The sequence below is a fragment of the Pogona vitticeps genome, chromosome 1, assembly GCF_051106095.1.
Source record: "Pogona vitticeps strain Pit_001003342236 chromosome 1, PviZW2.1, whole genome shotgun sequence".
NCBI classification, from domain to species: Eukaryota; Metazoa; Chordata; class Lepidosauria; order Squamata; family Agamidae; genus Pogona; species Pogona vitticeps.
In genome coordinates this window covers 316,465,739-316,537,827 of record NC_135783.1, presented here as the reverse complement: position 1 = coordinate 316,537,827, position 72,089 = coordinate 316,465,739, and positions in this window count along the sequence as shown.

Below are 72,089 nucleotides of genomic sequence, written 5' to 3'. Positions count from 1 at the left end.
CCCATAGCCAAACTTACGGCCCAAAGTTAGGGGAATAAACTAACATATGTACATATGTAAAAGGATAAACAAATATTAAAACAGTGTCCATTGGGAATGTGAACATGATCATTTGTGACTCCAGAAAAGGAAGGGTCTCACCTTCCCAATCAGGAAACATATTTCTCTCTCTCTCTCTCTCTCTCTCTCTCTCTCTCTCTCTCTCTCTCTCTCTCTCTGGGTCTTTTTTGGGGGCAGAGGGTATCACAAACATGCCATCATATTTCAGTTTTTTTCTCAAGTAGTCTTGCCATTTTGGAGGCACCCTAATTCTCCAGGATTCAAAAGTCCTACTCAGCTGCTCCTGCTACTACTATTACTAGTAATAAAAATAATCATAATCCATCAAGTCATTTCTGATCTCTGATTATCCTTCTCAGGGTTTTCAAGGTAAAGAGTACTCAGAAGTAATTTACCATTCCCTTCTTCTGGAGGCATCCTGGGGCTGTACAGCTTGCCCAAGGCCACATAGGCTGGCTTGTTTTCCTGGATGAACCCTGGGGAATTGAATGCCCAACCTCTGTCTCCACAGCCAGATAGCTATTTTATTTATTAATTATGATTTACTGCACAATATGCAATTCCTCCATCTATATAGTTTTCCTTGCCACCACACACCAGCAGCCTGCTAGCATTCTGTGTCCACAGAACACATTCAGACTTCATCAGATCATGTGTGCGCTTCTTCCTCTAGGTGTTTTGCCCTATGAATACTGTTTCAGTTTTTGACTTCATGAATCCCCCAAGACTGCTATCCTTTCCCTTTTTTATGCAAGTAGTTCTGGCTTGACTAAACTGCTTTTGTGACTAAGCATGGAAAATACAGGGAACAATCACATTTGAGTCATGCCCAGCAGTGTAGTTGCTTAATATGAAGTGCAGCAGCTCCCATAGCCACACCCACAAAGGGAATCCACTGTGTTGATTAATAGCAACAAACTTGTTCTAGCAGTTTCCATCTCCATCAGGAGCAAGTTTTTGCAAAAGCTGATAAATCTGAGTTGCCTGTATCCAGCCATCCCCATGTGTTTTATGTTACAACAGCTCACAACAATATTTTGCTGCTTGGAAACCCTCCATTACTGTCAAGCTTGCAACTTAGCTCAAAGGCACAGGGAAGCTTGAGTGAGGTGGGGCGGCAGCTGATGACATTGCCATCATCCCTGCCAAATTGAAAAGGCCCAGTGCTCTGATACTGGCCAAACCCACTATGTTGCAGGATGTGTCTTCTTCAGGGGAGGTAATGCTCAGGTCAGAGAAGAGAATCAGAATATAAGACCAACGGGAGTTTTGAATGTTTTTTCTTACCTGCACCACTGCTGAACGTACTTGAAAGTAGATAGGAGAAGGTAGAGACTGTACAATAGTAACTTGATAGCCTACATGGGGGAGAGAGATGATTGGGAACAGAAGAACAGTGGGAAAGAAAAAGCACTGAAGCATTTCTGCATCCTCCATTTCTCTGAAAACTGATATATTAAAAATTTTGTAAGGGGAAAGTTAACAGGGAGGGCATCTGTGAAAGAGGGAAACACTGAAAGGGTTAGGTGCTTTGCTGTTTTGCCCATCTCAATCAACTCCACCAAAGTAGGCTCTTCCTTGTTTTAAATGGGCTCCCACCACATCTATTTTGTGTGTCATGTGCAATGGGGGCTTGAAGATGAGAAACAGAGAAGGAACAAGAGGATGGGGATGAAAGTTTTTGATGCTGTGAACCCTCAGAGGGAAGAATGTAGGACTGGAGGTGAGCAGCCAATGAGGCAAATGAGATAAAGAGACAAGGAGGAAATAATGTAGAATATATAAAGGTTAACAGTTAGGAGATGGTGTTACAACTGGGCTCTGAAGAACTGGCTGAAATGTCTTTCATAATTTTTTATGCAATTCATCTATGTCTGAAGCAGTGTTTTTCAAAGTTAGATTCAATCCATAGATTTTGCTGGACATAAGCCCGAGCCAGCATAGGAGCTATAGTCTGTTATTTATTTATTTATTTATTTATTTATTTATTTATTTATTTATTTATTTATTTATTTATTTATTTATTTATTTATTTATTTATTTATTTATTTATTTATTTATTTATTTATTTATTTATTTATTTATTTGTTTGTTTGTTTGTTTGTTTATTTATTTATTTATTTATTTATTTATTTATTTATTTATTTATTTATCTATTTATCCATCCATCCATCCATCCATCCATCCATCCATCCATCCATCCATCCATCCATCCATCCATTCGGTCCATTTAGAGACAGAGGCAGTTCTGGGCAGCTAAAGGCAATGAAAATCCCCCAAACATACAAAACAAAAAATCAACAAAAGAATTCCAGAGGCAATGGCAAACAAACTCAAAATGAGACAGAAAATGAAACACAAGGATCTGTGAGTATATCAAAGGGGGAAGATGCACCGAAAGGCCTCTTGAAAAAGCTCGGATTTTACAAATTTCCTAAAGGTCAGGGGTGCAGATGCTGGGCATATATTAACATGTAATGCATTCCATAGTGATGCAGCCACCACTGAGAAAGCCTGATTCCTGGTGGTAGTTTTGTGGGCCTCTCTAGGGATACCTAGAGAAGTCTGGGTAGACGGGGAGGCATGGGTAGATGATCTTAAGAGGAGATGCTCTGCCAGGTAATGAGGTCCCCAGTCATCAAGGTCATTATAAGGTAGCTCTAGGACTTTGAATCTGGCAGACCCATGTTTGGGAATGACTGTTTCAAAATCTGGAAGAAAACAAGTACAGTATGTGAGATATGGTATGCAATGTATTATACATACACACTGGTCTCTTCTCATTTGAGGCCATCGTGATAAGCTAGATTATGACTCCCCAATACTGATTGTGGGATTCTGGGAGATGTAGTCCAACACATCTAGAGGGTACTGTGTTAGGAAAGGCTGATACACACTGTTTCTCCAGGCAATCCAGTAGTGGGAGATATATTTTGTCTTATGCTTCTAGATGTAAGCAACAAATCAACCCAACATATGCACTATGTGTGACAAGTACCAAATAACATCAAAGAAAAGCAAATACAACTTCTTTCATACAGTAAGAATGATATAGCTAGAGAAGAGAAAGATGGATGGGATCAAAGGTGACCTGTGTCCATTTTATAGGACTCTCACTATCATGCTGCTGGTGAAATGGTGACAGCAGTTGACACTGGTTGTTTACATTCTGCTTCGTCACATACCATTTACAAATGGAAATGGGTAACTTATCCTCCTCAATGGAAATGATAAATTTGCTAGGCTCTTTCTTCAACTGCTTGATGGACTTTGATCACTGACTTGTATATATTAAGCTTTTCTTCCATAAATGTCGTGTTTCCCATTATCCTGGAACCTGCAGCTCTTTTTCAGATCATGTGGGATCTTTGTCTTAAGACCTGAAAGGGGAGGGGGAGCCCTCTATAAACTGTACATGACCCTGTGCTCTCCTTTGGCTAAATATTAACTGATATGAAATGTCTTGGTCTTGAAAATGGGCTTTGCCTTATTTACTAGGCAGAAATATGGACTTCATTACAAACAATAAAATAGCAAAGGCCTGAGTAGTGTCATCCAAAAAGGATTCAATAAAATGGATAAGATATATTCCTGCCACACATATAAGTGAGAAGAGCAAATGAAAAATAGTAGCAGAACTTTGCCTGATTGTAAAGTCCTATTAATTTAGTTGTTTGAATATTCTGTTAGGAACATTTATATTCTGTTCCATACAATGTTCTTGTTTCCATCGTTTTGGGGAGTCCAGTATAAGCTAAACAGTTATCAAAGAGAATCTTAAACAGGCTGAATATTTCTATTTTTAATTTTATTTTAAAGATATACATACTTCTCTACATACTTCCCCCCCACTTGATTTATCATTGTTATGAAGCTCCCCTATATGTTCAGAGTTTCCTCAGTAAGCTTTATTTATGTAATTATATTATCACGGAAAGGGCCAGGTTTACAGATGTGCAATATCAAAGGACTATTGTTGAGGACATCTGGTCTATATTTGGATGTGGGAAAAGAAGCAAATATGATCAACCCAATATATGATGTACAGGCAAGAGTCCAAATGTGAAGCCGATTGAGAAAAAGAGCAACTGTAGCTCATTATCTGTGAGCAAAGGTTGTGGAACTTGTTTTTGCTTTTAAGGAAGCAAACAGGTTATGCAGCAATGTCCAGAAACAAAAAACAGAGCCTATTCAGATCTAGATTAGGACAAAAGCCCCCATCCTTTCTTTTCTATGACATGTATGTGAATTGAACCATTAATGGGTCCTTTGGGGTGGAAATGAAATGAAACAAAATTAAATAAGCATGGCAGAATGTTCATGGAAGACTAAAGGAGGGAATGGACAACAAGGCCAAGTTTGTCCATACTGCCATATTCCTGATTGTTATGAATAGATGGAAAAGCTGGAAGATGACAAGAAAAAAAAAGATTCATTCGAAATGTGGTGTTGGACAAGAGCATTGTGGATACCATGAATCACCAGAAAAATAAATGAGTGCTGTATCAAATCAAGTCTGAACTCTCTTTAGAAGTAAAAAATGATTAAACAGAGGTGGTTGTACTTTGGGAATATAATGAGAAGACATGAATCAATGGAAAATACAATAATGCTAAGAAACATGGAAAGCAGTGAGAAACAAGAAGGAACTTTGATGAGATGGATTGATTCTATAAAGGAAGCCATTGCTTTGAGTTTGCAAAACCTGAACAGGGCTGTTTGTGGCAGGACCTTCTGGAGGTCAGAAATTCATAGGGTCATCATAAATCAGAAATTATTTGACAGTATTTAAGAACAAAGGTGGGAAGAAGTCAGAGCAACCACAAGCCAAAGGGAGAAAAGTATGAGCAGAAAAAGGTGATGTAGTGGTGCCACTTAGACATTGACTCTGAGGCTAAAGTCCATCCTATTTTCAGCAGGTGTGATCTGTGCACTCTAGCTTTTTTTCACTACCTCTGATCACTGTACCTTCTGATTCCACTCTAAGGAACAAAGCTGGCTTGGGTTGTGACACCGTTTGCCGGCTAGCTGCCACACCTTTTGTGACAGAGCATGACTGCAGAGCAAGGGGGAATTGGTGTTAAGTGCCAGTTGGCCAGAGAGAACAAACAGGAACTTATTGAACATGCTTAGCCAGCAAGTATAAACCCAAGACATTTTGCCACCTGAAAGTAAAGGGCAACGTGGCAAAATGTCCCATCCCATCTGCAGAACCTAAATGGGACAGGGAATTGAATCCAACGGCATCAGAATAATATCCCCGACTTCCATTGAAGCAGTTAGCTAGCTTGTCGCACATGTGATATGACACATGAAGCTACATGGGGAGGCACAAACATATCCACCTCTTTAACTTCCAGCACCATCTCATGCCACTGACATCCTTAGAGTACTGCGGCCTGGCAGAAAGGGCTACCTGACCTACTATGAACCACAAAAGAATGCTAGCACAGCACAAATTCTAGCCTGGCTGAGGCCCTTGGTGGCTGGCCTAACAACACCATTTGCTAGCCTTCCCACCGCCTGGAGTGCTTTCTTTTCATTGCCATTGCCAGGATGTCCACAAGGTTTCAGTAAAATCTACTTTGGAAATTGGAACAGCATGTTGATTGAAGGTGGCAAGGCAGGAAGGAGAATGATAGACCACAAAGAAGATAGGTTTCTTTTGACTTACAGTATACTGTACCCCCACTGCTGCACCTTTTTGGTTGCTAACTGGCAGAATGCTTACTCATATTCAGTCTTCTGAAAGTGTTCAAGAGTTATATCACCATCTGCTACAAAAAAAACTACTTTCTCCTTTGGTCCATATTGAGAGACACCTTCCTTCATTGTTCTTTTCAATCTGCAGCCTCGTTGCATCCCCCTAACATAAGTACGTTTGGAAAAAAGGAAGACAGGCTATTAGGCAATCAAAAACAAACAAACAAACAAAAAAGGGACCAGCGCTTATAAGCAGTCAGGCCCTGTGCTATGTGAGCAAAATTGGATGAGAAAGGTTTTCTTCTATTGAGTGTTAGTCCTTCAGGCAGTGAGTGTGAAACTACTGCTGTGGTGAATGAATAGGTGATGAATCAAAGGGCTTCCAGATGTTGCTGAACAATAAGTCCCATCATCCCTCATGCTTAGCCATGCTGTCCGAGACTAATGGGAATTGCTAACTAAGAGGACTTGAAGGGCCACATGGTCTCCAGGCATGTTGTACATCTCATATTCCTGCTTCCTCCTTAGGAAATTTAGCTGTAGCCCTGGCTATGTGAGGAAAAAATATTGCACACAATTCTGGCACATAATACTGTATATAATTAATCAAGATCTTGCACTTCTATCTGAGCCACTCACTCAAAAAACAACATGCTCTTTTAACAGGACAAATCTTGGCTGTTGATCTGCTCCGAAATTCCACTGGATTTACTGAGAGGCAAACATGGATAGGACATTTACCTTCCGTTAAAATAGTGCACCAGGACCAGTTATTTTTTTTAAGGCAAACCATCACACTAATTAGCATGAAGCCACCCATAACTGATCAGTGGTAGGATGATAATCAGGGACCAGGAGCATCATACTATTATTGCTCAGTTATAGACAGCTGCAGCATGTGATTATATAATCATTCTTCTTAAAAATATCATGCCAAGTTCCACATTTGCTATTTACTTCCTTACTGATTTTCTATCCCACTTTTCTCCCCCCAAAAAACAACAATACAGCTTTATAAATAACTAAAAGACACAAACAATTGAAAGCACAACAAATTAGAGTATTAAAATGACCAAGATCCTATCAGTATTCACCTAAGTGTTCTATAACTTGCTGCATTAGCAAGGTGCCTGGGCACATCTTGGTAATGTGTCTGGTCGCACACTTGATTGTGCAACTGAGGTGCATCGTCAGCATCTTGTCAACCAGCCACTGGAAGTTACACAAATCTTATGCAAACAGCACTAGGATTTGAGTCCAAAGCTAGGAAAAGTTACTTCTTTGGATTACAACTCCCAGAATCCCCAAACTAGCAGTAGTTGCTGCCTGGGGATTCTGGGAATTGTATTCAAAATGTATCAATATTAAAAATCACTGATTAAAAACAGTTTAAAAGGCAACAAATGTTAATTAAGTTTGTATACACACATATATACATATTTAACATAATGACATGACATTTTTATTGCTAGATGTCTTGAGGAGTTGCTGGAAGAAACAGTATTTAAAATATGCTTCAGGCCTCTTTGTGTGCATGAACTCTAGACTTTAGCTGAGATAGACAAGTTCCAAGTACAGGTGTTCACAGAAATATGTTTCCTTTACAAAGGGCTGAGATTGCATTCTTCGACACACTTACTACTGAGCAACGCCCTTTGAAGGCAGCAGGATTTACTTTTGAGTAAATATACATGGGATTGCATTTCAAAGGGAGATTAGGACCTGCTCTTGACTCTCACTATACTGAAGCTTATGTATCACATTTTTATATGGGCATATTTGTGATTCTAAGGATTTTTAAAAATATTTTACAGCATAATAGCTACATACTGTTTTACAATGAAAACTAAACAATTGAAGTTGACCTCCAGTAGTACAGAAACAAACTCTCTGCAAGCTTATAAGACAGCTGATGACCATTTCAAAATCAAATATAACTGGTAACTTTCACCATTTCCACCAAATTCCAGAATCAGAAATCACATGAGATTTAACCCTTTCCAATACATACAGCTACAACAGCTAGTCTAGCAGCACACGTTAAACCTATTTTTAAAATGGCAGACCCTAGTCCTTGATTTTTGTTTCCAATTCACACAGGACAAATGTTTCTAGGCCTCCTGGAAGATCCTCACCTACAGAATCTTTAAACATGATCTCTGTATAGGTGCTCAGCCAAGCCACCCAGGCCAAGGCAGCCTTTCAGATGTTTTGCTGCTACAAGTAGTTTAAAGCATTACATTAGAAATCAAGGTACTACAAGTTCCAGAATTATGGTGGCTTTCCCAAAGCGTACAAGGAAACTTGTTTTAAAAAATTACGACGAATTCTGGAAATGATACCAGTTTGGCAGTGTATTGACTCTTTTCCTGAACCATTGCCTTCTGTTTGTTCAGTAATGGAGCACTACAGAATTTTAATTCTAACCACATTACCTACTCTTTGTTCTTAAACTAAGTGAAGACATTATAGATACAACACTTCTGCCCGTCCAATTTCTCAGTGCTGGATTTTTAAAAAATAATTTCCAAAATCTCTCAGTGAACATTGCCATTGGCCATGTTTGCTGTCCGATTCTAGAAATAGGACTGGATGAACCAACCTTGCCCAAACCCTGCACAGATCCCATAGCAGGATCCCCATTGCTCAGCATGGGTGCACTACATATTTTCATAAATACATCCAGCTGCCCCCTTCCTACCCATGGCCCCAGCCCATAACTTAGCCATGCTTTGAGATGGATGGGAAATGAGAGAAGGAGGATCCATTGGGTTCTTTGCTGATTTTCCCTGTACGTACAGTTGCACTCACGGGGCATAGGAATACAGACCATGAATGAAGCTGTTTATTTTTAATTTCATTTTCTAGCTTCAGAGATAAAAAGTTGCGCCTAATGTATTTACAGATTCATAGTTATATAAGCAACAAATCTGGACCCCTGAATTTCAGCTTCTTATAGCCATTCAGTAAGCCCAGTTTCAGACACAGAAATGGGCAATGAGAACTCAGCAGGCAGATGGAATTCTTTATTTATGTAAAATGCCACCAAGTGATTGTTTTATTTATTGTAGGATTTATATGCTGTCCTTGATTTAAAGAGCCCTTCAGGTGGTTAATAAACTTGCATTTTTCTGTCAGATCAAGTATGTAAAAATATGTAAACCAGTGAACACTGAACCACAAGCAATTGGTTAAAGATTGTCTCCAAGAATGAACGTACAAAAAAAAAAAAAAACCTAGCTTATTCGTTCATGAAAGCTTTGACCTAGCTTTGGTTGGAAGAACAATGCTAGTACACTGGAAAAAGTTACGGAAACAAAGAGATACTATGCAAATAGGTGAGGTGTTTCTGGGTACTTTGATATAAATCCAGTTGTTAGTCCCATTGAGAATAGACTAGACCAATTGAATCATATATCAACACATATGTATGGCTCATTGGATTCTCTGGATCTTTTGGAAAGAAGAGTTGGATATAGCCCTTTTAAGGAGGATTTGGAATCCGGTGGTGTAATGGATGCATTTGGAGTTATGATGAATATAGCCGATCAGCCACAAAACGTGGTGTATGGAGTATCAAATAATGAATTATTTGCCATCTTATGGCCCAGAAGGGTGATTTTATGGGGGTGGGGGTGGGTAGGGTTTCTTTGTTTTCTTTTTATATGTTTTATATGGTTTTAATAATATTTTGTAAGCCACCCAGAGTAATGGCATGTTCACTAAATGAGTGGGATATAAATCTAAAACAAACAAACAAACAAACAAACAAACAAACAAACAAACAAACACAGAATATACAAATATTACCAATTCTATCACTGGCCTTTCACATGGAATTGCCATAGTGCAGTGCATTTCTACTCAGAAGAATCACGATGTTCAGTGGGTTCATTCAGAGACAGATGTGTGGAGGATAGTAGAGGTGTCCTGTCTTTTAACTTTTCCAATCCCTAAACTTTCCATCCCTTGCTTCTTTGTAGAATTGCCCCCCCCCCACACACACACTGCAAAATTAAAAGCTCTGCCATTTTTGTGTTTCATTCATACTGTATCCTGTAACTGTACCTAAAGGCTGCCTTTTTTCATTGTATATATGACTTCTGGAAATCTAAAGCCCGCCTCACAATGAGAAGCATGTGTTTCCCTCTCGAGTGTGACTTGCTCACACTCCCTCCATCCTGAAACAAGCACCATCCTTGATTCTTAGTGCTGGAACACTTTCCTCCTGCAGCCTGGGCAATTATTTCAAAGTTGGAAGCAACATCTCAGTGAATAGCAGAGTATTGGGAACAATGACAAACAATTGCATTGTCAGCTTTTGGATCACTGGGTCTGTTACTGCGCCCTGATATCTTTATTTGCCCACACTTTCTCAGGTCCAATTCATTGTTTCTGAAAGTTTGTACTTAGCTACAAATGGTGTCTGTTTTGCCAAGCCTGTTTTAATACATCATGTTACAGGCCATGCGTTAAACATGACAAGATGGTCATAATATTTAAAAGCAGATAGCCTGTACGAAAAGTTTGCTTAGTGTATATCCCAGTAGGACATTAATGAAGATGTTGACTGAAATCCTCTATATTCTGGTATAATGTAAAGTTATACCAGTGGAAGTTTGTTCAGGTGCTAAGCCCAGGCAACTGGCATTGCACAGATTGCACAACTGGTTGTGCGACTCCCATTTTGCTCATTGCGTGGTACCCGTGCAGCAGTGCTTTGTGAATAGCATTTTTGCTCTGCCACAGCTTCACATTGCACACCCAGAGCTGCACAACAGGATTTCAGCCACTGATTGATCTATTATATTTTTGACATATATGCAATGCGGGAAATACGTTTATAAGAGTATCATAAATGAGCACAATAATATTTTTCAGATAATAAAACTTTGATATTGTAGGATCCCAGGACTCTAAATAGTTGCTTTTTCCCCTATGTATTTCCATGCGTCCAATGGAACATCTGAATAGTAATACTGCCGTTTCCATTAGACTTTATGGAGTCTGTAAATTTTTTCAAAGGAGTGGGTGGGGTAATCTTTGTATCCTCTTGGACTGCCAGTTTTCTAATTTCAAACTAGATACTGATTGATCAATAAAGAACTCTGTTGAATAAAATATGGAATCCGGTCTTTGAAAAAAAATGTTTTTACCAGAACCATCATTAATGAAGAAGAATTTAATTATGACTTGAAAGCTAGTTGTTGCTATGTGTGTGAGATTATCTAAACTTTAAGTGATGGCTTGAACTTCAAATAAATGCCAGAGAGGAGTTGCTAACAATCCGAAGGAGAAGATTGCCTGGAATTTGGGGGTACCCTAAAAGTGTTCATCGGTCGTTGTTTTTTAAAGGAAAAAAAATCAATTGAAAGCTAGATAAAAACGGCATTGTGCAGTATGTCCCCTTTTAAAACGGGAACAAGAAACGGAGCACTGCAAGTTAATTAGCTCTACTCAGTGCTGGCTGCTCTGCAGCATTTCTTAACCGTTGTGTTCTAACTGAGCCTTAGAGTAAACATTTCCCACATGCTTGATGCAGAAAACCTGCCAGAAGATAAACATTTTAGCCATTCAAAATCTACAGGCATCACAATGAATCTTTCTAATAACGAGTGAAAGGACATTTGAAACCCTTTGCAGAAGAACAGAATAACCAGTTGACCATTCCTGTGTCCTTATTTGCTTATTGGCATCCTATTTTATTCTTACACTACAATCCATGCACACCCTAGTTCTGCCCAAAATGGCTGGATTTACTTATGTTGAATTAGCTGCAATGAAATAAATGGACAAAAATCAGCTTAGATCTAAGTACTTCAGGGTTAACTGGATTGTGGATCAGGCTGCACATTATTAACTGTATTTAATGTTTGAAAGGTGATCTGTAGTGTGCATTTTACATTTTATTTACAAGGTAATTGTTTTATTTTCTCTTTTCTATCAGCTACTTGTATAAAATTGTCTGTTAATGCATTACAAATAATGAAATGCTGCATTGCATCAATTAGATCTCTATTAAATGTATCCTGAGTAAAGCCGGACAGATGAAATATTGCTTGATAATACACAAGAGAACGTCTGATTGTCTCCTTTAAGCACTATTGACTGTGGAGAAAATAAATTTGTTATAAATCCCAATAAGCTGCTTTTCCAAAAGATACTATGGACTCAAATATTTTCCTTTTCCACAAAGTATTTGTTTCTTATGTTTTAAGAACCAGAATACACAATTAATATGTTTTAATAGATTTACAGCAAATATGGATCACACATATTGTACAATTTGGTAGATACAGCTATGCCTAATTCCTGGTTTCCACAGATATAAAAAATGATTGATTGCTTTTCCCTCTAACTGAAATTGTCTCACTGATGCAAATACATTAAATCTGGGGATTTCCAAATTGTTTTAAGCATCAATTAAGAATCATTTTTGCAACACAGACAACAGTGATCAGGATAATTTATCAACAACTTAATACTGCCCTTTCCCAGTTCCCAAAACACACCTTAGCACACAGTTCCTATTTAATATACTAATATTTACATCTGCAATTTATATCAGATATTTCCAGATATTGCATGAGTTCCCCTCTGCCACAAACCCCTTGGCATACAAAGATTGCTTAAAGATGGCAAAAATTATTGAAATGACAGGAAAAATACAAATATAATGAATTATGTGCTAACCATTTACTCTTTTTCATGAATCAGGTAATACTATTAAATCCCCATCTTTCAGTTGTAAATGCAGAGAGCTATCTTGGACAGAGCCACCTTCATTGGGTAAAAATGAATAGGGTTTTGGAATGGGATTAATTAGGCAGAGAAAGTATAAGGACTTCTGCTTTCAGAGACAAAGTACTTTGCACCATGAATCTGCTTGTTATTTGAGGCGGAGGTGGTGAAAGTGTATTTCTGGTTCAGTGTGGATGAATATCCCTATCAGCTAATATATAAGAAACTATAATTAATTATCATGAATTACTGGGGAAATTTTATTTTATACTGACTGTTTTATTTTCAGATTAAAAGATATTAAATTTAGAGAGTTATGCACATGCTACATTCATATATTTCTATTTAATTTATTTTTAAAAGAAACATTATCACCTTTTATATTTTATGTAAACAGCCGAGGTACATATTCTTTCTTTCCCTTTCTCCTTTTCTTTCTCCCTTTGACTATGTTTTTCTCTCTGCGTCTATGACTCTACATAAAGCAGGACAAATTTTTCTCTGTGTTCCTTAATGGACAAAACCTTCATGATTTAATAATAAATAGTCATGGGTTAACATTAGGTTTTAAAAGATATATTTCAGAATTGTTTTAAAAGCAAACACTCTGGACTTCTAAAAAATAATTACTGAAATAATAGTTGACTTCTTTCAAGCAATCCACCATCACTAACTGGAAAGTGTTTCTTATTAGCAAGAATTCCATTTAGTGCAGTAGTTAATATATCTATATCTAATATATCTGAATCAGATTTAGTTGTCAAAAGCATGAGTTATAGCAAAGCAAATTACACAAATTATAAAATCAAGAGTGAAATTATCAATTAAAAATTGTGATTTATACACACCCCATTCTGACTGAAAAGTAACATTTTCGGTTGCAATCAATTCCCTCTGAACTTAGGTGTTCTTCTCAACTTTTTGTTCTTGTTGGTCTTTTTTGCTGGTTACTTGGACTAATGGCCTTTCCTTGAAGAAATAGATTCTGAATATTTTGACTGTGTTTCTTTATAGGTGGTAAAGATGAGACATGGGCAACTGTGGCCTTCTAGATGTTCTTGGCCTAGATCTATCCCCACCCCTAGCCAGCACAGTTGATGGCGAGAGATGCAGGAAGATGCCACAGTTACAGTACTTACCCTAGTATAGATAAAGTGATCATCTTAAATCCCCCATGTCACAGAAACAGATGTTTAAAACAAAATAATGGCCATGCTTAGGGAACATTAACTATGTGTCATCAAGTCAATTCTGACATATAACAACTCTTTTCAGGGTTTTTCAGGTAGAGAGTACTCAGAAGTGGTTTACCATTCCCTTCTTCTGGGGGTACCCTGTGTAGCTTGCCCAAGGCCACAGAGGTTTGCCTTACTTACAGGGGATAAAGTGGGGAAGTGGACTACCAACTCTGGCTCTGCAGTCAGATACCTAAACCACTGAGCGATCCAGCCATTTATGCTTACAGAAGATCCACAGAAATTAATAGCCTAGGTTTCACTGGCCAGCAGACTGTTGTGCAACTCTATTTGTACAACAGGAATGATATCATTATAAAGAGCAGATTGCTGCTAATGCATTGTTGGCAAAAGAATAGAAAAAAAGAAAGAAAAAAGGCAAAATATTGTTGCTGTGTGTCAGTAGTTGTCCAAGGTTGGGTGGGTGTTTGCATGTGAGTATAGTTTGGCCTTCCGAAAGTCTGAGAGAACCAAGTTTCACAGTGTCACTTTTTAAAATTTTACAGTACATGAAATAAGACAAAGTCATGTGTACTATGAAAAAATAAGTCTTTAATTAGCAACAATCTGCTGCTGGTGGTTATAGTAGTGGTGGCATCATTCCTGTTGTAGAGGCAGTTCACAGTGAGCATGACTCAGTTTAGAAAGAAAAGGTACCTTTTAGGCTATAATTCCCAGAGTTCTCTAGCCAGCAGGGCCACTGGGTGAGATTAAAGGTTTATCTTGTCCGCCATTCCATCTCCCACAGTGGCCAATCAGGTGCTTCTGTGAAAACCCACAAGCAAGACAGGGTAGTCTTCCTGGCAACTGGTGTTAGAAGCATGTGGCCTCTTAAGATAACCATCATAACAAGTAGCCATTTATAAACTTACCTCCATGGATTTGCCTAACCTCCTTTTGAAGCCTTCTAAGTTGGATCCCAACTTCTGGATCCCATCCAGAGTCCCTTAAAGAGAAGTTGCCTGCATCACAATGTTAATGTATCTAGCAGTGATTTCAGCAAATCAACAGTGGGATCTCTGGTCATACCCCTTCCTTCCCATCTGCTGCAATGAATGGCTCAAGACAGATTTAGCTGTAATTCTCATAACCCCCAGCCTGTGGATCAGGGTTAGTGAATGTGGCCAGGTGCTGCTTTCTACCTCTGGGGCTGTCCAGTTTCCATCCACACCACACCCACAAAAAAAATGGAACCAGAAGTGAGTAGATATCTTCTTACAATTTGGGGGGGGGGTGGTGAAAAAATTGACTGGGCTAAATGGTGTATGGGATTGTGACATTTCACTACTCCTGGAGGCATCCAGAAGCTGCATTCACTTTATTTTGCCAGAAAAAGAGAAGTCTGGGGAAGAAAGCTGTTTTTGGCTTCAGAATGATGCTTTTGTTTTGACTACAAGTTTCACAATGCACAGGGTCTCTCAGCAGCCTTGCAGTTTATCTTGTTCTTTTGACAGCGATATTTGACCACACACATTATTTAAATATAATGTGTTACATTATTTCTTGCTATACAGTGATCGCTGAAAATCTGAGTTTTAAAAATTAGCTTCCAACTGGTGGCCTCTCCATATCTGGTGATGACATCCATGCAATGCTTGTTGTCAAGCGATATTATACATCCAGTAGAATACATAGTGCGTTTGGGGGGAAATGTTACAAATAGTATTGCTAAGTCCTTAATTTTACTAATGGCTTTCACTCAATTCATGTTTTGAAGGAAAGGAAAGGAATATTTAGCTCAGAAGTTGCTGTGTGTAAATCAGAACTCACGACATTTTTGAGACTACTGCTCTAGGAATCCTGCAGCCAGCTCCCAGGCTCCAGTGTAAATTTCAAAGCTCTGGCATAAATAACTAGTGTAAGCTACAATCAAAGTTTGCATATCAGTGATATGTCAGTGTCAGGTTACTCACAATCCCTCAGACTTATTTTGAACAAATCATCCTACCCATATTCTCCAGCTGTGGGCATTAACTAGATTTTGTTAGCACCTAATTTGATTGTTAAACTTGCAGAACAGTGCTTTGCTCTAATGGGGTGGTATAAAAATGTAACTAACAAACAATGTATTTGCCACCTTTCTCACAGAACTGGGGCCCAAAGTAGCTTATGGAATAGTTTGAATGAGCAGACAATAAAAATAAAAAAATCATAAAAATTAAAGCAGAATTAAATTCAATTATATAATTAAAACAAAATAAAAATTAAAGCTATTTAAAATCACTTAATTACAAAAGTAATAATAATTCACCTTAAAACAGTGGCTGAAATCCTGTTGCTTGATGTAATAAGTTGCAAATGAAGTAGGCCCTTCGAATCAGTGGGAATGTGGTAAGTCCTCTACAAGTTCCAGTGACCTAAGGGGCCATTCTAGCTGCAACCTTCTTTAGCAGTATTAAGTTACAAAAAGAGTAGTCCCATCAGAATCAATGGAATGCACAGAGCAGCTTATCCACCAAATCCCCACAGGCTCAATGGGATTTTTCATGATATGGTCTGTTTGTTAGCAACTAATATTAGAGCTCAACCTGCTACCATGTTTATTTGGGAGAATAACACTTTGCTGGTACACTGCAGCAGCCTAATGATAGTGTGTGTTGGGGAGGGGGGAAGAGGCAGAGGGTGGGTGGTGGTGGGATGATCACTATTAATACTGTTTTGCTGCCATGAAGTTTGCAGGTGGCTTTGGGACTATGACTCAGGCTGACATAAATGTAAAAACCATCTTGAAGACCAGAAAATGGAAAATGATATTTAGAGGTTACATGGTATGCCCTGAAGGAAGGTTGGGGTTAAAACGAAAAATCAAGGTCCAGCCAGCAAAGAATTTTGCTGGCTGAGATAGAACAACAAATGAGGGCTCCTGTGAGGTATAAAATGCCAGGCCACACCCAAGTTATCTGGGCTCCAAGGAGTAAAACATAATCAAGCACTTCTACCTCCTGGCAGTATAATATAACAAAAATTGATTAATTTAGTAACTATTTGGAGCAACCAGCTTACTCTGCCCCTCTGGAAAACCATCTAAAATTAAATCCAGTTCAAATTATGCCACAGGAGCTGAAGAAACATGAAAACAAAAATAAGTGCCTAGGAATAGTGAAAAGAATGGATAAGAATCAAATAAGAGTACAGTTTTAATTAACTGACAAAAACGCAAGGTTTTCAGCAGAGTCCCAAAAAAGTAACTTATTCCATCTCTGCAAAAAACAACAAAAAACCCAAAAAACCCACACAAACCACTCTCTTCAAAGCATAAAGGAATATACAGAGAATATGTTTCTTGACGTATTTATTTAAGAGGTCTTATTTCATCTGCAGCTAATGAATCAATGAATTAATTAATTAATTAACTTCCTCTGCCATTATGTGCATGCAGATGTGCACATGCAGTGACACCTCCCACCCACTCACTGCTAGCTAACTCTTTTCTGTAATTGCCATCAGTTGAATTATTCCTTATATAAAAAACAGTGTAAACAGCACATGGCCCCATTGTGATATAGGTATTATTTACCTATATCTGATCGCATGAGGATTAATTGAAACAAATGCAAGCTAATAGAGATTATTAAATTTTTCAAAGGGTAAATGGCCTTTCTTTCAATTAGGGTGACATGTCCCCCCCCACTTCTTTGTATATTACGTTTAATTAAACAGAGCTAATAAACACATCTCAATCAAAAATCAGAAAAAGAAGCAGGGGGATATAAAAGCCAGGTTGCACGAAATTGTATTTCACTGCTAATGGTTTGCAAAAAGACATTAAAGCACAAAAGGCAGCTGCATGTGGAAGCAAAAGAAGAGGAAGACAAATGGAATGGCACAAGTTTGAAGGACAGGAATGAAAAGTCATTTCCCAAGGCCCTGGTACATTAATAGTAGAATAGCTTTTGTTAAATAAACTGCATTTGGCAGTAAATAGCAATATTTTACATCAAGTTTGAATGAATAAGGCTTCCATTAAGTTCTTTCCTTATACATTTAAAACAAATGAATGTGAGTAATCTTACATACATTTAGAGAAATATAGGGCCTATACCTTAATCCTGATCGACTCCCCTCAGATGTTCAGTAATTTAAATGACCTGGCTACTACATGATTAGCAGAACTACCAAAGTATCCTCTTTAACAACAAATCTTCCTCAAATATAAATGCCCTTTCATGGCAGAAAAAGTGAGAAAACAATCTCATGCTTCTTCAGAAGAGCAGAGAACATATGAGGGGGGGGGTCAGTTTAGAGGCAAACATACAGGGACAAGGCAATCAAGAAAGAAAAGCAGGAGGCAGGGAGCTTAAGGCAAGAAGAAGCACCCCACATGCTGGCCCTCTGCTACAAATGTCAGGACGAACATATGATTTCTGAAGCATTCAACAAACAAATAAAAAAATCAAGAGGTTTTATTGATATTGTGATATATCACTGATCAGGATTGGGTGCCACTTCCAAAGTTCTGGTCCCATTCTCCATTTCATATTTTACATAGCTTGCAAATGGTTTCACACAGATGTCACCAATATCAGATAAACACAGACCTGGGCAAAGTGTGGCCCGAGGGCCACACACGGCTCGCGAGCGGCTCCTGTCCAGCCAGCTGGTTGTCGCTCCAGTCTGGTGTTCAAGCACTTGTTCAAGGCCAAGACAGACTGGATTTCTCTCACTGAACAAGTTGAACATCAAAACCATTTATAGCTTTTTTCTAAAGTTGATCAGTTGCTTATCTTTATTTTATTTATTTATTTATTTATTTATTTATTTATTTATTTATTTATTTATTTATTTATTTATTTTATTTCTATCCCGCCTATCTGATCGTATTAGACCACTCTAGGCGGCTTACAATAAAAACAACAATGTAATTTTAAGACATTACAGCTAAAACGTAAATAAAGATAAAGAACAGAGTAAGAAAAAGATCGTCAAGGGTTTTCTGTTGGGAAGGCCTGCCTATTCATCAGTGTTTTTAGTTGTTTCTTAAAAATGCCCAGCGAGGGAGCCGCACGAATCTCAGGGGGCAAGTTGTTCCAAAGGCGAGGAGCCACCGCCGAGAAGGCCCGATTTCTGGTCTTTTCCTTTCGGGCCTCTCTCGGCGTTAGGCTCCTCAGCCTTACCTCCTGGCTCGCGCGAGTGACACGGGTAGATCTTGGTGGGAGAAGGCGTTCCGCCAAGTATCGAGGTCCTAAACCATTTAGGGCTTTATAGGTAAGCGTTAACACTTTGAAATTGATGCGGAATCGGATGGGCAGCCAATGCAATGCAGCCAGAGTGGGTGAGATATGTTGGTATCTTCTCAACCCACTGAGTAGTCTGGCCGCCGCATTCTGCACCACCTGTAGTTTCCGCAGCAGTCTCAAAGGTAGCCCCATGTAGAGCGCATTACAATGGTCTAATCTCGAGACTACAAGCGCATGCACCAGAGTGGTGAGAGACCCCACATCAAGGTAGGGCCGCAGCTGGGCTATCCGCCTGAGATGGAAGAAAGTGGAACGGACCACGGACGCCACCTGGGTCTCCATAGTAAGCGCCGGGTCCAGATGGATCCCCAAGCTGCGGACCCCATCCCTGGCGGGCAGAGTCACCCCCCCAAAAATGAGGGAGTTTCCCATATCCCCAGATGTGGGGGCACCCACCCTCAGTACCTCCGTCTTGTCCGGGTTCAGCCTCAGCCCGTTTTCCTGCATCCATTCCTGTACAGCCTCCAGGCAACACCGAAGGGACAGAACGGCATCTCCTGCAGTTGGAAAAAAGGAGATGTAGAGCTGTGTGTCATCCGCATATTGATGGCACTGTGCTCCACATCTCCTGATGACCCCTCCCAGCGGCCTCATATAGATGTTAAACAGCATTGGGGAGATGATCGACCCCTGTGGGACCCCGCAATTGAGGCTCCACGGGGCCGAGACATTCTCCCCAAGCTGTACTCTCTGGGGACGGTCCTCCAAGAAGGAACGGAGGCAAGCAAAAGCCCGGCCACCTATCCCCAACTCAGCGAGCCTCCCCAGGAGGATACTGTGGTCAATGGTATCAAAGGCCGCTGAGATATCGAGGAGGACCAACAGAGACACTTTGCCCCTGTCGGCCTCCCTCAATAGGTCATCACACAGGGCGACCAATGCCGTTTCTGTCCCATGGCGCGGCCTGAAGCCCGACTAACATACCTCTTTAGTATTTGTGAAGATTAACAAGTTTAAAATAAAAACGATCATAACATCACTGTTTCATTTTATTTTTAAGTAAAGTTGGTTTGGCCCCTGAACACAGTTCAGATTTTTCATGTGGTCCCCTATAGAAATTAATTGCTCACCCCTGGATAAGCAACTAGCCAGCATTTTTCAAGCATGTCATAGGAACAGAGGAACCCCTACAGTGACCCAGACTTCTGCTCCCTCAAGTCCAGTCCTATTAACACCAACTATGGTCCTCTAGAACTGAAGCTAGGGTTCCTCGTCTCAGAGAATACTGAGACCTTCTGCATGCAAGCCCAGTGCTTGATTATTGGGCAATAACTTCTTCATTCAAACCATCTTGGGACAACTGCATTAAGGTTTATATTGCACACATAAATTTGGGGCACAGTGCAAGGGGACAATACACTTATTTTTAAAAGCCTCTCCAACCCCCCCCCCCCACCTAACAACCACTGACTCCATGTCATCACTGCTATCATGGGAAATTGAGGAGTCCTTAAACTTGGTTCACTAATATTCATACATGCAAGAAGGATCTTGGAATTGTTATAGATCACAAACTGAATATGAACCAACAGTGCAATGTGACTACAAAAAAAGCAAATGCTATTTTACGCCGTAAAAGTATAGTTTCTAAATCATATGAAGTACTACCCTGTTTCCTGGAAAATAAGACCTAACCTGAAAATAAGCCCTAGTATGATTTTTCAGGATGCTCGTAATATAAGCCCTACTCCAAAAATAAGCCCCAGTTAAGTGAAACCCTGCCCTCCACCCTTGTGCTGCATTGTGCAGCAATCAGAAGATGACATGACTGTATTTGAACAAATGTATATTGTTCTACATGAAAAACATCCCCTGAAAATAAGCCTTAATGCTTTTTTTGAGCAAAAACTAATACAAACCCCTGTCTCATTGTCAGGGAAACATGGTAGTTGCGTTCTATTCAGCACTTGTTAGGCCTCATTCTCACTACTGTGTCCAGGTTTGGACACTGTGCTTTAGGAAGAATGCAAACATACTGGAAGAAGTTCAGAGGAGGGCAACAAAGATGATCAGGGGACTGGAGACAAAACCCGCAAAGGAAGACTGAAAGAACTGGGTGTGTTTAGCTTTCAGAAAAGAAAGCGAAGGTGATAGCACTTTTCAAATACTTGAAATATTGTATTCTCGAAGGCTCACAGAGCATGGACAGAGTTCCTACTCCAGTCCTCTGAAGATGCCAGCCACAGAAACTAGCGAAACATCAGGAAGAACAACCTTCAGAACATGGCCAAAAAGCCCGAAAACCCACAACAACCAACTTGAAATATTATCATACAGACAAGGGGCAGGATCTGTCCTCAATCATTCTAGAGTGCAGGACACATAATAATGAGCTCACGTACAAGGAGGCCAGATTTTGGGTTGAATATGAGGAAAAACATCCTGACTATTAGAGCAATATGACACTGGAACCAAACACCACAGGAGCTGGTGAGCGCTCCAACACTGGAGGCATTCAAGAGAAAGTCAGAGAACCATTTGTCAGATATATTTTAATTTAGATTCCAACACTGAGCAGGGAGTGGACTGGACAGCCTCTTCCATTTTCATTATCCCAAGATACTAATTGACAAACAAGTCACACTTTTGTCAGTTACCCAACAATCAGTAATCCAATAAAACATGCGCTGAATATTTCTGCAGAGAACATTTAACCATATGTGGACATGTGTACAAACACAGACACAAAAAACACATACTTCATTTCTCAAAGCAGTCCCCAATTTAAAAGGGTTGCCATTAAAACCAAAGACCATTCAAGCAACAGAAAATAGGTTGCAAAACAGACAAGATTAACACACTTAATGGAAGATCTTAATGGAAAAATGATTTTACCATTCTTTCTATTTGCCCTTCAAAGAGACTGTCACACCAAGGAAGAGGCCTGGCTCATGTCTCAGCCAACTATCTCTCTTTTGATAGGAGAAAACGAGCCAAAGTCTCTAAGGATGGACACAGCTGACAGAGATTTCCAGGTGGAACAAGTTTCCTTCAAATCCCTTAGTTCTTTTTAAGCCACGTCCTATTCCACAGGTCCAGTCATGTTCCCTACTCCATGACTAACTGTTTGTCTCCCTCTCTCCTCTGGATGGTGGAGATCAGGTGGAAAATTTCCATGTGGGTTGCACTCTTTCTGTGCCTTAATCTTCACATATATCTTGTAGTCTAGACATGGGTAACTTTTGCAGGGTCAGAGGCTACTTGGCTAGTCGGACAGCAGCTCAAAGGTCACACACTCAAAGGGGACATGGCCTAAAGAGATTGGCAGAGATTTTTTTTTCTGTTACACACAAACACATACATGTATGCAAGAGTATGTGTGGTCTCACATATATTTAATTCTGTACTTTATGGAAATAAGAACGTGACTGTTTGAAATCTGAAAGAGAGGAATCATAGAATCATAGAATCACAGAGTTGGAAGAGACTACAGGGTTGAGCACTATTTTCCTATTTGGAGAAAACTGAGCCAAAGAAGGTGTTGAGAAGTCCAGCCTTTTCCCTGTCCTCCGTTAGTAGTTGGCCATCTTTTCCATGCAGCGACCCTATCATTTCCTTGTCTTTCCTTTTGCTTCCGGCATAACTAAAAAGGCCCTTTTTATTGTTTTTAATCTGTCTGGCAAGCCTGAGTTCATTCTGCACATTTGCTTTTCTTACCTTCCCCCTACATATACTGGCTATTTGCTTGTATTCCTCTTTGGTGTTTTCCCCATTTTTCCATTTCTTGTACATTTTTTAACACTTAGTTCAGTTGAAAGTTTTTTTAGTCAACCATTCTGGTTTCTTTAAACATCTCCCATTTTTCCTTCTTATTAGAACAGTTTTAGATTGTGCCTTTAGTATCTCCCTTTTAATAAATTCCCATCCATCCTGATACTCTTTCAGTATCTTTGTCCATGGAATTACAGCCAGAATCGCGTGTGAGAAAAAGGCCTACTGGTTATATCATTCTACCTCCATTATGTAGGATGGTAAATTTCACTGCTAATGGGAGTGAAAGCAAAGAGTGGAAAGGCTTTTGTGGGTTCCTTAATAACTTGGAAAGCCTGCTAGATTCTTGGATAGTATTAGTCCCTGTGACACTAAGTGGAGAAACATAAATAATTTTGGATGTGATCAATTTCTTCACAAATATATTAAGGTTTATGAGTACAAGCAGCTTGGAAATTATGCCCTGTATACCTTCCCTAGTTTTCAACAGACCTTGTGTAGAAAATGTTACCAGGGAATGTTGCCCTGTGTTGGGGAAGTTTTACTATTAACTCTATATTTGATTTTATCTGATTATGACATAAATGCAGGCACATTAAGTGGGCTGATGTCAGCAATCAGGACTGCTTGTTACACAACATCAATAACAGGGACTCAGGTGTGAAACAACTGTAATTATAGGTATTTAGCCCAAATGTACGTCAGTTGTAACTGATTAGCTGTGTGAGTCTTTACAGTTAATTGAAATACTTTATCAATGAATGTCTTGACTTAGCAGCAAGACGTCAACATAAACAGAAGCTTAAGCTGACAGTAGTGAGTTCTTCCATACACTAACATTGTAGTAGTTTCCAGAAGATCACCATGGTGGTGTGTTGTAGCCAAGACCACAAATAGACTTGTAACCCTTTACAGACAGGCAGAGCAATCCCACATCTGTAGGGGAGGGAGCAGGGCTTAGAAGATCATATTCTTGGAATACAGCTGTTTGGCTACACTGGCTGGCAGAATCCTGGAGTTATAATCCAGAATGGCAACTCTTCCAGCTCCAGGAAGAGGTTAAGTGAAAAATCATACACCATGTTAGCAGGACAGTTGGTATCTTTGTTCTGCTCCAATAGCACTTTACATTTCTATTATCTTGCTTTTCGTTCTCAACATACGGAAAATAACTATGCCAGGTCCAGTCTGGCATCAAACGAGGGACCAAGGTCAGGCTGTGAGATAAGTTAGGCTACTAAATATACTATCTTGTTCACTTTGGTGGTCTAGTGGTCTGGAAACCAAGCCCTATGAGGAAAGGCTGAAAGAACTGGGCATGTTTAGCCTTGAGAAAATAAGATTGAAGGGAGATGTGATATCACTTTTCAAGTATTTGAAAGGTAGTCATGTAGAAGAGGGGCACGATATGTTCTCAATCACCCCAGAGTGCAGGACATGTAATAACGGGCTTGGATTACAGGAAACAGATTTGGGTTTGAATAAGAGGAAAACTTAAGTGTTGGAGCACTATGACAATGGAACCAATTATTTCTGAAGATGGTGAAGTCCATGGGGCTCAAAAGTAAGGAAGTGTATATAATTGAAAGTTGGATGACTTGTCGTTCCATGGTGTATGTTGCAGTTTGTGAAGGGAAGACAAACCTTATCAACTGATTCATTTATCAACAACCACACAAAATGGAATATGCAAGGTAGGCTGTACTGTCCAGCAGGTAGCACACCTGACAGTATAATTAAAGAGAAGCTAATGCCACTTATCACAGAGTTGGGACATTTTTTGAATTTTTTTGCCTCAGGCACATAAAATTGTGGTCTATCTCTGAAAATATTCTTGGAGGTATATGTCCTATGCATTTGTTTGTTAAGATACATTTAATATAAACCAAAGTAATAAATGTTTCTTGTTAACAATGATACCAGAAGATGATGTCTCCGCTAGCCAAACCAGGATAGCTGGCTTCCACTGTTTCGACATGCAATCTAAACTGCAGATAAATTGCAAAATCTACACAGTGCTATGTGCCTTTGACCAAAGCCATTGAATTACTCAGAATAGGAAAATATCCACTTTTCACCAAAAGGAAAACTAAATGTCTATAAATACAATTGGTTGTATCACGTATCTCAGAAAAAAACAGTAGTTTGCTGATGCACTCTGTCAGAAACAACCCCAAATTTCAAAGATCCAGAGACTGTAGAGTTTTGAAGCTATGTGAGCAATGTATTTCATCTATTGTTCCTTACATTCCACAATGCAATGGGTTCTGACATCCATATATATCTTTTAAAGAGAATTTAACTCATGTTAACTAACTCATTAACTAACTTAGTAAATTTCATTTGCCCACAAGCCATAACAAAACTAAACTATAAAATCCAAACAGATTTAGAGAATCACAGGTTATGACTGGAACCATTAGATAATACAACAGGGGGAATAATCTGTCCCTTGCACAAGATATGTGTGGTACTTTGCAAAGGCAAACAAGGCCATTGGTAGGCTAGCATGAATTATTTTGTTGTTGTTCAAATTGCCAAAACCAGTACTAGCAAGAGGCATAGACCTTAGCAAAATCCATTTCCTCATGTTTCAGAGCTCGAGGGAATGTGAAAATGTGGGTTTGTTTGGCCAACTGAATCATGGGGTCTCAGGATCTTTCTCCTCCTGAACATGGATCCCATCAGTGGCAATGTTCCTGTTTGCAAGGAGTGAGCTTCTATCTGTTCATTTCTGTCACTCATACTGTATGAGTGAAAAGGAATGGATTCCTAATGGATGTTTATGGAGGGCACATTCTGAGTGTCTGAGCAGAGCAATGGCTCTCATTAATAATCAGCCTTGTTGTACATGGCCCATATGGGCTGAAGGCTAGCATTACTTTGTGATTTTTTAATTTATTTTATTTATTTATTTATTTATTTAATTTATATGCCACCCACACTACCCAAAGGTCTCTGGACGGCTTACAGCATTTAAAATACAATAAAGATATGTAACAATTAAAATACAATTAAAATATATCTAAAATTGCCATCGGACCCACAGCTAATATTATTTCAGTTAAAAGCCTTCTGGAACAAGAAGGTTTTGACCTGGCGCCAAAATGTCATCATTGTCAGCGCCAGACGAATTTCAGTCGGGAGGGTATTCCATAGTCTGGGGGCAGCTGCCAAAAAGGCCCTTTGTCTACAAGCCGTCCCTCTTACCTCCTTGAGGGATGGCTCTTTCAAAAGGGCCCCCTGGCTAGATCTTAACTGCCGGGTAGGCTCATATGGAAGGAGGCGGTCCTTCAGGTATCCAGGGCCCAAGCCGTTTAGGGCTTTATATGTCAAAACAAGCACTTTGAATTGGGCCCGGGCAGCAACTGGTAGCCAATGTAACTTATACAGAATCGGCTTGATATGTTCCCTGGCGGCCACACCACTCACCAGCCACGGCGCTCGATTCTGGACCAGTTGCAGTCGCCGGACCGTCTTCAAAGGCAGCCCCACGTAAAGCGCATTGCAGTAATCTATACGGGATGTTACCAGTATCTAATATCAACTGGTTGGATAGCTCAATGAGTTAGGTATCTGGCCATAGAGCCAGAAATTGGGAGTTCAATTCCTTACTGTGCCTCCAAGAAGAAGAGCCAGCCGAAGGGAAAGGCAAACCACTTCTGAGTACTCTCTACCCAGAAAACCTTGAAAAGGGTCAAGTCAGAGTTGACTTTATAGCACACAATACAAAAATCATAGGAGGATCACCTACTCTACCTCCAAAGGAATCTTGTACAAGGAGTTCACTTTCGCTTTGGGAACATAAACATATATTTCAGAGGAGCTGTCATTTCCTTTTATTACAGGGATATGTTGGTTGAAATTCTGTTACTTAGTGTAAAAACTCACACTAGGCTGACTGAATCAGTGGAACTTATGGAGGAGTTGATTTACCAAATCCCCACTGAGCTGTGGGTGTATTCTAGTGTGACTTACTACATTAAGCAACAGGATTTCAGACACTTTCCCTGCCATCAGCTTTCAAAAATAGTCACTGAATACAGTCATATGACCATAAGTTGTCACGTCTCTAGGTCTGATCCAAAGTCTCCATAGCTCATCTCAGTCTAGCATCACACTTGCAAGATAGCATTCTCCTGTCTATCCCAAGCCAAAGAGCTTGAAAAAGTTACTTTTTTTGAACTACAGCCCACAGAAATTCAGGGAGTTGAAGTTGCAAAAAGGAACTTCTCCAAGCTCTGTCATTTCATCTCCACAGAGGCACTTGGGGATTCAAGAAGGAATAAGTAGGGATTTGTAAAAGCATTGAGGGCATATGTGTGACTGGCTTGAAAGGGAAAAAATAAATAGGCTGGTTGCAGAGTTCAAGGGAGAAAAATCAACTCAGAGCAGCAGACTACAAAAGCTCTTTTCTTTATTATTAAGTCCTTAGACACAAAATAATGTTACTTCTTTCAGCAGCAAATGTCTGTTTTCATAAGGCCTTTTGGTTCTTAGAGAAAAGCAATCACACCCAAGGTCTAGTTTTGTCTACTGTAAAATCATGGGTTGTTTTTGTACTTTAAAAGGCTGTGATAAGGATATTGAAAAGTGGTGAACAATTATTAAATCAAAGTGGCTTTAGTCTCCTTACCACCTTCGGTATACAGGGTGAAAGTAAGCTCTAGAAGAATGCTGCATTGTTTTATGACCAAGACATAGTCCTCAAATGTTGTTGCCATTATTGTTATGTGCCACCAAATTGTTTTAGCTTACAGTGTCTCTATGAGAAAATGACCACTAAAGTTCCTATCATTAACAACCCTGCTGAGGTCTTGCAAACTAAAGACCACTATTTCTTTTAATGAGTTATGTATTCCATCTCACGTTAGGTCTTCCTCTTTTCCTACTACTTTTCACTTTTCCTAGCTGTACTGTTTTTTTTCCCATTCAGTCTTGTCTTCTCATTGTATGTCCAAAGCACAATAACCTCAGTATTGATGACTTAGCTTCTAGAAACAGTTCAGGCTTGAGAAACCTCATAATTTCTCTTTCTGGAAGGTCATGGTATCCCCAGATGTTGCTGGATGAAAACTCTCACTGTCCCCAGCCAGTGCAGCTTGTATTAGGAAAGATGGAGCTGTCCAAAAACACTTCAGGACTTGGAAAACCTGTTTAGGATTGAGCTAAATGGTTTCTGCTGCCGACGTCTCTGTCTCTCATGTCTTTTCTCAGTAATGTCCATTCAACATTCTCCTGGGTGATCCTTTCTCCCTGGAGTTCTAAATGGTATGCTTGGTGCTATTTTATACCCTCTCCCAGCACAACATGACAAAGTAAGTTCAGATACTGAGCCAATACCATCAGCATTCTACTAGTGTAAGAACTTTAATGCATGCCTCTCTGTTGAGATTTTGATATGAAAATGTATTAAATATTAATGTTGTATAGTTAAATGTAAAATGGCTGATTTTACCTAAGTCACCGTACTCATCGTATTCAGGTGTGGGTATCAAAGATTAAGACTTAATGTTGTACAGCTGTGTACGTGATGAAACTTGGTGTAAAAATAAGTACAGTGGTGCCCCGCATAGCGATGATAATCCGTTCCAGGAAAATCGTCGCTATCCGGAATCGTTGCTATACGGAATGAAAAACCCCATAGGAATGCATTAAACCCCGTTTAATGCATTCCTATGGGGAAAAAACTCACCGCTATGTGGAAATCCTCCATCCGGCCGCCATTTTCGCTGCCTGGTAAGCGAGGAAAGGGTGTGAAAATGCTGCGGGTGGCCATTTTTTCCGGCGGCCATTTTGGACCCGCCAATCAGCTGTTTTCTAAACATCGCAATGCGAAGATCGGTAAGCGAAACGCTTACCGATCATTGCAATGCGATATGTAGCCATTTAAAACATCGTTATGCGATTGCTTTTGCGAGCGCAAAATCCGCATCACTATACGGATTCATCGTTAAATGACGCGCTCGCTATGCAGGGCACCACTGTAATGTATTTTCTGATTGGTCACAGAACTGTACATAAGTCATGTGTAAAATGAACAATGTTATCTGCTGTAAGTCAGATCACTTTTTCCTATTCTGTGTGTTGCATCATGTCATGTTATGCTGCCAGAGGAATGTCTATTCTCTATGTATATATGTAAGTAGACTAAGTTGTTGGTTTTACTCTCTCAGTGTCATGGTGTCATAAGTATCTCTGCTAACCAATATCTCCTTACTCTGCTGAAGTTATGAGAATACACGTTATAATCAAAATTCTCAACACTCTCTAACCCAAGTCTATCCATTATGGCATGCTCACTGAGCCCATGGTTAAGAATCATCAGAAGTTGTGCAACTGTGAAAGAACCCAAAGTCAAAGTTTGATTTGAAATAATTACAGCCAGTATAACTGATTAATTCTATGAGATAACTTCTCCGACCAGAGGTGTAGCGATGGGGAAAGCATTGCCTGTTGAATTTCTTCTGCAACCTGGTATCCTGCAGATGTGGCTGGACAAGAGAGGAGATGCAGTTCAACACATCTGAAAGGCACCCGATATGGAAGGAGTCAGAGAAACTTTTTCAGGAAAGAAGATCAGGGAAGCAGAAAGATAGTAATCCTTGACAAGGAAAACTTCCTTAAAGATGAATATCGGCCTGGTGAAGTGTTAATGGAAGAGGATGTTGCATAAGAAATACAGCCTGCTTATTTAAAGGTACTTTCAAGACCTTTGCCAAGATATTTCTAAGAGCTGCTCCTTGAAGGAGCAGCCTGAAAATGAAACATCAAGGAGGCAAGGCCCTCATATGGCTCCGTATGTGTGCTTTGTAACCACTGTTGTTATTCTGAATGTTTAAAGAAATGTTTCCAATGAAAACAAAATTTTCATAGTAATACAGGCTTATTTATTTTCATGATTGTAGTTGTAAATAAGAAAACAATATTGCCCCTCAAGAGGTGTTGATAGAAAGAGGAGGGGGCACTGCTTCCTGCAGTTTGCTCTAAAACCCAAAGTCCCCACCTGCCTCAAGGGAAACCTACGTGTGCTTCTGCATTTACGTGCACCTATGCACATACAGAGGATTGTGGGCACTACAATATAGACTATGCTATGCAAATTACAACTCTCCCAGGCTGGTGGGAAACAAAGTGTTGTATCCCTATTAAAGCAACCTGAAATGGAGATTAACAAGCTTGGTAATTAGGCAAACTGAAAGCCTGCCCAACACATTACACCTTTCCAAGGCTCTATGTTGATTATTATTGCCTTGACACAATGGCCTCCAAGTACAGTTCAATGATTTAAATATAAAGCACAAATGAGGCACCCACCTTTGCTCCAGTTTGGTAAAGAGGTATGTGTCTACAAGCACACTGGGCTCTTTCTTTGCAGCAGCCACTACCTCCAAATTATGAGTGAAAAGCAGCATTTTAAATCAATTCTGTTCCAGCAAGGGAAGGGGTGGGAACTGGACAGCAGCAATTTCCTTCTGCAAATATTCCTCAGCAGGCAGGGTTCTGCACCCTGGGCCTTCCCTACCGTCTCCCATGTCTTGCATAGCCACATGACAGGCAGCAATTCTTTCTCGGGACCTTTACTCATTAGTACATCTCCATTCCATAAAGAATCAAACACAAGCAACATAAATCACTTTGTGGGCTTGTGCATGTGAGGGTAAATGAGCACAGGCAGAAAAAAAGGTGACAGCTCCAAGCCAAACTACATGAGGTGTCAGTTTGGCAATTCAAAGCAGAACATCCTTTACGGAAAAGGATGTCTGATTATCATCAGCTTTCTGAAACTGCATGATTTGCAAATTATGTTGCTTTTGTTTGGTGTTCAGGCACTGAGCAGTAACAAGCTTCATCTGCAAGGTGACTGCACAGCTGCTTCAGTTTTGAAGGAATCTCTCTCTCTCTCTCTCTCTAGGGTTTAATAAGAAATAAAAGACACTAATTAAATGTTCTACCATGTTCTAATTCTGAAGCTATTGTCTCATATAGTATGGCCTTCTATTCTTCAGATCAGACAAAGAGGTTTTCCTGGGTAGGTCTTTGACCCATTGAGTAGCATTCTAAAATTCCTTTCAAAAGATTGAGATAGGTTTTATGAATTCATTTCTTTGTCACTTTTAAGGTTCCTTCATAATTAGCCTAACCAGGTTCCCGAACCAGCTTAGGGATAAGTAGAAAGAGAGGTAGAAAGATATTAAGTCACAGCGTAAGAGTTACAATATTTGTCTAAAGATAATAAAATAATAAACAGGGAAACATAAAATGAGTCATGATTAAGCCAACTTCCACTGATCCAAAGGACTTCTTAAATAATAATTGCTGCCAGTTTTCTGAAGGTCAAAGTTCAGCTAACTTCAATAGCTTTCCCTGGTCAGAGACCTGGCTTTCAAGTATTACTACTTTCTGGACATTTCTGGAATATCTGAGAAGAACGTTTCAAGTGCAACACTTTAGGCTGACATGATGTAATAAGAGGGCATGGGATAGCTATTGCAACGAAATGAAAATTGAGAGCATTGCACATGCATACATGAATCTGGCACAGTTAATGTAACTATTGTGATTAAAACGAATGGGGACACTTTTTTAAAAAGACAACTGTAATTTTGAATCAAACAAGCCCCTCAAATTCCAGATTAATGAGTTAGCTGATTCATGTTGTAAATCATCATACTGAATATGGTTTCATTTTCATATTAGAAGAGATATAAGGCCAAATCTTTGCCAATAAGAAATTAAAGAATCAACATGCATATAAGACAACCGTGCAGGAAACAGAAGTTGAAATTAACCTTTTTGGATACAAATCTACACATTCAAAAAGTAACTTTTTCAAGCTCCAGTTTGATTGCACACATGATGGCAGGAATCTTATTGTATATTTCTACTTCTATTCCATCAGCAGCAACTTTCAGCAATGAAGTGCTGTAAGTTAAGAAAGCAGAGTGAGAATTTCCTATTTCATGCTAAGTCATGCAATTGGTGTGCAATAAAAAAAACAACTTACAACAATATGCCACTGGGAATAGTTAATAGGATTTCAGCTGTAAATACTTTTGTTTTGGCATAAAAAGAACATGTAATTATTTTAAATATTTTACTTCTTTTTTCTTAAAATGGACCCAAGATCGCTTATATAATTAAAAGACAATATTTAAAAGCAAAAAACAATAAGTATACAAATATAGTATAGTATACATTTATTGAAGAGAAGCTTAATATGAAGCATTTCATTCTGATATGCCCATTTTTCATAACTGAGGAAATTTTGACTGCATCTTGAGATGATGCTGTGATCTTTTTATATGGGGGACAGGGAATCCATAGTAGTTAGATTTTGATTAGGCATCCTTCAGTCTTGAGAGACTATGGTAACGTGCTCTGTATGGAGGACTTGGAACAGCATCTAGTGTGGCTGAGAAGGCCAGTTCGAGAGTGACAATCCCTTCCACACTGAAGTCAAATACAATCTGTCCCCCGTCCAGCTCCGATTTTGCTGCTTTTGTGACCGCCTCTTTGCCTCAGCCTGCTGGACAAGGGTCTCCTCAACTGGGAGAGGCCATGATGCACCGCCTGCCTCTAGGCTGAACACTCAGATGTCAAGGTTTCCCATCTGTTGAGGTCCATTTCTAGGGCCTTCGGATCCCACTTGCAGATATTCTTGTATTGCAGCTGTGGTCTCCCTCTGTGGTGATTTATTTCCCTACACTAATTCTCCATACAGGAGATCTTTTGGAATCTGACCATCAGCAATTCTCATGACATCACTGTTTCAGTAATGTATACGTGCTAAAAATTCCAGCTCTAGGACTACTCTATTTGGAACTTTGTCCTGCGAGGTGATACCAAAAATGTGTTGGAGGCAATGCATATGGAACGTGTTCAGCTTCCTCTCCTGCCATGCACAAAGGGTCCAGGACTTACTGCAGTACAGGAGTGTGGTCAGGACACAGGCTCTATAGACCTGGATCTTGGTATTTGTGTCAGCTTCTTATTAAGCCATACTATCTTTGTGAGTCTAGAGAACATGGTAGCTGCTTTGCCAATGCGTTTATCCAGCTCGATATCCAGAAAGAGGGTGTCAGAGATGGTTGAGCCAAGGTACACAAAGTCATGAACAACCTCCAATTCTTGTGTGGAGATGGTTATAGAGGGAGGTGAGTCATGGGCCCTGGCCTATGACTTGTGTTTTCTTCAGACTGATTGTTAGTCCAAAGTCTAAAACGATTTTTCCATAGTAGCATGTTAACATAATTTGTACACATAGTACATACCATTACAATTCAATGTGCCTATCTATGTACCTTAAAACAATGATTACATTTAGGATTCCAGGGGGAGCAGGCATCCCTTACGAGCATAATTGTTACTTTGTACAATTCCTTCCACCTTAAAACAAGACATTCTGCTTCTTAAGCAGATGATGAAAGCCTTCACGCCTTAGCCCAAATTTGGCTTACAAGGGTCGTCCATCAGCCCAAGAGGTGTTGGCTGAGCCCTCTCTCCTGGAGTCAACACAAGAGGCAAGTCACCCAAAGTTTATTGATTTATTTACTTAATTGATTTATATACCACCCCATTATTGCAGTGCAGTATTCTGGGCAGTTCACAAAGTTGTTCTCTTTCCTTATGGGGAAAAGAGAGAAGAAGCAAAGTCACTTCAACCTTGGCCTTGGGACCATAGCAGCATTCGTCTCATATCCTACCTCTTACTTCTTGTACACCCAGCATGATAGCATTTCAGTGGGTTTTAATAATTATACTAGATCTTGGGATCCCACTGATTGATTTCCCCCTCTCATGGACCCAAACATTTGTGGGAGATAGTTTTACATATATAAAACCAGAGTTCTGTGGGACCTTAAAGTTTTGCCATATTTTTAATCATATACTGCAGGATCAGACTCATTAAGTTTATGCCATTTGAAATGTTCATATCCTTAAGACCTTAGAAAACACTGCTTTTACTGTATGAGCTTAACATAGCTATTGCAAGGATATATTACATAATATCATAGAATCATAGAAAAGTGAAGTTGGAAGGGGCCTACAAGGCCATCAAGTTCAACCCCCGATCAACACAGGAATAGAATCAAAGCATATCTGCCAGGTGATTATCCAAGTTTTTCTTGAATCCCTCCAGTGTTGGAGCACTCACCGACTCCCGAGGTAACTGGCTGCATGGTTGGACTGCTCTAACAGTTAGGACGTTTTTCCTGATATTCAACCGAAATTTGGCTTCCTTTAACTTGAGCCCATTGTTGCGTGTCCTGCGCTCTGGGATGATCGAGAACGGATCCTGTCCCTCCACTGTATGACAGCCTTTCTAATATTTGAAAAGTGCTATCATATCACCATCAGTCTTCTTTTTTCAAGGCTAAACATACCCAATTCTTTCAGCCTTTCCTTGTAAGGCTTGGTTTCCAGCCCCCTGATCATCCTTGTCACCCTCCTCTGAACTTGTTCCAATTTGTTTGCATTCTTGTTGAAGTGTGGTGTCCAAAACTGGAAACAGTACTCAAAGTGAGGCCTAACCAATGCTGAATAGAGAGGGGACTAGCATCTCACGGGATTTGGAAATTATACAGTACTTCTATCAATGCAGCCTAAAACACCATTTGCCTTTTTTGTAGCCACATCACACTATTGGCTCATATTTAGCTTGTCATATCTAGCAATTCCTAGATCCTTCTCGCTTGTAGTTTTGCTGAGCCAAGTATCCCTCATCTTGTAACTGTGCAGTTGGTTTCTTTTTCTGAGGTACAGTACTTTGCACTTATCCCTGTTGAATTTCATTTGTTGCTTTCGGCCCAGTGCTCCATCCTATCAAGGTTATTTTGAATTTTGTTTCTGTTTTCTAAGGTATTAGCTATTCCAACTAGTTTGCTATCATGTGCAAATTTGACAAGCATTCCCTGCACTCCCTCATCCAGGTCATTAATAAAAATATTGAAGAGCACCGGGCCCAGGACTGAGCCGTTAGATACCCCATTAGCTATCTCCTCCCAGTTAGAGAAGCACCCATTAATCTTCACCCTCTGAGTATGATTCTGTAGCCAATTTTGTATCCATCTGACACTTGACCTATCCAGCCCACTCCTAGTTAGCTTGCTAATCAGGATATCATGGGGCACTTTGTCAAAAGCTTTGCTGAAGTCAAGATATACTATGTCTACAGCATTCCCTCTGTCTATCAGGGAGGTTACCTGATCAAATTAGTTTGGCAGGATATGTTCATGACGAATCCGTGTTGGCTTCTCGTTATTACTGAATTGTTTTCTAGTGCTTGCACAATGACAGCTTTATGATCTGTTCCAGAATTTTGTCTGGGATTGATATCAGGCTGACTGGCCACTAGTTTCCAGGTTCTTCTTTTTCACTCTTTTTGAAGATAGGGACAACATTAGCCCTTCTCCAATCCTCTGGCACATCACCTGTTTCCCATGATTTCAAGAAAATAATGGATAGCATTTTGAGAGTTCTTCACCCAGTTCCTTCAGTACTCTTGGATGCAATTCATCCAGCTCTGGAGATTTGAACTTGTTCAAGGTGGTAAGGTGTTCCTTGGCAATTTGTTTATCTATCTCCAGCTGCAATCCTGTCCCCCACCCACCCACCCACTTGCACTTCCAATTTGTTTGGAAGTTTATAGTCTGTCTTATGAGAAAAGACTGAACTAAAATAGGAGTTGAGCACCTCTACCTTTTCTTTGTCCTCTGTTATCATTTTTCCATTTCCGTTGTGAAGCTGTGCCACTATATCTTTTATTTGTCTTTTGCTACTCACATACCTGAAGGATGCTTTTTTTATTGCTTTTAGTATCTCTAGCTAACCTCAGCTCATTCCCAGCTTTTGCCCTCCTAATGCCATCCCTGCATTTCCTTTCTACTTGTCTGTACTCCTCCTTGGTGGCCTGGCCTTCTTTCCATTTCCTATACATGTCTTTTTTAATTTTTAGGTCCTTCCTGAGCTTTTTGTGAAGCCACACTGGCCTTTTTTTGCCGCCTCCCATTTCTTTTCCTTGTTGGAATTGTTTGTAGTTGTGCCTTTAGAATTTCTTATTTCAGAAGCTCCCACCTTTCTTGGACTCCTTTCCCTGTTAGGATCTCCTGCCATGGAACCTTACTTATCCTTGTTCTGATATTATTAAAATAAGCTTTTTTAAAATCCAGCAGACATGTGTCTGCTTTCATTTCCTTTGAAATCAAGAATTCTAGAGCGACATGGACACTCTCACCTAGTGTTCCCCTTACTGCTGACTTCCCCCACCAAGTCATCTCTGTTGCTCAGAATCAAATCAAGGGGTAGCAAATCCTCTAGTTTCTTTCTCCACTTTTTGTAAGAGAAAATTATCAGTCACACAAGCCAGGAATTTCTTGGAAGGGCCATACTTGGCAGAATTTGCCTACTAACATATATCTGGATAATTGGAAACTCCCATCACTACTATGTCACGTCTCTTTGAAAACTTTGCAATTTGTTTTTCAAAAGTTTCATCTACTTCCTCTCTTTGATTGGGCAGTTGGTAGTAGACTCCAACTACCAAGTTCCTTTTGTTTTTTGCCCCCACTAGATTGATTCAGATGCTCTTGATGGGACAGCCACTCTCATCCTCTTGTATTTCTGTGCAGGAATGTGTATTTTTTACATATACTGGAACTCCACCTCCCTTTTTATTCTCTCTGTTCAAGTGCTGTATTCCAGTCATTGGAGTCATCTCACTAAGTTTCAGTTATTCCTATCAAGTCATAGTTAACCTACTGAATTAAAATTTCCAGTTCTTCTTGTTTGTTTCCCATAAACCTGTCATTTGTATACAGACACCGGAGGGTGTGTGATTTGTGGCCTGTTTGTCTTTGTACATTTTTATGAATATTCTGATTATTATTATGATTATTGTTATATTTATTATTGTGATTATCATTGTTCATGTTATTATTGTTGCCCTTTTAATTAGTTTGTTCCATTCCTTTTATTGTGTGTAAGGCTTCATCTTCCATTAACTCTGTGCTTGTGCCTCCCTGCCCCTTCCAATTCATTTTAAAGTCCTCCTGATGAAGTTATTCATGCTGTGGGCAAACACATTCTTCCCAGTCCTTGTTAGATGCAGGCCATCTCTTGCTAGCAGTCCTTCTTCCAGGAAGCTTAGCCCTTGGTCCCAAACACCAAATCCCTCTCGTCAACACCATCTTCGTACCCTTTCATTCACCCAGAGGATCTTCCTTGCTCTTTGGATTCTGGAAAAAAAAACCTATCTGGACCCCAAAGTCCTTGAGTTTCCTTCCCAGAGTTTCAAAGTCAGACATGATTTCTCGGTATCTCCTCTTGGCTGTGTCATATTTTCCCACGTGGACAAGAAGAAAGGGATATGTATCTGTAGGTTTTATGAGTGATGGCAATCCTTCCATCACATCCCTTATCTGTCCTCCAGGGAGACAGCATACCTGGCGAGTCCATGGATACTCCTGGCATGCTCTCAATTCCACGTAGTAGGGAGTCCCCTACTACAACTACTCTCCTGTTCTTCTTTTCTTAGGGTGTGGGTTCAGCAACTGTATTCTGCTGTGCTTCAGCCCAACTCATGTCCTCCTGTGAGGTCTCCTTTGTGTCCTGTCCAACAGACTCTTCTTCAAATAACTGAAAGCAGTTTTGTATTTCCACCAGGAAATAGTGTCTTCTCTGTCTTTTGCTCCTAACTGTGATTCTTTTCCATGGTGGTTCCTCCACTATGTTTGTAGCCTCTACAATATTTTACTCCACTGCAATGTTTTGGTTTTCTTCCATCAGTAGTGCCCCCTCTGACAGCTGATGCTGCTCAAGAGTTCTATCCATGTAGGGTTCATCTTCCCTTATAGCCTTGTGTGTGGCTACTCGCTGCTCCAGTTCTCTGACTTTCTCTTCTAATAGTGCCACCAGTTTACACTTGTTACACGTATACAGTATTTTCCACTCAGGAACAAAGACAAACATAGCACAAACTTTGCAGGTAACCATAACTGAATTGTCTCCACCCTCCATAATTCCTTCTAGCTTCTTTACTTTCAGCTGTTTGTTTAGAATATCTGTCCCTCTTGTTTTGTTAGCGGCTTAGCCCTTGACCTCCCATGGCAAACTCCCTGTTCGCTGTCCTGTTCGCAAGCTCCCTGGGTCTGCCTTTAGGTTTATTTATCAGCTGCGCTTTGGTTGAAGTCAGGAATCAAAAGGCCCTTCCAGAACTCACAGCTGCTCAGCAGTAATCAGGACACTCCCCTCTCTGTTGGGCCAATCACATGGCTCTTCCTGTTAAGGACACACCCCTTCCTGTTCTACTAAGCACACAGCTCTTTAAGTAGAGCATGTGGTTCTTCTGTCTGAACAATTCCTAGGAGTTACTTCAGGCCCTTCCTTGGTGTTAATTCTGGAGAAAAATCCACTTACCCCTTGGTCTCCTTCCTATTTCTCCTGAGGCAAACTCACTGTTTGCAAACTGGTTGCAAGCTCCCTGGGTCTGCTTTTAGCTTTATTTGTTAGCTGTGTTCTGCCCAGAGTCAGGAATCAAAAGGATTCATTTTTAAAAATAGTTTGAGTTTACTAAATGATTACTCCAGTTCCCAGATCGAAGACTTGTGTTTTCTGTGTCAACCTGCTCCCCAGCAGAAACATATCAAAAGCCAAATGGAAAGGTGTTTGTGTGCATGGCCTGTGCTCTTTGTTTGAAGCACTGAGGTGTGATATCCAATCCACAGCTGCCTCAGCTATAACTTTAGAACAACAGCCATACTAGATATATTTGGCTTAATGAAGAAAAGACTGAAGGGAGGCATGATAGCACTCTTCTACTATCTGAATGGTTGCCACAGGGAAGAAGGAATCAATTTATTCTCCATCTTGCCTGAGAGTAGAACAAGAACGAATGGGTGGAAACTTGTCAGAGGAAGATCCAACCTGGAAATAAGGAGGAATTTCCTGACGGTGAGAACCATTAAGCAGTGGAACAGCTTGCCTCCTGATGTTGTGGGTGCCCCATCACTGGAGGTTTTCAAGAAAAGACTGGACAGCCATCTATCCGGGATGGAATGAGGTCTGGGATGGTATGAGGTCTCCTACTGTGGGCAGGGGGTTAGACTAGACCTCCAAGGTCCCTTATGACAATTTTATGACTGCTTCCTGCAGCTCTCCTGACTTACATCTAAGGAAGACATGCCTGGCAAAATCCATCTTACCAAGAACTTTTGGATCTTTAAGTTCCTCACACTGGGACAAGCCTGGTGAAGTGGTCCTGATTTACCAGTTTGATTTTTTTTTAGTGGTCTATAAATGAATTACTTAGTCTTGTGTTTGTATTTAACACATGGCTTCCTTTTATTTCAATTTTTTTAAAAGCCTTGCTAATAAGAAGAAATGTTTGATAGCTGAGTACTGTCCTGACAGGTGGTATGTTTCCCCCTTGCTAAAAGGAATGTAAGCAACTTGGCCATTGTCCTGTCACTGATACCCTTTTTTTTGGGGGGGGGAAGAGTTGTCCTTCATGACATCTCCTACTGGCCCCCTTTTTATAGAGTATTAATGATATTACTGGAACCATTGCATTTCTCCAGGCCCTTTGAACACCACTGGAGATATGGGAAGGTCGGCTGCCCAAGGGTCACGTGCTCCTAATCAAGCCCTTCTCTCCATTTTCTCTTCCTGCTCAGAACTTCTAATTAAACATCGCAACTTCGAGAGTTGAAGCCGCATGTCCCCTCTTTATATATATATAAAAACATATATATATATATATATAAAACATTTCACTCTTTTTTTATACATATCAACTACTGCCCAAGGCAGAGAAAATGGATATTACTCCTTTTTATGCTATAATATCCCCCTTAATTGGTGATTCATAAGGCTGCGCCTGAAATTCTTGTCAATTTCATCCTTTTTAAAAAAAAAAACACGGGTTAAAAAAAAAGAAAGGAAGAAGCAAACCTAGCCAGCCCCTCCAGCCTGCGATTTTCTCCCTGGCTTCGCCGTGCTGGAAAAAGCCATTCAAGGCGACTGGTATATCGCACAATTCCAAAGTACCTTAATGTGTCAAAAATGTTTGCGGGGAGAAAGCGCCACTGTAAATGCAATCACCTACATTGGTGTCGCCATTGTTAAGCGACAGGCGAAGTATTGCTAATTGTCCTGCGTTTTAGCAGGGTTTTTAAAGCATTATGTAGTAAGTACACCGAAGGGTCAATTTGTGAAGTGAAAATACTTAGCATGCAAAGCGTCATACAAGATGCTATGTAATACTTGACCTCTCAGCATAATAAATGTTGCAGTGAAACGCTGTGCATTCACGCGGGCCTGAATAGAGCCTCTGCAGAGGAACAAAACCAGAAAATGTTCTCTTCATTCTTCACCCCCCTCTTTTTTTTTCCACTGAGGGAAAATTATTCTTTATAATGGCCATTGCAGCAATTAGCCAGCATTTCGGGGGGGGGGGGAGAGGGGAGAGGCTGAGAGTGGGGAGGCAACGAATACATGTGCAGAAATAGCAATTTCTTAGTGGAAATGAGATTTTGTACGGAGGCTGCAAAAGCAAATTACTTGGAGGTATATGAATAATGGTCGCCCGAGAGCCTTCGCTCGCTCTTTCGCCGCCGCAGAATACGGCGTGGGTGGGTCTAAAGATTTCCTCTTCGCGGCTAAATGTTTAGACATTTGACTATTTTAATTTTGCTCACAGTCTGGCTCGATTGACCCCGTTTTCCCCCATTGATCATTTCTTGTAAGCCTGGGAGGAAAGCGTGCAGATGATGGCGGGGGCCCTCCAATTAGAGCCGTGTGTGACACGCAAGTACAATCAAGGGCTGTCCGCTGAAACTACTCCAGCTTCCCCGGGTTTTACATCTCTTGGCTGCCCAGATCAATACATGGTAATCATTCAGCATGCTGAGGAGACAATTGTTGCTCTCTCCAACGGGCAGCCTAATTAGAGTTTGATGTCTCTTCTGGCGAAGTTTAACTTTCGGAAAGTTTAACTTCGAGAAGAAGAAAAAAAAAGAGAGAGAGAGAGAGACATTGAAGGAGCCTAACTTCTCCGAGCTTTACGTGAAGAGGCTCGAAAGGATCCCTTCCTAATTGTATCTTCGGACTGCGGGGGAAATTTGAGGAAGCGTCATTAATTTTTTTTTTTTTTTTGCATTTAAAAAAAGCTTCCGAGTTTCATCTCTTTTGCCGTTCGAGTGGTTTCTTTTTCTCTGGAGAAATAAAATAATGAATATATTCTGCCTGTCCTTATCTCAAACGTGCTTTCTTTATCTCTCCCTTTTTACTTTTTCCAAACCCTCTGGATCTTAAGTGTGTGAGGAGTAACTTTCTCGGTTATACGTCCACAGCCCTATTTTACACACGTTTACCCAGAAGCAAGCTCCACTTGACACAGTGAGACAACTTCTAAGTTAACACGGATGGGACTGCAGCTTGAGAAACATTCAGTTTCCCCAAACACTACGAAAGGCTATTCCCAGTGTAATTATCATTTGGTCTTTATTACTACCGACTCTGCATAGATAAACCTGCGGCCAATTATTATGTGTCTTGGAGAGTAAGTGGCTTGTAATCGGCAAAAGCTCACACTAAAATATATTTGCTAATCTTCAAAGATCCAGAAGTCTTTTACAACTTATCCCATGTGAAAAATGTTCTTGTTATTTGCACTTCACTTATCCCTAAACAAGATTCAATGAGCAATGTACATTCACCATGCTACCCTATGCATGTTTATTCAGTAGTAAACATGTTTGTTATGCTTAAAAGTGCTTTATCCTAGGAGTATGGGTAGAAGAGTATGTTCAGATTTTGTCCACATGGATCAGAATAGGCAATTGTAGCTGTTCAGATCAACCCTTGCCAGTATAACTAATGGAGGGTGATGGGAAATGCAGTCCAGCATCTTCAGAACTGTCAGAAATGGCTCCATTCTTCCTACAGATGTTTACACAGAAACTTTTTTTTAAAAAAATCCAAATTATTGATGTATTATAGAGGCTCAACAAGTAGTAATCACATGCCAGCAGCATGCCGAAGTTCTGTTTCAGGCCAATGGTGGCCTGAAATGAAGGTGCTCATGTTTACCATTTACATGATAATAATCCATAGGAATAATAATTATGAAGAGTAGGAAGATGATTCCTAACTCTTCACAAAAGACAAAGGACTGAGAAAGTTGCCATGTCTCCAGAATCATAAAACATTGCCAAATTGACCAAGACCAATATCAAAGCTATATCAGGTATATTAGTTAATTCGCCCACTAAGGATTCTGTGCATTGTTTAAGCATATTTGAACTGCAGTTGCCTTTTGTGGAAAGCATGTCTTCCATAAAGAAGTCAAAAATATTGTGGCACTGTAAAGACTAAGTGCTATATTTTAACACGAACTTTTGTGGACAAGTCCACTTCTTCAGATTGTGTTGCATAAAATTTGCCAGCACAAGCACAACTGATGGGGATACGGGAGAGGGCCTTCTCTGTAGTGGCTCCCAGGCTATGGAACGCTCAGGAAATCAGGATGGCCCCTTCCCCTTTATCCTTCTGAAAAAAGCTAAAGACGCATCTCTTCAGGCAGGCTTTTAACAATTACAACTAAATCCCTGAATCCCATTTTAGGAGATAATTTTAATCTTTTACATGTTTTAATCTTTTAATTTAATTTTAAATAATATATTGTTTATCTTTTAATATTTAATTTATTGTGTTTTTAATTGTGTGAATTTTAATGTTGTAAGCCCTTGTTGGAAGAAATTCAGCACAGAAATAAAACTACTACTACTACTACTACTACTACTACTACTACTACTACTAATACTACTACTACTACTACTACTACTAATACTAATACTAATACTAATACTAATAATACTAATAATAATAATAATAATAATAATAATAATAATAATAATAATAATAATAATAATAATAATAATAATAATAATAATAATAATAATAATAATAAAATCATTGCATATGATTTATATATAGACAAATATAGACAAATGGTATGTCTGTCTCTGAAGTAGGACAAGTTGCAAAACCTGCCTGAGGAAGTGGACTTGTCTATGAAAGCTCACATTAAAATACAGTACTTAGTTTTAATATGCTACAATGACTACCTCTTCTAAAACTACTATTAGTTAAGAGAAAGTTGTCCTCATTGCTATCGAATAATGTTAACTTGATGGAGATACTGTAGGGTGTGTTTAATTGTAAGTCCCTTAGTTTCTTAGAAGCAAAGGCAATTAACTAAACTACTCTGTATACTAGAGACTCATACAAAGGAATGCACAATCGTACAGTTGTATTAGGGTTAAGAATAGATGTTTACAGCAGCTTCATCATTAATCATCAGTATCCAATGTGAGTTTCTCTTCAGAAAATAAAGTTGAGCATAGAGTGCAGTTGGAGGAGGTAAGGAGGTATTGCACTAAAAGCACAAGAAAAGTATAAGACACTATTTAAGTGCCTCTAAAACATGAATATCTGAGAGTTAGGAATTTTTCATAACTAACTGCAATTTGCTTTACCTTAAGATCTGGGTATCTAGTTATGCATTGTCAAAAGAGAGGCCATTGTTATCCATAAAATGTGCATTTATATGTTGATAGACAAATGGTATGTCTGTTTCTGTGAAGTGTGACAGTTTACAAAAGACCTCAAACTCTGGCAGGTAAGACAAGCTGCAAGACACCTTTGGTCTGTAGTCCAAAACATGTACAACCACCACCACTCTTGTGTTATTAACATTTAGCTTACACACATGAGAAAGTACAGACTTAAGAACTTGAAATGTTGTTTTAAAAAGTTGACATGTTAACGCTACCTTTCATTTACAAGGAGCTCATTTGTTGTTACATGTTGCTTTAGAAGTAATGCACGACTGGAATGTTACTTTCATATTCAATATAACTTAAAATGGAAAACAAATGTTAGTTCCCCCCAAACACTGCCCCCCCCCCAAGTATGCTTTGGAATGATGAGAAATATTAATCATTGTTCTGAAGAAAATAAACAACATCAGAGGTCATTACATTATTTCACAAGAATAACATTCTTATGCTCCCTTGCCTCTGAACATAATAGAGGCAATGCCACTATTTATTATGTGTACAATATAACTTCTCACCTCTGAAAACAACATACCAAGAGCTTCGTTTTAACCTCTTTGAAAACCAGGTTGATACTTTTGCCCTTGCCAAGCAGTCCAGACTGGGGCCAACCTTCAGAAAAAACTGGCAAAAGAATTAAATTAATTTCATTTTCCAGTTCAGTACAGTATCTATATGAATGAACCAAGCAAAGAAATCAGAAATAGATGCTTTTAAATAATACTAAATATAATAAAAGAGAAAGCATAGAATTAACTGATTGAATTTGACTATTAGGAATTTAATAATTTAGTAATTTAATTTAATCCCTATCAAAATTCTGCTCACCAGTACAGCTGGAGGGTAGAGGAGATATCTGGGATCATATGGCATGGTTTAGTCTAGTTTTGTCCATTTAACGGATATGTAAAAACCAAAAAGACTTCTTTAAAAAAGCAAAAGTATTCCAGCAGGACAGGGGAAATTCCAGAGAGAAAGAGAATCAAATTAACTAATAAGAGCCAGGGAAAACTTGATAATATATCCCACAGGGTTCTGCAGTTACTAAGTTAGTAACTGCAGAGTTGTGAGATGATGTAAAGGGGAAGAGTCAGTCTGGAGCAAAGATTTTGTTGTCAGTAGCTATCTGACCATATCTGATCTTGTTCTTAGTTCAGAAGACATATTCCGGAATATGTGGTGGGGATTCATAATGTGTATGTACATTCCACATTCAGAAAGTTATAATGGAGGAGTCTACATGACTGGTTGACCACGGGAATTCTTAAAAATGAGATCATGTTATTTTTACCTTTGTTTTTAATATTGCTCTTATTTGCAAGGTTTTAGTATGATATCTGTTCAGTGCTTTTTAAATATTGTAATAATTTATTATTTAGCTTTTAACTTTGTTTTTTAAATACTGTAGGCTGCCTTGGCTCGATTAGGAGAAGGGTGGCATATAAATATTTGAAGCAGTACATACATACATACCCTGTTTCCCCAAAAATAAGACAGGGTCTTATATTAATTTTTGCTCCCAAAATGCCTTAGGGCTTATTTTCAGGGGATGTCTTATTTTTTTTCCATGTACAGAAGTCTACATTGATTCAAATACAGTCTTGCCATCTTCTGGTTGCTGCACAATGGTGGAGGGTGGTGGTTCAACTGCTGTACTGCAGCCAAAACTGTGCTCACGACTCGGGGTTCAATCCCAGGCAGCTGACTCAGGGTTGACTCAGCCTTCCATCCTTCTGAGGTTGGTAAAATGAGTACCCAGCTCTCGGGGGGGAGGGGCAATGTGTAGCCTGCATAATTAACTTGTAAACTGCCCAGAGAGTGTTTGAAGCACTATGGGGCGGTATATAAGCAGCACACTTTTGCTTTTTTGGGGGGTAGGGCTTATATTACAAGCATCCTGAAAAATCATACTAGGGTTTATTTTCAGGTTAAGTCTTATTTTTCGGAAAACAGGGCACATACATACATACATACATACATACATACATACATACATACATACATACATACATACATACATACATACATACATACATACATACATACATACATACATACATACATAGTCCACTATCCCGGTGCTAAGTGATGGGAAAATTCAAAACTACTTTCTTTCTCTTTAAACTGGACAACAATTCAAATAGAGGACATCTAGAAATGGACAACAGTTTTCTGACTTCCTTTCTAGCAGAGGACTATCTCTTCTAAAGTAGAACACATATTCACCATACTAAGTCTTTGAACAGATGCATGCAAATACATGGAAATGTATACTTCTGTCTGTTCACTCACTGATCCCTAGAAATACTGGCAGTAAAACCTGGGGGAGTTCTGCTACTAAAGGTGACAACACCATTTAAAATAAATATGGGCTGAAATTCTATTGCCTTTGGCATAGTGTAAAGCTATCCCTGTGCAAGGAGTTATGCCCAGGCAGTCTGCATTGCATGCCTGATTGCACAATGTGTAGTTCACTTTGTAACTAGTTATGCAGTGTGCCTGTAGAACTGCTTGTTTGTTGGGGGAGGGTGCCAACTCCAGAGGCTTGATGTTGCATATTGCCTCTCCTGAAGCTTGGAGTCAGATTCAGATAAAGAAGCTTCCTAGAGCACTTTGTTAGGGAATACACCCTTGGAGGCCAAGATAACAAGTTACACAGAGTCTCTTATCTGGTAGCTTCAAATCCTCCCCTTAAAAAGCAGAGTAAAGACGCGGATGTATGAGAAAATGCACACAAATAAGACTTATAGCATTATATATTAGACTTGGTCAGTACATGGCAATATATACATTGGCATAGATATCTCAGAGCAATGTAACATTCACATTCAAGTAAAGTAATGTCCACCAAACTCACAACTGAGTGGCAAAGTGCTGTTCTCACACACTTGCTTAAATAGTGAGAGCAGTCTATCACTGCAGACATAGCAGCTGAACATAGTTAACAAGCATTACCTAAGCTTGTTTCAGCTGTATGCTATCAGTCATCCATTGGCTTGACATTACAGGCATGACTTTGCATTTTCACTACAATATCACATTTAACCTCTTGTTCACTTAAAGGAACAAATCCTGACATTGTTGACTATCACTACTGCTTATGCACCTTCAAGTTACACAGGTGCAACACAACATGATTTAAGTCAATGTCTTAAAACAATGTTAATAAACCAGCAAGTAGAACAAATATTAGCCATGAGCAGTGGTGGAATACATGATCCAGAGAGCACAATTGAATACAATTTTAATGTATGCTTGAAAATGGGCAAAAGCAAACCTCCCTTGGGAGACTTTCCCACAAATTATGCCTCTACAGCCAAGAACCTGAATGTGAGATATCAAAGCATTTTTTCTTGGTGGCTCTTCAGCAAGCTTCTACATATTTAATGAGATGACAGTACTGGGGCTCTTGATCTGAGAGGAAAACTTTGTAGGTTACCTTGTGGGGTACTACCACTTGGGTGGAAAGTTTCAAAGCCCCTGAGTCATCACTGGAGTAGAGATAAGAGTACGGGACAAAGTATAGCCTTGTGAGGAAAAAGCATGGTGCGGTTGTTGAGTATTTGGCTATTGACATGCAGTTACTTTCTCTCTCCTATTTCTTTCACTATAGATCCCTTCACTTTGTCTTTCTAGAATTTTAATTTTATTCCTGCTATTTAAAAATGTTGGGGGTAAAATGGAAAGGTATACAGTATATGCTTGCCATAAACAAACAAAGAAAGAAGCAAGGTAGCCAAGATCCAATGGTTGCATTTTATTCCACCACTAGGTCCATCTTGTCACTTGATATCTACGTATTGGTATCACCAGCACATAGAAAATACCAAATTTCCAATAAATGTGGTCATTAAATACCTGGACTTTGAAATGGGTCCTTTTAAAAGCAACTAAAATGATCTAGATCCAGAGGCCTCACTTATCTCCTGAATAGGATCCTTTTTGTCACTGGTCTCTGTATGTTCCTCTCATCCTGTCCACACTGGCATATAGATCAGTATATGGTTTGCTGTTGACACAGTTAGGATTTAGCCAAATGATGGCATCCACACATTCTTCCCTTTGGATCAGTGGTGGCGAACCTTTTTGGGCCCAACTGGCGAAAATAAAATAAAATAAAATAAAAACAGCGGTGGCAGAACCAGAAGTGGTGGAGGAAGGGGGAATCCTAGGCACAGAGGTACTTTGAGACTCCACTTTGGATCTGCTGCCAGCGCCAGCTGCTCTGGATCCTGGCCCACCACCTGTTGAAGCGACAGCACTGTGGCTACAACCGCCTCCTCAGGTTTGGCTGTGGGGGGGAGGAGTGATCTGGCAACTTATGGCTTGCGTGCCCGCAGAAAGGACTCTGCGTGCCAGCTGTGGCATGTGTGCCATAGGTTCGGCATCGCTGCTTTAAATTAATCCATTCTTCCCCTTTATTTATTCATAATTTTTATCCTGCTTTTCTCCTCAAAAAGGTAGCTTGCATCATTAAAAGACAATATTTCAAAGCCAAAAAAGGAAGTATATATCAAAAATAACTAAACAATACCACACCAAAAATGGTAAACAAAATCAACAATAAAAACACATTTTAAAGCAACAAGAAAAGCCTGTCTGAAGAGAAAGAACGTTGTATTCTCAAGGGCTTTCAACCGATGGTTGTTGTAGGTTTTTCGGGCTGCCTGGTCGTGTTCTTGAGGTTTTCATCACAACAATACACCCACAACAAAAAAAACACGCCAATCACCATAATCACCCAATCTCCTGAAAAGGACAACAAGTTGATCCCACAGCTATAAATACTCAACTATCTCACAAACTGCACCAGAGCACAGACATAGTTCTGACTTCTGTCCTCTGAAGATGCCGGCTACAGAGACTGGCGAAACGTTAGGAAGAAAAATCTCAAGAACATGGCCAGACAACCCTAAAAACCTACAACAACCATTAGAAAGAGCTTTGTCTGCTTCATCTGTTAGCGTTCCAGTGACTGGAGTCATGGAGGAAAAGGCTTTTGGGTATGAGGGTGAGGTAGAGAGTGTAGTTTTAGGCTGATCAAAAAAGGTAGTCTGTACAAAATGGAAGAATCCAATGAAATGCATGCCCAGAAGTAATTTTTGGACTACTCAAAGAATGAGAAATGTACTTTTGGACTATAACTCCCTGGGAGATTCTGAGAGTTGTAATTAAGTAATTTTTCCAGCACTTTTTTTAGTTCATTTTTTTCTGCACCTTTTCCATTTCCAGAGCAGCAGGTAAGAGTGTATCTATCAGCCTTCAATTTAGAAACAGAGAAATTCAACCAGTGCTTTTAAGCCCAATCCAGCCTACACCAAAACAGCCAGTCTGGACAAGGCCTCTGTTTACCTCAAATCCTGTTGACACAGATTACCAGAAAAGGACTGATTTTTGAGTTGGCAAATTGGAGCTTTTTTATAGCCTTATTTTCAAATCTGCCACATTCTTGATGTCACTTTTAGGAAGCTGATTTTGATATAATTGGCAAAACACCCCTTAGAGACGTAATGTAAAAGGCTACAATCCCTAAGTACACTAACTAAGGAGCAAGTCCTCTGGAGTTCAGCAGGTGATTCAGAGTAAGCATGATGAAACAATTAGAGCTGTATAGATAAGAGATAACATGCAGTTTCCTATTAGTTCAACCCACCTGTGCAACAGTGCATTGTGCAAGTGTCTGGACAGTGTCTGATCTTGTGTGAGGCGGTATCCAGTAACACTTCCTTGAAGAATCTTGAACATTGTAGAGCCCCTTCTATGATGAAGCATTTTGTGGGTGGAATGAACAAATAGGATTCTGTTTAAAATCTTTAAGCCAGAGATCCTGTAATTTAACAATGTTTACTGAAGATAGTGATGCATTCCTTGAATGTGACAATGTTTTGCATTTATTGAAGTATAAATTCAAGAGGTTATATGGTGCATGCTAATATAGTTACTGTACACAAAAACAGGAAGGCCCACTTTCTCTGTCGGTTACTGCATGTTGTCAAATGTTACAGTAAGGTTTCAAGTCTTTTCCTGTTCAATGAGTTGGAATTAAACATGCTAATTTAAGGTCTCTTTCAAGTATTTTATTTAACTACTTTGGCCTTTAATTCCTTTATGTCACGTCATTTAATGTAATGTTATTTATATATATGAAGCATGTTATACTTATTAACCAATGTGCAAAAATGTAAAGTACAGATTTTATGTAATGGGCTAATTACAGGACTTTAAAGCCACCTACTGAGTTTTGCTAAGCTTAACAACAGGTTCACTGAACTGGATAAATTTATTCAAACTTGTGGAAATGAGCCCCATTCTACATGCAGCCATACTGGGAAAACACACAAATTATTCTTCAATACTAGTTTAATGGGTCAAACAGTGAACTTGAATACTGAACATATATCTGCATCTTGAAACTGTAGAGAAGCTATAGGCTCTTACTGAAAAAAGTAAGTTGTTATTCATTGTTGCCTCCTAATGTTGGTACTTTTTTTTCTTTTAAGAATGGGAAAAAGCATAGTATTTTAATGGGTTAGATCCAAAAAGTGCTTTACCACAGATGCTTACATAGGAGTTTGGGCAACAATATGCTAAGTGCTAAAGCAGATTAATATTAATATCTGTTCACATCTTTATGCAAGAAGTTCTAAAAGTTCTTGTGCAAGCTTTTCCATAAGTGAAAGAACATTGTTGGATTAGCTTCATTCTTTTAATGCAATACCATAGTGTGAATTGCTTAACCTTTAGATTGATCCCAATCTTTACAGCAATTTCTTATGACTAGCTTAATATATTTTATGAAAACTACAGCAGAGTTACAGCATAACTCATAATATTCATCCTCACAATCCTGCCACAATGTTTTAAGTAGCTAATATCCATTACAGGGGCATTGTTTAAATCAGGAATGAGAATCAGGCACCTTTTGTGGCCCCTCCAGCCAATAATAATAATAATAATAATAATAATAATAATAATAATAATAATAATAATAATAATAATAATAATAATAATAATAATAATAATAATAATAATAATGATGATGATGATGATGATGATGATGATGATGATGATGATGATGATGGTGGTGGTGGTGGTGGTGGTGGTGGTGGTGGTGGTGGTGGTGGTGATGATGATGATGATGATGATGATGATAAGAATAAGAATAAGAATAAGAATAAGAATAAGAATAAGAAAAGAGGTGGGGAAAAAGGTGAGCTTTTGGGAGTGCCAATTGACTTTATGCTGCCCCATTTTTAATACTTTAAAAAGCTTTTTGTTCTCAAATTGGAAGTGGACTTGCAAACATTTCCAGGAATCTGCCTAACAGAAACTATATACCTAAAAGGCCCTTGTAGTTCTTCTGCCCCTCCTATACATGCAGAAGGAGAATACAGATCTGGCTGCTATTATCTCTAGATTCTGTAACTCTAAATTTGTCACCCCATTTTAAGCAAGATGTGCCTATGTATAGCAAGGAGAGACAAGAGGGCCTTCTTAAATGAACAGTGCAAAGAAATAGAGGAAAGGAATAGAAAGAGAAAAACCAGAAATCTGTTCAAGAAAATTGGAGATATTAAAGGAACATTTTGTGAAAAGATGGACATGATAAAGGACAAGAATGCTAGGGACCTCACAGAAGCAGAAGACATCAAGAAAAGGTGGCAAGAATACACAGAGGAATTATATCAGAAAGATCTGGATGTCCTGGACAACCCAGATAGTGTGGTTGCTGACCTTGAGAGAGTGAAGTCAAGTGGGCCTTAGAAAACAACTGATTGGTTCAAAATTGGGAAAGGAGTACGACAAGGCTGTATACTGTCTCCCTGCTAATTTAACTTATATGCAGAATACATCATGAGAAAGGCTGGACTGGATGAATTCCAAGCTGGAATTAAGATTGCTGGAAGAAATATCAACAACCTGAGATATGCATATGATACCACTCTTATGGCAGAAAGTGAGGAGGAATTAAAGAACCTCTTAATGAGGGTGAAAGAAGAGAGCGCAAAACATGGTCTGAAGCTCACCATCAAAAAAAACTAAGACCATGGCCACTGGTCCCATCACCTCCTGGCAAATAGAAAGGGAAGAAATGGAGGCAGTGACAGATTTTACTTTCCTGGGCTCTATGATCACTGCAGATGGTGACAGCAGCCACGAAATTAAAAGACGCCTGCTTCTTGGGAGGAAAGTGATGACAAACCTAGACAGCATGTTAAAAAGGAGATATGTCACCTTTCCGATAAATATCTGCATAGTCAAAGCTATGGTTTTTCCTGTAGCGATGTATGGAAATGAGAGCTGGACCATAAAGAAGGTTGACCACCAAAGAATTGATGCTTTTGAATTGTGGTACTGGAGGAGACTCTTGAGAGTCCCCTGGATTGCAAAGAGAACAAACCTATCAATTTTGAAGGAAATCAAGCCTGATTGCTCACTGGAAGGATAGAACCTGAAGTTGAGGCTCCAATACTTTGGCGATCTCATGAGAAGAGAAGACTCCTTGGAAAAGACCCTGATGTTGGGAAAGTGCGAAGGCAAGAGGAGAAGGGGACGACAGAGGATGAGACGGTTGGACAGTGTCACTGAAGCTACCAACATGAATTTGATCTAACTCCAGGAGACAGTGGAAGACAGGAGGGCCTGGTGTGCTCTGGTCCATGGGGTCACGAAGAGTCAGATACAACGACTAAACAACAAACAACAAAAGCCAATGTAACTCATTGATCCTACTTAAAGGTGTTACTTTAAGGAGGTTCAAGACCTTTAAGCTCTTGTCTTTCCTTGTCTAGAAAAGGTTGCTAGTTGTTTGGGAGCCATTTTGGAGAAGGCCACCAGGAATTCATAAGAGGGCTTGACTATTTAACATTATTTTAACGTGTGAACCCTATTTGGTTAATACCATGAGACATTTTTGCCCATAATTTTTTAACTAGAGCAAAAATCATCCCAGTGTTGAAATCATTAGATTTGTAGGGGAGTTGGAATTGCCCTACTATTTTTTTGTTTATAGGAATAAATCAACCAGTGCATGACAACTGTATGCACAACAGTCCTTACATTCTAAGTTTACTGCAGTGTGTAGTCAATGAGACATAACTCTGAGGGGCTAAAATTGTAACACAAGGGAGATCAGGAGACTGGAGCCAGAAAAGGAGATGTCCCTGGTTATCTAAAAATGTGAAATGGTAAACAAATTTGGCTAACAGAACATTTCAGAGATAGCTTTACAAATGAATGCCTGATCTCCTATATGGGAGTGATTTAACATACATACATGTTGGCATGGTGCAAAAATCTCTGGTGAGAGCAAATGTGGTTAGTACATGGATTAGGACTCTGGAAATCTGGGTTCAGAACTCTTAATCATGGAAGCTCACTTGGGGGCTGGGGAAGGGGCTGCAATAGTAAAACACTTCACAAACATCACACATACCTCCAGAACACTAAGAAGGCTTGCCATAAGTTGGAAGCAACTTGGGAGCACTTAACGATAAGAACAGAAGCCCCTGGCAGCAATTGCAACTCTTTCAGAACACTCCACACACATTGGTGGAATGTCTACAAACAAGTAGGAGAACACAGACAGTTAATGCACTACCAAGCATAGCTTTGAATGGAGCAACTTCTTATGGGCCTTTGCATGGTGTTCACCACTTTCCTTCAGTCACAGACAGAAGAGAACACCAGCCTGTTCCTGAGATTTATGTTGAGCAGGATTATATGATAGAATATCTTTTGAACACTAGATGTCGTAATTTAAATTTAAAATGCTAAGTTCCTTTAAGCTGCATTCATTTTTTTTGCTACAGTACATATAGTGTGGCATATCTTTTTAAACATAAGTATGGATTCATTTATTCAAAATAATGATTAAAATACTACTTTTGTTATTTTGCAGTGCTCTTTGTGTCCCCCCCCCTTAATTGTTCAAATGTTTGGAGCTTAGTATAGTCCCAGCAGGTCTGGGAGCAGGCAGTTGGCCTCTGGAGCCTGCGCTTGTCCACACCTGGTTTAAATCACTCGGTTTGTAGCATGGTGGCCAGAGAACATGTGGTATGAAACATGAGTGAAGGACAGTATCCCCAAAGCTCTTGTTTTCATGTAACCCTCATTAGCCTTCCTTTGTGGAAGAACGCTTCCTTAGCATGTGGGAAACCTTTGATTCAAATTTTGTGTGAAAGACATATCTCTGAAATTGTGGGTAGATGCTGCCATTCAGAATACCTTGATAGTCCGAACAGCTGGCTTGGAACAAAGCATTATTGCCATGGGTCTGGAGCTTGGAAAAGTTACATGTCTACGTTGCAATGTGTAGAATTCTCCCAGTTTTTGAACTGCAGCTTTTAGGATACTGAAGTTGTAAGAAACGGGAATTCCTTTACTACTGAGAGAAAGCTATTTGTCATAGCACAAACCTTTACCACCTCCCACTATCTAGAAAATTAAATTTTTGGCGGGTTGGTGACTGGCCAATGCAAGCTTTGTTTGCAACTTTGATTACTCAGCACGAAGCTCTGATGACTCTAGATGCTGGAACCCCAATGTGCTATCAACTTCTAAATGCAAACCAGCTTATCTTATCTAGTTTGACCCCTATATTACATTATTCACATGAATAAACTGCTCTCCTGAGCTGAATATTTTGTGGAAGTCAGTTGCTGGATGTTAGTGAGAATAAGTACAGCATTGATTATACTGTATTATTTTACATAAAGAGAAAAATTATATGTCATTGTCAAAACTAACTCATAGCCTTATTGGCTGTAGAAATATAAATTGTTTTGGAAGAACAGAAGCAGTTGAGAATTGAAAGTAGTTGTCCAATTGCTGATAAAGGATTTCCACCCTACACAAATGAAATCTTCTGTAGCTAAAAAATATGGGATATACCAGTGCTGAATCTCCCAGATTTGGTAGTTTATTTGCCTACTCCTGTGGTTTTCTGGGTAATTGGGTGGCACTTGTGTTTTCCTGTGTATACTTAAGCGTATGTTTTGGGGGTTATTAGGTCATGCTCTGTAATTGTTTGCTAAAGATGTATGTGTTATAAGTATTGCTTTATGTTGCAAAAATGGATTCAGGAGTTTTAAAGAAGGGGAATGCAAACCTCCGTTTGCTGCTACTTCATTCCAGAAAAGAGACTTTTAAACATGAAAAGTGGAAACTTGGCAAGTTCCAAAACCCACCCAAATGATGCAGGTCTAAAATACATTCGAGGTTGTTAATCAATGCTGTGTTTGCACATACCATTAAATATATTATCCTACGTTTAGATTTGATTTCTATGCTTCTTTTATAGAGTTTAAAGGGAATACATTTGAATTCATGCTGATACTGAAAACACGTTCCTAGCTCGGAGTTTCTTGGGTTTCAAATCATTTCCATTAACAAACAGCTATTTGCCCTCTAATAAAATATGTCATTATGCTTTATTCACATCACACAAAAGAATCACTGAAAAATCGCCCCAATGATGGCCAATAATTATACATTTGGCTCTTGCACGAGCAATGAAGAAATCGGTTCATTGGGGAAAGCAGGTGCTGGGGCATCATGCTAATAGTCAATATGTGCCACACTAATTAGCCATTGCAATTGCTAAAATTAACAATTAGCTAACATGCAATTCTCATTTTGCAGGCCGCAGTTTACTTTGGATAATCCTTGTATATTCTTAGCAATTATTCTGACAGTTTTTTTTATTTTTTTATTATTTTTTGTTTTTAAAAAATAAGTTTGGTGCACAGCTTTAACATTTGAATCAGTCTGCCCAAATGTTCAACAGGCATTAAGAAACAGCTTTTATTGATAATTTCAAAGGAATATATTTCAAGCTTTTCATTCACAACCTGACATCTGAATCTTTGATAAGACTAAGACGTCTTCCATGTCATTTGTTAACTAGAATTGTACAAGTGGCATTAGAATGGTGACTGTATGTCTGTGTGTGCTATTTAACTGTAGCAGAACTGCCGGATAGCGCAGTGGTTTATGCATCTCGCTGCAGGGCCAGAGGTTGGGAGTTCAATTCCCCACTCTGCCTCCTTGACAGGGCCTGGACTTGGTGGTCCACAGACTCCCTTCCAGCTCTGCAGTTCTAAGAGGAGGAGGAAGAGAAAAAACTGAGAAAATTCTTTTCTACTGAATGAGAAAGCAGTCAATTCAGCCTGTAGTGCCGCCAGACCAACTTCACTTCATAGTTCCACACAATCTGTGTGCATCTGTTTGTGACAGGATGCAGCACAAGCCTTGAACAGGGTGGTGCAGATTCTGATAAGGAGGACTTCGTCCAAAGTTGTGCAGCATTTTGAATGTCAATCCCTCTTCTTCTTTGGTGTGTGCGCTGTGCCCCCAGTATTTGTTGAGATATGTCAAAGGACCAAGGATTCTCCGTCAGTGCCATGCAACAGAAGGTGTGCTCCATGGATGCAGCCAGGTATTGTGCTACACCAGTGGTAATTCACGACCATGGCAGGGGTGCATATTAACATGTTGTGGTGAGACACTCCCATGTTCCCACGTGTAATAGCCCTTTGGAAGCAGGTTGCATCAGCAGTGGTAGTGCACAAATCTGTGATGAGTTGTTTTTATGTGTTGTCCAGTTGGAACTGACTTATAGTGTCCCTAATTGAGCTTTCATGGAAAGTGAGATATTTAAGGAGTAGCTTTACCAGTTCCACACCCTTAGTGAGTTTACATGGATTCAAACCCAGGCCTCCTAAATCCTAATCCAATCTGTCATTTTTTCCAATACACCACACTGAGTATTTTGTGATGAGTCAACCGGATGTAAATGGTCTTTAGTGATTGTCCCAATTCTGCAAGAAATTATACCTTTACAAGAAACAAAAAGTGCATATTTACCCTTTTTTTCTAATCTGTTTCCCATACATAATATTAGGAATATAGTGATTATAGTATGCAGATAAGATAACAGCAGACCAATGCACATAGAATATCTTTTCCATATCTAATTTCGATCTTCATACACACATAGTGGCTGTGTTATGAGGAACAGCACATCTCGTGGATCAACTTTAGTATATGGATATATCCCATGTCAAGAATAGGTGCCATCTGGTGGTAGCATAGTGACTTTCCATGAAACAGGGAAGTGTGGTAGAAAGGTGGGGGAAACAGTGGCCATGCCACAAGTATTTGCTCACTATGAATTTTTCAGCTATTTCCTCTCCTATTTGGTCTCTTGCTATCACTTCACTTATTTCTGATTCATAACTTCTTACAAGATCCGTCCTTTCCCATACGTTATAATTCTTGATATTTCTGTCCGAACACATTTGTCAGTATAGGAAAGACAATAAAATAGCAAATATCTCAAAACGCAGAAATCTAGAAGTACTGCTATAAAAACAAAAGCAAACAATCTTTGCCATGGAAAGTGGAGGCTACTTGGCATTTAAAAGTAAAAATAACTGGAAGAAAGGACAATAATCTTTGTCCCAAGGTGATAGGAATTGAATTGCTGTTATAAAGTGTCATCAAGTTGTCTCCAACTATGTATGAGCGACTTCCAAAATGTCCTGTCCTCAGCAGCCCTGCTCAGCTCTTGTATGTTCAGTATTGTGGCTTTCTTTCATATTTGGTCCTCCTCTTTTCCTGCTGCCTTCAACTTTTCCCAGCATTAGTGTCTTTTCTGGAGAGCCTTGTATTCTCATGATGTACCCAAAGTACAACACCTTAGTTTCGTCATTTTTGCTTCTAGAAAAAACACCTGGTTGATTTGATCTAGGACCAATGTGTTTGTCTTTCTGGTGATCTACAGCATCATATTTCAAAGTCATTTTTTTCCACACTTAAAAATAAAAATTGGAATTATAGTAGTGCTGATGATCTTGACTTTGGTTTCTAGAAACATATCCACACATTTGAGGGTCATTTGGATTTCCTACATATTTGTCCTTCCTAGCCTCAATATTCTGATACATTGGCTGCAGTCCCTGCCACAGTTCTTGAGGGCACAGGCTCACACTGGCTTGGTATGTGTGTTTGAACTCCCTAGAGGTGGACTGGCATGGACCGATAGTGATAATTTGGCTTACTCTAAGCAACAGGATTTTGGCTCACTTATGTTTATGATATTATCTCTAATGCCTCTTCCTTTTTTGAATCCAGCATAAACATAAGAAATTTCTTGTTCCACTAGGCTAGGTCCCTTTGAATCAATGGAACTTGCAGAGGAGCTGACTCACCAGACTTTTATTGATTCAGTGGGTTTACTTTTTGTTTGTTTGTTTGTTTGTTTGTTTGTTTGTTTGTTTGTTTGTTTGTTTATTTATTTATTTATTTATTTATTTATTTAGCATATATGCCTGCCACATATGGGTGGCTTACAACAATTAAAATACACACACTTTAGTGTGCCTTAGTACCGTATTTGCTGGCATACAATATGACTTTTTGGCCCTGAAAAACATGCCTCCAGGTGGGGGAGTCGTCTTGTATGCTGGGTGCATGTCCAGCAAACCCTCCCTCTCTCCCAGCGAAGTCACTTACCCGGTAATAAGAGTAGAGCCCCGCTCCTAGCCTGGGAATAGCCTGACTTTAGCGCCGAACAGCTGACTATCGGGAACAGCAGAGAGGAGGCAGCCATTTTGAGATACGACCACATGGCTGCTGCCTCTCAAAATGGCTTCCGCCTCTCCAAAATGGTGGCCGCCTCTCTGCTGCCTCCCGACAGTCTGCTGTTCGGTGCTGATGCTATCCTTCTTCCAGGAAACCCTTGCTCTCTCCCAACAAAAGGAACCAGAATCACGCATGCGGAAGAGGGGGTAGTCTTATACAGCAAGTATATAACAAACTCTACATTTTGAGTGGAAATGTTGGGGGGTCATCTTATTCGCCCAGTCACCTTATACACCGGCAAATATGGTATCCTAAGCAACAGAATTTCAGCTGTTGAAACAAGACGAACTATACAAATATAGAATATGTACTTGCCTACTTACAAGGTTGTAGAACTAAAAATCTATTCACCACAATAATTCCAGCACTGAACAGGCTCGTGGCTGTCTATTAAACCAAGCCAGGCCCATGTACAGCAGAAACATGGAGAAATAGGAAACACGTTCCATGCACAGCAAACTCTCTTTAGAAATTTCTCTGGAATTTTCTAGGTCAAGGCCCAATCTATAATAGAAAAGGGATGGCCAGAAGTCTTTGTGGAACTGATCTATAGATGGCTGACAAATTCCCAAAGTGAAGATGTTGTGGGGGGGAAAGCCCAACCAGAAAAGGGTTAACATAAGTATTGTTGTGGAGTAGGTCCAGATTAAGGGGAAAGTTTTCTTTATCTCTCCCCGTGACAAACAAGAACACAAAGAGACGTTAAATATTCACAAGCACCAGCAGATGGGTTGATTTCAGCAAGATATTTAAATGCTGGTTGGGGGAGGAGCTAGTTGAATAATGTGATTCATATAGTAAGCCGCAGTTTCTGGACACCAAACAACCATCTCACAAAGGTAGTTTTAGACAGTTTCCACATGTTTCCTACATGTCCGAAAAACTCCTGTTCCTCCCCACCAATTCACCCATCATTGCTACCAACTCTGTCATAGCTGGAGTTTTCAGAGGAGTCCATTACATAAATGGATCTCTGAAGTTCAGCACCTTCCTTTTTTCTTATGTCATGAAATGTTCTGTACAAATGCTAGAATTTCCATGTTGTGTATATATATATAGGCACACATAGGCAGTGGAAGATAGGAGGGCCTGGCGTGCTCTGGTCCATGGGGTCACGAAGAGTCGCACACGACTGAACGACTAAACAACGACAAGGCACACATACCTGCAGATGCATACAGATCTATGCACTTACTGTGCGAGATTGTTGTGATTGTTCATTTTAAACCAATGAAGTAATCCCATAATATGAACAGATTTCCTAGCAATGCAAGGAGCGTAAGCAAATTTTTTAAAGAGAAGTACTTTCAAACATGGGTTTTTACAAGACTGATGAATACTTGGGCAAAATACGCCAATGCAAAGCAGTCAGTTCATTTTTACTTTGTTCACAGCAGGACTAGATAAGCCAGGTAACTGGTGCATTCAAGAGATAACTGCTGCCTCTTGAGGCTTTATATACTGGACAATGACCAATAGAAGGGGAACTGTGAATGACCAATCAAAAGAATGCATTTGCAGCAGAGGCCAATAGGGCAAGCTCACAGACTATAAATGCCATGTGCCTGTAACAATGCCCAAGACTGGAGAAAAGAGTTGCTTCTTATATCCTTTAGCTGTTTGAGAATATCTAGGCACTGCCACAATTCTCCTAAATAATGCTAAACAGGCTATCGTCTTTGTTGTAAATATACACAGGTACATCTGCAGTAATAATAGTAAATTTTGCAATAATCACTTTAAGAAATTACTTTGTGATAAAGAAAGGAGAATTCAACAGCAGAACACATGTGGTCAGAAAAAGAAAAATTGTTTTGGCACCTGTAAAGACCTCTGATCTTCGGAACAATTAGCTGTTTCTCCTAAAATGCTATCACTTTAATGTGCCCCACATTTCCATTTTTAACCCTGGAAGTCTTCAAATAATTTTATAGAGGCCATGATTTGAGTTTCACAGGTGGAATGAGGGAGAGCCAGTTTTAAAAAAATAATCCTAAAATAAATGAGAAAAATATAAAGAGTCTGAAGAATGAACCAAAAAATTTGACCTCCCCACCCCCGGCTGACAAGGAATATTTTTCCTCATTTTGAAAAACATGCTCAGAATGACTCCAAGAAGAACAAAGTCAATAACTTAACCATCTAACAAACATAGGATGGCCTTGGGCAGCTTTATAGATTGTAGACATTTCATTGCAGAGATGAAGGTCTATTTTCAGTTAGTGGATGAGTACAGAGAGGAAAGTACTCAAAGAGTTCAACAATGAAATGCCGAAAAATTCAACAAGAGCTTAAATATACTCAGATTAACACTGTGGCTATTTCAGTTGATGATAACAAAATCATCGTAAGAAGGTTTGAAATAATTTTTTTTGCTCTTTTCTATCCTTTTCTTTTCTTTCCTTTTGCCTACAATAGACTTAACTACAGTCCCATGTCTAGTAGTTGTTTTGCCTTAACCTGTAGTTAACCTGTAGTTGCCTTAACCTCCAGTTATGATTTTGGAGAGCCGACAGTAAGGCATTTTTTTTTACTGACAGCATATTCAAACAATTTCTAAGACAAATCTGACATAATTCAGTTTAGATCTGAGATACAAGTTTTACTTTCTTTGGCTTGAACACAGTCATGGGTAACAAATTGTCCTATACCAGTTATGGCGTATTAATAGAGATCCTTTTAATTTTTATCTAGTTTTAATATCATCCAGCAAGAAGTAATGAGTACAATTCACTGGGTAAAAACCTGTTGCTTAGCATAGTAAGTTGCACTAGAGCAGACGCATGTTATAAGTGGGGATCTGGTAAATAAAAATCCCATTGGTTCAAACTGGCCTACTCTAGTTGCAACGTGCTTGTTGTTGTTCAGTCGTTAAGTAATGTCCAACTCTTTGTGATCCCATTGACCACAGCACACCAGGCCCTCCTGTCTTCCACTGCCTCCTGTCTTTTCCAGGGAGTCTTCTCTTCTCATGAGATGACCAAAGTATTGGAGCCTCAGCTTCAGGATCTGTCCTCCCAGTGAGCAGTCAGGGTTGATTTCCTTTAGAATGGATAGGTTTGTTCTCCTTGCAGTTCAGGGGACTCTCAAGAGTCTCTTACAACACCACAATTCAAAAGCATCAATTCTTCAGTGGTCAGCATTCTTTATGGTCCAGCTCTAACTTCCATACATCACTACAGGAAAAACCATAGCTTTGACTATGCAGACCTTTGTCAGCAAGGTGATGTCTCTCCTTTTAAAGATGCTGTCTAGGTTTCGCTTTCCTCCCAAAAAGCAGGCATCTTTTAATTTCATGGCTGCTGTCACTATCTGCAGTGATCATAGAACCCAAGAAAGTAAAATCTGTCACTGCCTCCATATCCTCCCCTTCTATTTGCCAGGAGGGGATGGGACCAGTGGCCATGATCTTAGTTTTTTTGATGTTGAGCTTCAGACCATTTTTTGCGCTCCCCTCTTTCACCCTCATTAAGTGGTTCCTTAATTTCTCCTCACTTTCTGCCATCAGAGTGGTATCATCTGCATAGCTCAGGTTGTTGATATTTCTTCCAGCAATCTTAATTCCGGTTTGGGATTCCTCCAGTCCAGCCTTTTGCATGATGTATTCTGCATATAAGTTAAATAAGCAGGGAGACAGTATACAGCCTTTTCATACTCCTTTCCCAATTTTGAATCAATAAGTTGTTCCATATCCAGTTCTAGCTGATGCTTGCTGTCCCACATATAGATTACTCAGGAGTTAATTAAGGTGCTCAGGCACTCCCATTTCTTTAGGAACTTGCCATAGTTTGCTATGGTCCACATAGTCAAAGGCTTTTGCATAGTCAATAAAGCAGAAGTAGATGTTGCTCTGAAACTCTCTGGCTTTCTCCATAATCCAGCGCATGTTAGCAATTTGGTCTCTAGTTCCTCTGCCCATTCAAAATCCAGCTTGTACTTCTGGGAGTTCTCGGTCCACATACTGCTGAAGCCTACCTTGTAGGATTTTGAGCATAACCTTGCTAGCATGTGAAAGGAGTGCAATTGTACAGCAGTTGGAGCATTCTAAGGCACTGCCCTTTTTTGGGATTGGAATGTAGACCGATCTTTTACAATCCTCTGGCCACTGTTGAGCTTTCCAAACTTGCTGGCATATTGAGTGTAGCACCAAAACAGCACCATCCTTTAAGATTTTAAATAGTTCAACTGGAATGCCATAACCTCCATTGGCCTTGTTGTTAGCCAGGCTTTCTAAGGCCCACTTGATTTCACTCTCCAGGATGTCTGGCTCAAGGTCAGCAACCACACTATCTGGGTTGTCTGGGATATCCAAATCTTTCTGGTATAATTCCTCTGTGTATTATTGCCACTTCTTATTAATATCTTCTGCTTCTGTTAGGTCCCTACCATTTTTGTCCTTTATCATGTCCATCTTTGCACAAAATGTTCCTTTAATATCTCTAATTTTCCTGAACAGATCTCTGGTTTTTCCCTTTCTATTATTTTCCTTTATATCTTTGCACTGTTCATTTAAGAAGGCCCTTTTGTCTCTCCTTGCTGTTCTTTGGAAGTCTTCGTTCACTTTTCTGTAACTTTCCTTATCTCCCTTGCATTTTGTTTCCCTTCCCTTCTCTGCTATTTGTAAAGCCTCATTGGACAGCCACTTTGCTTTCTTGCATTTCCTTTTCTTTGGGATGGTTTTTTGTGGCTGCCTCATGTACAATGTTATAGGGACGTGGTGGCGCTGTGGGCTAAATCGCAGAAGCCTGTGCTGCAGAGTCAGAAGACCAAGCAGTCGTAAGATCAAATCCACGGGACGGAGGGAGCTCCCGTCACTTGTCCCAGCTCCCACCAACCTAGCGATTCGAAAGCATGCAAATGCAACTAGATTAATAGGGACCACCTCGGTGGGAAGCTAACAGCATTCCATGTCTAAGTCGCACTGGCCATGTGACCACGGAAGATTTTGTCTTCGGACAAAATGCTGGCTCTATGGCTTGGAAACGGGGATGAGCACTGCCCCCTAGAGTCGAACACGACTGGACAAAAATTGTCAAGGGGAACCTTTACCTTTACCTGTACAATGTTACAAGCCTCTATACAAAGTTCTTCAGGCACTCTGTCCACCAAATCAAGTTCCTTAAATCTGTTCTTCACTTCCACTGTGCATTCATAAGGGAGTTGGTTTAGATTATACCTGACTAACCCAGTGGTTTTTCCTACTTTCTTCAGTTTAAGCTTGAGTCTTGCTATAAGAAGCTGATGATCAGAGCCACAATCAGCTCCAGGTCTTGTTTTTGCTGACTGTATAAAGCTTCTCCATCTTTGGCTGCAGAGAACATAATCAATCTAATTTTGGTATTGCCCATCTGGTGATGTCCACGTGTAGAGTTGCCTCTTGTGTTGTTGGAAAAGAGTGTTTGTGATGACCAGCATGTTCTCTTGACAAAACTCTATTAGCCTTTTACCTGCTTCATTTTGAACTCCAAGGCCAAACTTTTCTGTGGTTCCTTTTATCTCTTGACTCCCTACTTTACCATTCCAGTCCCCTATAATGACAAGAACATCTTTCTTTGGTGTTAGTTCTAGAAGGTGTTTTAAGTCTTCATAGTATTGGTCAATTTCAGCCTCTTCAGCATCGGTGGTTGGTGCATAAACTTGGATTACTGTGATGTTGAAAGGTCTGCCCGGAATTCGTATTGAACTCATTCTATCATTTTAGAGATTGTATCCCAGTATAACTCTTCCCACTTTTTTGTTGACTATAAGGGCTACTCTATTTCTTCTACAGGATTCTTGCCCACAATAGTAGATATGATAATTGTCTGAATTGAACTCGCCCATTCCCGTCCATTTTAGTTCACTGATGCCCAGGATGTCAATGTTTATTGTTGCCATCTCCTGTTTGACCACATGCAGCTTACCATGATTCATAGATTTTACCAGGTTCCTATGCAGTATTTTTCTTTTCAGCATCAGACTTTCCTTTCACTTCCAGGCGCATCCGTAGCTGAGCGTCCTTTCGGCTTTGGCCCAACCGCTTCATTAGCTCTGGAGCTACTTGTCCTTCTCCTCCGCTCTTCCTCAGTAGAATGTTAGACGCCTTCCGACCTGAGGGACTCATCTTTCAGCATCATATTTTTTAGCCTTTTGTTTCTGTCCATGAAGTTTTCTTGGCAAAGATACTGGAGTGTTTTGCCAGTTCCTGCTCCAGGTGGATCACACTTAATCAGAACTCTCCACTATAGCCTGTCCATCTTGGGTGTCCCTGCACGGCATAGCCCATAGCTTCTCTGAATTACTCAAGCTCCTTCACCACAACAAGGCAGCAATCGATGAAGGGGTGTAACGTGCTGCACTAAAGTAAGTTGCAACTATAGTGTAAGCTCATATGAATAAAAGGAACTTGCAGGGGAGCTGACTCATTAAATCCCTACTGCTTCTATGGGCCTACTCTAATAAACTTACTGTGCTAAGCAACAGGATTTCAGCCACTGTCTTCAAACAAGTACAGTACATTAAAGTGAGTCTTCCTGTATTGGAAAAAGGAAAAACACCAGCCTTGGTGTGGTAATTTGACTAATATATATTAATGGCTCTGTGCTAAACTTAATGTTAATAGCTCTGTGCTAAACTTAATAGAGCCCTGCACAGGGACCTCAGCATTGTAAACCAAGAGAACCTCCCATCACTTTCACAATGAAATACAATCTGACACAATTGAAAGAAAGTTTTTATTTTAAATGAATAGAGAAGCCTACATTTCCTTCTGAATTCTATTTGCAGAACAGATAAATTATGTACCCAAGATATTATTAAGACTTCATTTTATATATAATAGTAATTTGATTACTGCTATACAATACATTGTGTGGAATGTTATAATCTCAGTTTTTGAACTGCAAAAGCATGCATATTGCTGCAACTAATGACTTTGGAAGTGAAGTGAAATAGATACAGCACATGATCCTGAGCAGTTAGCCAGGGGTTCAGACAATAGCAAAGTGCAGTAAGTTAGAAGCACTTAACTCGTTACTGCTGTGACGGATAGAAGCAAAAGCCCTTCATTTAAAATACTTTCTGGTTCAACCTGAGCTTCCTTACACAATCCCCTTTTTTAAAAACATAGTTCAAAACATTTAGAATAAATTTACTCCTTAATAAGGCAAACCAGGCTGTGTTTACAGACTAAACACATTCAAAATCTTGAGATCCTAACATAATAGAAGTGTGAGAAAAATCCTGTGGCCTTCAGTGGAAAACTTACACTATGAGTATGGGGAATTAGCATTCCTGAAAATAAAATGATTCTGAGAAGATGAAAGGTGTTTGGGTTGTTAGATAAACCTTTACTCAACTAGAATTAGGCACAGCAGAAGACCTGAAAGCAGTCAGAGCTGGAGAAAAGGGCTACAGCCCCTAGAATCCTCAGCTCATCAAGTATTACTTACTTTCATAGTTCTTTCTATACTGTTTTGAATTCAGTAATTGGACTCAAACTCACTGGGGGTGAGGAAATGATAAAGGCACTCCTTAAATATCTTACTTACCCCAAAATCCCTATTAGAGTCACTATAAATTGGTTCTGACTTGATGGCACATAACATCAGAAATACAGTACTAAAGGTTATATCATTTAGGCCTAATGTCACATACAATTAAGACATAGGGTTGAACATGTTGGTTGCAGTTCTGCTGCAAGGAGAAACAGATATACCTTTGTTTCCTTGGTGTTGCTGTGCCTTCTTTTAGACCAATTACCCAATCACAGGAACCTATGGCCGGAGAAATGTATATGCCAATACCCAGCTCCAGCCAAAAGGAAATACGTAGCTCTTTCCACTGAGAAAACTTTGCCTGAATAGACCAGACCTGGACAGATGATACTTCATGAATCCTACAAGAGATTTTGGCCTAGGCTTGTCCACTGGGTTGAACAATGAAGAAATTCACCAGCTGCAAGCTTCTCTTCTCTTTTGCCTTCACAGGAATGTGGAGGTACTGTACATCAGAAAGGTTGACTAGAGTTCTGCAGGAAAGCATGTATGTTTGCATTCAACTCCATCTCTAGTTCGTTATCACCCAAAACTGTTTCTCAAAAATATCTAGACATAATATTTAATGGCCTTTCCAGTCAAGCAAGGTTCTTGATGAAACATGTAGCTGTTGACCAAATATAAAGGGGATAACTGTGTAATGTTCATCCTTTATATCAGTGTTTCCCAATGTGGGAGTTGTCACCAGGAGTTGCGGGTCACTTTTTATGTGTTATAGTTCTTGTTTAGTAATTTCTTTCTTGACCCTTCAGAGTGGGATATTAAAATTAAAGTGCATGTATATGTTTGAGAAACAGGCCCATGTTGGGGGCAGGGGGAGGAGAAAGAAACCTCTGCTTGGTATAAAGGGATGACTTTACCCTGTTAAAAATGCCTTTTTATGCAAATGTGGTGGGGGTGGGGGGGTCACAGGGTTACTTGGCTATTATAAAAGGGCTCACGACTTGAAAAGAGTTGGGAACCACTGCTCTATACAAACAAAACCAAAGCTGCAATTAAAACAGTAGTGGCAGTATGTAAACAGGTTGTAGTAATTGATGGTGTTATCTTCTATCCTGCAAGTGGAAATACTTTTGTAACTAACTGCCATGGGAAATCCCAATAAGAGTTGGAAACAAGTTGTCGGTGAATTGTAATTGTCATTGATGGATTATGTATATTCTGGTGTTTTATTGTTTTATCCTATATTGGAAGCCGCCTAGAGTGGATGAGTAGTCCAGATAGGCAGGGAATAAATAAATGAATGAATGAATGAATGAATGAATGAATGAATGAATGAATGAATGAAAATAAATGAAAAGCTTAGTATTCCATCACATATGTGTAGAATTAATTTCTTGTGAGGGATATACATTAGGGAAGTGTATTCTATTATAGACATATACATATCTCAATATTGGTTTGATCCCTACCATATTTCACATTTTCAGGCAGAATGGATATATAGCAGAACATTTTGGGGAAATGCCTCCTTTCTAATAATTAGGGTGCATCAAATAATATGCATGCACAGTATCAAATGCCACAAGTAGAAATCTACCGCCAGCTGTTCCACACCAATGGTGCACTTTGATGGTGAAGGAAAGCTGAGTTGCCAGGCTCGGTCTAGTCTGACTCAAGCTGTAACTTGTGAGTCCTGCTATTCTAACCCTTTCTCTTGATCTGCTTTTCAACCCATCTTAGAGTACACAGCTCTAAGCAGCAGGGGAGTTTCTTAGCAAAGGGCCACCCACTTGCATATTATTCCTTCCTTGCCTGTGACATGACACAAGAACAAAGTAGACATTAACTGCTACATTAAACCCAGAAGGAAAGTAATCAGTAACCTGTTATTCCCTTAATAAAGGGAAACACATGCAGAGTGAAATCCAGAAGACTAATCAATAGCCCCAGACAAAGCAATGTGCCAAACAAATTGCAAATCAATTAGAATCCTTGTTTTCTTTCAAATGGTTCACTATACCTAAAGCAATTACTCCTTCATTAGACCTAATTTAACAGCATGACCACCCTAGCAACAACTGGCAGCGTCTGGCTATCAAATGGAAGAATGGCAGATTATTTCTGTCTGTCTGTGAGGCTCCGGTCAAACCAGAAGAAGAAGGAGAAAATTCCTTTATACAAGACCACTTCTAATGAATGGCAAAATCATTTCTGTGCCGGGGCAGTATCTGGATGTCCGGTTGCTTTCCCTCCCTCAGCTTAAGAAAATTGGCATCCATTTCTGATTGAGTGGGAAATACCCTTATGTCCTTTGTACAATAACTGGGTTCAGGAAGCTCCATCAGTGTCTCTGGAAATGCAAACATTCTGCTGGCTTATCCTGGAATTGCACTACAGATACAGTTAGCTCCATCCATATAGCTTAATATCACAGCAGACTTACCCAAGAGGGAATAGACTGCTCTGTTAATGCTAGCCATCCTAGCTCGAGTTAATGAAATGCATAGAAAATAGGACTGGAGTGGATCTGGGAGGGCATTGTCTGTGGGGAGAGATGAGGGTGCTAATTCTTTTCCTTATCTGGTTATTTCCCTGCTGCAACTATACTCTGGCTATGTTTTATTAACCCCACCCCATCTGGGCTCCAAAATCGGATGGATGGGTCACTATCTGAGAGAATCTCAGAAATAATCAGGCATCCTCATGCCAACCTACCTTCTTTCCTGCAGTCAGTGACTGCGACAGTGCTGCTGCTTCAGCACAATCCCTTCTACCAGCTTTACCATTTCTCATCATGTCTACAGAAGCAAAACATGCCAACAGGGCCTTGCCCTACCAGGTGTGGGTTCTTCTTTAGCTGCTTGCATTAGGAATCATCTCAGGAAGGAATTGCACACTTCAGATAACCTGAATTCTTGCATTAAATTAAAACAGGTTTGCAAGCTGGCCAACACTAAGCGCTTCCTACTGCTGCTGGCAGTGCCAGGGTTGGGGCAGCCTTGCCTACTTGCCATGCTGCTAAAATGCCCAGCACCAACAAAAACAACATTGCCAGTGAGCCAGCCAGCCAGGGAAACTTGCACGGCATCAGCCAGGTAACAATGCTGCTCCAGCAGCGCTGTTTTCCCCATCTGTCAAGCCCTGTCCCAGCATTGTCAGTAGCTGGGAAGCTTCCCAGCACTGGCATGGCATAACACAATCTCTTGTGTGTATTAAAATGGCACAAATGTGTACTTTTTGACATGTCCCAGTTGTTGCATCATGTGAAACGACTAAAGTCACTGAGAAGCAACTTCCTGAAAGTGTAGTTGTGATCTCAGACTTTTTAAATTATTTATTTATTTATTTATTTATTTATTTATTTATTTATTTATTTATTTATTTATTTATTTATTTATTTATTTATTTATTTATTTTTGCTCTAGAATGCCTCTCTGCAGGGCATCTGGTCCCTTTTTCTTCTATGGCACCATATGGACTTCTCTGAGAGGTTGGGTGGGCAGGGCTTCAACGGGTGGACCTGTCTCAACAGAATGAGTTGGGCAAATTCTAGGTTTATACTTCTAAGACCATCGTAATAGCAAGAATGCTTTTTAAAAAAACACCTAGCCAGAATCCTTGTGGATGGTTATATGCATGTAAGAGGAACCATGGAAGCTGCCACAGCAAATTAAGTAATTTTGCATCTTGGTGAGTGTGCTCTTTTCCTGACAACATGTCAATTAGCTATAGCAACTCTCTCTTTGCTTTTGCATGGATATAAATAATCGGATTTCAGAAATTATACACAAAGATGGACAAGGAAAGAACCAAATAATCTGATTCTCAATTAAATCCAAACTATCTTCTGTGCCTGCTTTCTAGGTTGGGCTAGGCAGCCTACTTCAGTTCAGACTGATGTGGAAGAAATCTGTTCTCTTCCAACAGCAAGAAGCAAAGCTGAACAAATTTTGGAAATGTTGTAGGCCTTCCAGTCTTATCCAGACTGACAGGTTCTGGATATGTTGGACTACAGCTCCCACTGGCCTTATTTGCAGGGGAACATGGTGTTTGTTAATAGCCCAAAACATCTGAAGAATGCCTGATTATGACATCCTATTTGGACTAAGTTTCAGAGATTAGAGAGTAAAGCGGTAGAGGTCTGGAAATCTAGCATTCCTTGTGTTCCCAGTTGTTGTAATTGAATTTTAACTCCATACTTAATTGGTTCTGTGGTGTGCTGTTTCACTTAAATCAGGTGGGGGAGGGAGTAGTTTGAATAAATATGACTGCAATAAAATATTGCAGTGTGGAATGGTACCCTTCAGGAAACCAACCATTTGTCCTAACCTACCCCCGTGGTGGCGCTGTGGGCTAAACCGCAGAAGCCTGTGCTGCAGGGTCAGAAGACCAGCAGTCGTAAGATCGAATCCATGCGACAGAGTGAGCTCCCGTCACTTTGTCCCAGCTCCTCGCCAGCCTAGCAGTTCGAAAGCATGCAAATGCGAGTAGATAAATAGGTACCACCTTGGTGGGAAGGTAAAATGGTGTTCCCTAGTCACGCTGGCCATGTGGCAATGGAAACTGTCTTCGGACAAGTGCTGGCACTATGGCTTGAAAAACGGGATGAGCACCGCCCCCTAGAGTCAGACACGACTGGACCAAAAAATGTCAAGGGGAACCTTTACCTTTATCTTACCCCCTGCTATTTCCATTATTCTTCATCCCCCACATATCACAAACAACCCTCAGTCAGCAATTCATGGTCATACAGTTCCCCCCCCCTTGATTTTTTAAAAATAATTATTTAACAACTTAGAAAATCCAGTATGAAAAGATGGAGGTTATTAAATCACAAAAACATTTTCCATATGTCGTGATGCGTTGTTTTGTCATGCAGTTTTAGCTACATAAGGACTCAATGTGCGAACAGTGAATCAGAACCATTGATGCATGGATGGGTGATGAACTACATTTTCAGAGAGAGAGAGAAAGAGAGAGAAGAAACAACTATTCTTATGATTCCCATTTTCACTACTTCTGAAATACCTAGTGTATTGTACTTCCAGCATGAAATGTTGAGGTAGCTTAAGTTTAGTCATAAATTTAACTTCATAAAAACCACTGAAGAGACTGGAAGAAATATTTCCCCCTTTCTCCTGTATTTATTATTACTTGAGTTCCAACGGTGTGAAGTTCAAGCAGGGCAGTATTCAGCCCTAGATCTGTGACGTGCTTGTCGCCTGGTAACTTGTGATCCTATGTAACTTAAAATGAATATGTGTGACACTGTAAAGAGGTAAATCTCATCTTCGTAATAGAAGATGTGGTACTTGAATCAAGGGCCCAGGACAGATTTTTAAAGTGTTACATACTTAGACACAATTTTAGCTGGAGGATCAGGCATTAATATACCTTTTAATTCCCCAGAGGAGCTAGTAATATCCTATTCAGAGCTACAACAAAATTAGCTGACCCACTCCCAGTGGAGAGGCTCCCTGCCAAGTCAGCTCCCTTCAGCCACTCTCTTTATTGTTAATGCTCCCACAGTAGGACACTGGAAGGCAAAGTGCTCTTCTGAATACAAAAGAATGATCACATAAGAAGAATCACGGTAGGAACCTTATTACACAAGGGTTAGCTTTAAGCAAAGACGCTTGGTTACCGTGAATTCATAGTTTGGTTCTCCATGGGATCCCATGCCAATGGAATCGGGGAAGTATTGTACCATGCTTGTTATCGTCTACATTTAATCACTGGCTGTCTCGGAAGCCAATGGATGCGGCTCCAACAACCATAATTGTTACATTTGGCTGGTGCCATTTAAATATTGGTACCCCACATCTAAAGAAATGCTCATAGTGGCAATCTATTACAATTGCATTTGCAATTGGGTGCAAAGTTATGTAGGAGGAGGACTCTCGAGGAAATGGGAGGTGGTGTTATCCCAAAGGAGAGAGCAAAGATGTGCCGCATACTCCTCGACAACTGGGATGAGTGAATCTGTGAGCTTTTGTTTCTGTTTCTCATATTTCCATGTTTAGGTTAAATTTATGTCAAACTTAAGAATGTTCTGAAGTTTACATACAAATTAGTATGTATTTGTGTTCTCTCAATATATGCATTTTATGCATGGTTTTGCCCAATATACTGTAGTCCATTTTTGGAAGCCATTTTCCTAATGCAATGCATTTTTAACGCTATCTTCATTGCTTTTGTGGAGGCTCTCTCCCATGCATTTTTGAACTGGAAGTCTCAATTGTAGAATTCAGATAACTGCAAATTTCAAATAATACTTCAGTTTTGGTTTGTTAATTACTTTGGAGGTGCAAAATTAAGGAACGATACTGCAACGGGGCAGAATAATATTTGGTATCCTGTGAGATTCAGGGATAGCAAATACGGTTGAGTTTCCTTTTGATGAGAAAGGCATGAAAACTAAAAATGCCTTGGTAGTGCACATACCATATAAAGGCCAAAAAGAAAAGGGGAAAAAAGTAAAGAAGACAAAGACACTGTGGCACCTTAAGGATTAACTGTTGGTGGAGACAAATTTATTTATTTATTTATTTATTTATTTATTTATTTATTTATTTATTTATTTATTTATTTATTTATTTATTTATATCCCGCCTATCTAGTAGATTAAGGCCACTCTAGGCGGCTTACAACAAGGGGTAC